The sequence below is a fragment of the Quercus lobata genome, chromosome 4 (genome assembly GCF_001633185.2).
Source record: "Quercus lobata isolate SW786 chromosome 4, ValleyOak3.0 Primary Assembly, whole genome shotgun sequence".
NCBI lineage: Eukaryota > Viridiplantae > Streptophyta > Magnoliopsida > Fagales > Fagaceae > Quercus > Quercus lobata.
In genome coordinates this window covers 50,948,463-51,020,551 of record NC_044907.1, presented here as the reverse complement: position 1 = coordinate 51,020,551, position 72,089 = coordinate 50,948,463, and the positions used below count along the sequence as shown (strand labels likewise).

The 72,089-nt window shown below is 34.2% G+C and overlaps 3 protein-coding genes across 8 annotated transcripts; 1 reads left to right on the top strand and 2 right to left on the bottom strand.

Moving 5' to 3' along the window:
* The first annotated feature begins 42,500 nt into the window (after nucleotides 1–42,500).
* On the top strand, nucleotides 42,501–48,078 carry LOC115983944 (type I inositol polyphosphate 5-phosphatase 10). 6 transcript variants are annotated; one of them, XM_031106803.1, is made up of 11 exons: nucleotides 42,501–42,661; nucleotides 43,293–43,367; nucleotides 43,556–43,631; nucleotides 44,243–44,330; nucleotides 44,461–44,562; nucleotides 45,150–45,681; nucleotides 45,778–45,965; nucleotides 46,089–46,197; nucleotides 46,877–47,022; nucleotides 47,097–47,314; nucleotides 47,556–48,078. In XM_031106803.1, the coding sequence occupies exons 2-10, from the start codon at nucleotides 43,335–43,337 to the stop codon at nucleotides 47,305–47,307; spliced, it is 1,485 nt and encodes a 494-aa protein (XP_030962663.1). In that variant the 5' UTR covers nucleotides 42,501–42,661; nucleotides 43,293–43,334; the 3' UTR covers nucleotides 47,308–47,314; nucleotides 47,556–48,078. The 6 variants fall into 6 exon arrangements, with proteins under 6 accessions (XP_030962663.1, XP_030962662.1, XP_030962664.1 ...); XM_031106802.1 differs by lacking the exon at nucleotides 47,556–48,078 and having other exon boundaries at nucleotides 47,097–47,549; XM_031106804.1 differs by lacking the exons at nucleotides 42,501–42,661; nucleotides 47,556–48,078 and adding an exon at nucleotides 42,866–42,967 and having other exon boundaries at nucleotides 47,097–47,549.
* Nucleotides 48,079–52,858: 4,780 nt separating this feature from the next.
* On the bottom strand, nucleotides 52,859–54,661 carry LOC115985412. Its single transcript, XM_031108351.1, has 4 exons — nucleotides 54,402–54,661; nucleotides 54,202–54,296; nucleotides 53,817–54,037; nucleotides 52,859–53,422 (listed from the first exon to the last, which is right to left on the bottom strand). Exons 1-4 carry the CDS (start codon nucleotides 54,659–54,661, stop codon nucleotides 52,859–52,861), a joined length of 1,140 nt encoding a protein of 379 aa, XP_030964211.1.
* A 9,018-nt stretch (nucleotides 54,662–63,679) lies between these two features.
* On the bottom strand, nucleotides 63,680–64,270 carry LOC115985411 (secreted RxLR effector protein 161-like). The gene has a single exon (XM_031108350.1). The coding sequence runs from the start codon at nucleotides 64,268–64,270 to the stop codon at nucleotides 63,680–63,682; it is 591 nt and encodes a 196-aa protein (XP_030964210.1).
* Between the last annotated feature and the right edge of the window lie 7,819 nt (nucleotides 64,271–72,089).

Here is a 72,089-nt window from a genome sequence, read left to right as displayed (position 1 = left end):
GGCAGTTGCAAGTGGCAGGAGTCTATTTGACGGAGAAAAGGGTGCGGTACATCAAATCAAAACAGGATGCAACAACTGATTAACAAAGCACAAAACTGTAGACGGATCTAAATCAGCCAAAACATCTAGAGGAAAAGTAAGTACACTTCATTCAAGCCCATAACCACTAGGCCACTATCATTATTTTCAAAATAAAATTAGCTGTTTTGAAATTAGATTTACAAAAAGAAAAGGCCCAAAACAAAACGGGCACCCACCATAAAACAAAAGGGAAAATTTCTAAGTGTTCAGATCAGGCATCAGCTGTGTCTTCATTGACCGGTACGTCAGCAACAAGCTTAGACGCATCATCACCAGGGGCAGAAGATGGAACCGCCTCATCCAGAGCCATTTCCTTGTCAACCTCTTCCAGATCCAGACTCTCCAGGTTGACTCCAGAAGGATGCTTGATCATATACCTCCGGAGAAGCTCAAAACCTTTGAAATACCAATTGAAGAGCACAGTATTGTACTCGTCAGTGGTCTGGAAAGCCTCCACAGATCGAGCAGCGATGGTCACAAGTTTCTCCTTGGCTGCAAGAAGCTGCTCGTCCTTCTCGTGAGTCAACCCGCGCTCAACTCTGAGGTCGTCCTCCAGCACTTTGACCTTCTCCTTCAATGTCGTTGCTTCGTCCATGGAGGTGATCAAGTTCATCCTCAGGTCAGAGTTCTCTTTCTCCAAGGCCTCCATCCGGGTTGTCAGAGACGCCACCTTGGCCTCTTGAGTGAGGTATTCAGCGGTAATATGGAGGCTCTCTCCCAACACCTGGAGGAAATTATGAAGTCGTCTGTAACAAAAAAAAAAAAAATTGATGAAATGTAGAAGGAAGAACTCCATACCTGGACGAGTTTGTGAACATGACGAGAGGCCACATCGTTTAAGGACATGTCAGAAAGAGCCTTCAAGTCCGCTGGAGTGACGACCTCGTGAGCCCTTTCTACGGCTAACGTCTCGTCATCCCATATTGTGGATGAACGAGTATCAGTCTTCTCCTTCCCTTTGCTAGCCACACACGGCCTTTTGGAGCCGGAAGTAGGAATCTCCTCTATTGAAGCGGTCGGGGAAGCAGTCCTCGTCGTTTCAGAAACTATGGAAGGAACGATACTAAGGGGCATGGAAGCAGGACCCTTCCTGGTGACTCGCACAGCCTTCTTCCCCAGATTGGACAGTGGCTCGTCCTTCTTTGATCTAATCTTTGCGAACATATCCTTGTTAAATTTCGTCGTCATCTCTGCAAGAAGAAAATGCCTGTCAAGAATGCTTAAGTGCACATAAGAAGAATCAGCACTGACGAAGTTAAAACTTACTCTTTTTGCCTTCAATACCAAGTTGACGAAGAACGAAAGGAGACGGGTCTGGATCAAGATTGTAAAATGCAAGAGACCGGGGGTCAACCAGTTCGTCCCAGCTCTCAATCGTCTCAGCGTACCCGATCGCAGTCTCAATGCGTTCCTTATACCGGCTCTTCAGGTCAGGCCATCTCTTAACTATACCAAACAAAGAAACAAAGAAGTTAGCAATACCAGAGCCTCAAAGGTGGCAAAATTGAAACGACGGGGAGAAATACTGACACACCTAAGGTCGGGGTTCCCCACCGACGGAGCAACCTCGGGATATCACCCCAATCACTGCTGGATTGAGTCTCGAAGTCATCCCCAGACACAAAGAAAAAGCCCGACTTCCAATACCTGAATGACGAGGGCAAGCCCTTGACGATCCTAGTCTTTCTCTCCCAAGGGATTAATTCATAATACCCCCACTCCTTAGACTCTTTCAAACGATACAAGTAAGTGAGCTCGCCTATCCTGATCATATCCCTGTTGGAGGCCAACCATATTTGCATACAGTTGATCACGATCCTCCACGAATTAGGCATGAGCTTCCCGGGAGCTATACCAAAGTGATCTAAAAGTTCCATCAAGAACGGGTGGACGGGGAGCCTAAGCCCGCAGGTGAAAGTTGACTCGTAAAAACATATTTCACCTGGAAAAAAGTGGCAGGCCCTATCTTCTTCCCTAGGCAGACGAACACGAACCCTAGACAGAAACTGAAACCTATCCTTGAATCTATTTACAATCTCGTCGTCCAGACCACAAATCTCTTTGAGGGCATAAAAAGCCCTAACCTCCCGAGGGCCAGAGACGGCTGTATCTCCTTCAGCCGGGTCACCACTAGATGATAGCCCAGTCTCAAGGTCACTAGACCTAACCTCAGACATTAATCCTCTCCCTCCTAAACCCTCGAACCAATTGAGTGATTGACGGAGCAAGGGCAACAATTCACCCAAAACCACGCTCAGACTATTGCCCTCGTACACAAAATTTTCTAAAAACGGGTAAGTACCCAAAGACCCCCCTAGACGCGCAAAAAGGAAGGAGATCGACGGACAAGCTATCCTAACCTCCAAGCTATCAACCATGGAAAATGCAGAAATCGGAGGGCAGAAAAATACGGTACAAAACTAAAACCCCAAAAGAAAAACAAAGACCAACAACAGAAGAGAAATAAAATGGAATGGAAAATCAGAAATCATGCTACAGTAAAGGAAAAAAGAAGAAAGAAAAAGGAAAGAGAAACGCACCTCCAATGGCGGAACAGCAAAAGCACAGCGCAAGGTAATTTCGAGAAGAAAGGAGGTCCCAAGAAAATGCTCAGAGTATCACTGGGGAATTTGTCTTTCTTTGCTCTCTGAGAAGTAGAAGAAAAATTAAAGAGGAGAAGTTTCACATTTAGGCCAAAAACGATTGAAAAACCAGCGGGAAACCCAAGGGTCATACCATTAATTCCACAGATCATCACGCGCCACGTGGCCATGATTGCGTGTAGCGCCGCCACTAAGCATTAAAAGCGGAACAGAACCCCAAGAGTCACAAGAAAAAAAAATTTCATCTTCTGTGATCGTCATGACATGTCACCGACGACCCCAGAACCTGGGGGGCAACTGACAGGAATGACGATTTTACATCCCACTGACGAAGATAACATTAATGACGAAGGAATCATCCATGACGAAGTCACCAGAAACAACGAAGAAAGTCATCATCACTGACGAAGGCAGGGAGTCATTCAATGCAATCAATCAATGACCCGAGCAGTTACGAAATCGACCAAGCAGACCGTTGGGAGCCTCATAAAAGTCTCATTACTGGACCAGGGGCGTTACTTCAGAGAGCATTAACAACCCCAACGGCTAGCCCATAAAGGCCTCAGCTATAAAGCTTTCATACAATCAACGGAAGGGGGATATATGCAAAAATACTTTGAGAGTACATTCTGCTTCTTTATTTTGTTTGATTATTATTCTAACTTTGGCATCGGAGACTTTGTGGCAGGCACCACACCGGTGGCCCTCATCAAGCAAACCTTCATATACCACAGGGGATTTCATCTGCCCACTCTTACTGACGAATTTGTGTTTCATCAAATCCTCTCAAGGCTCTGGGACCTGATGACCTGCTGGGGTTATTTTATAAACACTACTTGCCCATAGTTGGAAACCAAATTATTGAGGCAGTGCAAAATTTCTTCCAGGATAGTTGGCTCAGGAATTAAACCAAACCTTCATAGTTCTCATTCCTAAGGCCCCAGGTGCAATAAATTTTTACCAATTATGGCCAGTAAGTTTATGTAATGTGTGTTACAAGGTGATATCGAACATCGTAGTGAATAGATTGAGGCCGCTGCTGAGTATGCTTATTGACTCGGTTAAGGCAGCCTTTGTGCCTAATAGTTAGATATCAGAGAACGCGGTGGCTGTACAAGAGATTGTTCACAGATTCAGGAAGTTAAAAATTGAAAGAGGGTATGTGAGATTAAAGCTAGATTTCTAGAAAGCCTATGATAAAATGGAGTGGAGTATTCTCCAAGCTACAAGGCCTTTTGTTTTAACTAGTCGCTAACCCGTGCGATGCACGGGAAAACTATTAGAAAATAAATTTAATCCGTCTTTTTGTTCTATTAAATATAATCTTTCTTTTATTCTTTTAAAGTTTAGGTCTAATGATAAAAAACAATCATCGTGTAACGGACGTAATAGATTAACATTTTATTGAAACTATAAAAAAAAAAAGGGTATAACATCATTTTAAATAGTAAATCTATAGTTTTATAACATCTTAAACTTTTTTTTCTTAATGGCATAATGTGTTAGGATCACAAAGGAGTTTGTGTAAAATCTAACTGTGAAAAGTTGATCTTAGAGGTTCAGAAATGCATTAATTTTGTTAAATAAAAGCATAACTTTTATCACATTTTATAATAACTTTACAAATTTATAGCATTTATCTTTTAGTTAAGGTTGTATTAGAGGATTGGAGTTTTTGTTGCCCAATTGACATAAAGCTTGAAAAGCAAACAGTCCCAAAAAACATGCAACTACTTCACAGTCTTGGCTTTAGTGTTCTTGGAACCAAATGCTTACTAAACAATATTAGATTTTCTATATCAAATTGTTGCACACTCTAAATGATTTTATTCATCTGTTAACAATTTTCACAATTACTACAACAGGGCATTGAAAAAAAATTATATAGTAATAGTAACTAATAATGTTAGGTCTATCTTTATCTTAAAGCTAAGATAGTAATGTTTGAGGGAACATTTCAACTTAATGGGGTGCAAAAAAAAATGCAAATCAAACTAAACTCTTAGGATAAACCACTACTATAAAAAAAAAAAAAAAAAAAAAAAAAAAAAAAAAAATGCAGGTCCTCCCATTCCTTCTTGCAAGCCAATAGTAGCTGCAAGAGTTATCCCGATTGCTCAATTCCATGAGAGTATTCCACCTGATGGTCTTGACACAAGCATCCTCCTCCTTTATCCCATCCCCTGCAAGTTAAAATTTTTAAGAATGAAAATTGTCAATTGGTGGTTTCAAGCAAAAGTTACATTTGTACAAAATATAAGCAGCCTAACTCATTTGCTTGAGGAAAGAAAGACCAACACCTCAGTTAGAAATTTCTGACTACAAATAGGAAATTACTTCAATTTAGCTGAAAAAAAGAAAAGAAAATGCAAAGTCTACAACGCTTCCCAAACCTAAAAGAAAATAAAAAGAATGAAAGAAAATGTTCATCAAAGCATCATTCACAGTAATATATATAAAAGAGCCCAAAAGAACTACAAACAACCAAATCAATTAAAAAGTAACAATATTCACACAAAAAAAAGAGCCTCATGTGAGGATTATGCTACTCTTTAAGTTTTTTTTTTTTTTCATTTTTTTTTTTAACTTTAAATCTCACTTATCAAAAAGTAGAAGTTTTTTTTTTTTAATCTCTCACCATTTTGTGAGTACCATCATCAATTGGAAACAACTGGAGCTTCAGCTTTATAGGAGTTATTATTCTCAACAAAAAATTTTTGCAAAAAGGAAGGCAAAGGAGGCAGAACTTTGCCAACAAAATTAGAATCCTTTTGGTTTGGAATTTAGATTGGAAACAAATCACACCATCAAAAACTTTAGATGTTTAGAATTTAAATCCTTTTATGAATACAAAAGGAAAAAAATAGGCACCCTCCTAGAGCACCTAGGTCATGTTCAACCTCTTTATCCACAACTACCTACTACAATTGCTTAGTTGCATTGAAAACCAAAGAAAACCAAACAAATGCAACTTTTTTGCATTTATTATATGTATATGATGAGATGACACCAGCTAATTTCCATTTTAATGACCTTCATGAAATATTAACATTGTGCATTTGTGATGCTGCAAACAGTAAGATTAAAGATGGTTAGTCACTATGGTTCTTTTGTCAATCATAGTAACAGGGTGCTAAGTAAACTGCTTAGCCCCTCAGGGGTGAAAAGCCCTTGAATTAAGCATCTCTTATGAATGAAAGTATATGCAGCCAATTACAACAATTTAACCCAACAGAGCAAGTTGTTAAACAATTGTTTTTGTTGAAAATAAATAATTTTCCTTTGAAACAAATAGAAGCTCATTTAGCAAATATATGTTCCTAGGAAAATAGCAAGACGTAGATATAATGGAAGATGTAGCCCACTTTATCAATGAAGAAAAGCCAAAAGAATTGGTGCATAGAAACGTGATTTTATCAAAAATTTCTAATAGCCATTAGTCACAACAGCATGCTAAATTCACATATGTTTCTAAAGGAAATTTCACTAAACACATGGTATGAACAATAACTAAAAATAACAAACGCTGAAGAGTGTAGGACTACCACAATACTATTAATGCCGACTCCCCAAAATAGAACACCAAAACCTTCTCGTAGCAAACTCATAAATAATAAATTAATAATTGACACTTTGAGACTTTGTAAATACTAAGTGGTATTTGAAATAAAGAAAAAAACCACAAATTGAAAGAAAAGGAAAAAAATATTACATTGGTTTAAAGCAAGTATAGAGTGGTCATGAAGTCCCTCTAAAGATGCTTCTTTCACAATCACATGAAATTTGAATATGAAATCTGAAGAATTGGCTCCTTTAGGATATGGAATTCTGGAATGTGTGAGCAACTGAAAGGTGTGTGTCTAATGTTTCTTCACCAATCTGAAAGGTAGGTTTGCTCATGCTATGACAGAGGCTAAGGTTTTCAACTTTCTTATTAAAGATTATAAAACTATCCTGAGTTATTTTTAAGTCATTATAGTAGAGATCAATTGTAAATCATATTTAATGTCAATAATTTTGATATGACCCAACTGTCTTTGATTTATATTTATTGGTTTAATACGTAAAAACAGTAACTTTGTAATTTTATTGGTAGGTTTTGAACTCATGACCTCTTTCCTTTATCCACTCCCACGAGAAGAGGAAGTGTCATTTGATTTGAGTGACAATTCATTGGGATATGCTTCTAGTCCATGAATATTTCTAATTGAAGAAAATCCTATGCAGGGACTGTGGCAGAACCAAAAATTAGCACTGCTGCTGAACCATTGTTGCTTAATGTTGTTCATGGGGAAGATGTTGAAAGACCCCTGGTTTGGCTCATGAGGCAAGTAGGGAGGTACATGAAGGCAAGTTTAAACAGAGATCTTTGGATAACAATTCTTATGTTCATGGCCCATTTTTTTGAGAATATATTTAGATGCCTTTTCTATAAAACTTCTATTACCTATACCAAAAAAAAAAAATCATGCCTTTTCTTGGATTTGTATAGCACCAAACCTGCAAATTCAGAATGTCTGAGTTTCTTATACTTTGTGTTTTTTTACTTGTTGGACCCTCATTTTATTTCTAAAATAAAGGACCAGAAGTGGTCTTCTCTTTTGCCTCAGGATGAGGATCATGTTACTATTTTGGAATACTAATTTGTTTTTTTAAGTGGTCCAACTACTTCATTAGTCACTATCCTAGATTTCCTTAGAATTGTTTTGTTTACTTTACATCCCATTCATTTGTTATTTGTTCATAAGCTATATTTCTACATAAATTTGGGTTTTAATAGTCTTTTAAGTAAAGTTACCTAGAGAAAGTTGACTGCTATGTCTGATCTATAGATCACTAATTTTCACAATGTTCTGCTTTACTAGATCGGTTGTATTTTGAAATTTCCATAATTTTTTTGTAGTTTCTGTTTCTTTTATATCTTTCACTACTGAGAGAAGGTTAATCTTGCATTCCCTATAGCACTGCAATGCATATATGACATTAGTTCCCCTTACATAACTTGGACCTCATTTATTGACAATTTCTTGTGATAGAGCTACCAAATTATCAATGAGAAGTATCCTTCATTTCGTGAAAGATCAGAAAATGTTGATCTAGTTGTGGAGATTTCACTACATTCTACTTATCATAACAAAAATCACTTATAAAGTTCACAGACATTATATCCTCAGCCAAGTTCACAGACATTACATCCTCATCATATAAAGGCTATGAAATTGAACAAAAACCGAATCAACAATAAGAAAATGTAAAAAAAAAAAAAAAAAAAAAAAAAAAAAAAAAAACGCTCTCAGACCATCCACAAAAACCCATCTACACACTAAAATAAATGAATAAATTCTCAACATTTGGATAACCAAAAAAATCTAAAGCGCATCCAAATTTGATTTTCACATCTTTCCCCTTCATTTCCACAGGAACCAAACAACTTCTAAGAAACCCAACGACCTAGAATCGAAATCATCAAGAAGGAAACGAAAAAAAAAAAGCGATGGATTAGTAAAATACCAACCGTAACCAAATGCGGAGGTACCGTAAGTCGTTTTTGTAACGGCGATCAGAATCGAAGGTCTGCGCGCACTTCTGCAAAAACCGTGGCAGCTTCTCATTCAGAACTTGTGAAGGCAGCGAATCCTTCATCTTCCTGATCCCTCTGTATATACAAAAAGCCAAACAATCTCACTTTTTAAAACCATTAACAGAGCTACCCACAAAGAGAGAGAGAGATAAAGAGGCATACTGGAGCCATATGGTTGGTGACGCCTTCTTTCTATCTCAGACCTGACAGTGTGGGGATGGCTTCTAGGTAGGATTGATTTTCAGTGTTGGGTTTTGGGGAAGGAGAAGGTAGAGAAAAAGAGAAGAGAGGAACGGCAGAGCTTTTTTTGTGCTTATGTTTTTTCATACTTAGGTTTTTATCGGGTTTTAGGAAAGGTTTTTCTTTGCTTATTTATTTATTTTTTTTTCATTTATGTTTTTTTTTAATACTGTACTGACGTGGAAATTTGTGGGAGCTTCAAAAACTTCGGTTTTATATATATATATATATATATATATAGATATATAGATGAGAAACTAGTCGGAAATCCTGCGTGTTGTGCATGATAATATTGTTAGGGTGGTCTCATTAAATTTATTTTTTGCAATTTGGACTAATTTAATAAATAAGGTAAACTACGTATTTGGTCCTTATCTTTTATGTTATATTTCAATTTGGTTCCTAAACTTTCAATTGTGTCAATTTAGTCCCTAATCTTTTAATGTCATGGCAATTTAGTCCTTGCTATTATCTCTTGGATGGAAAAATCTGATGTGTCAAACGAAATAATAAAAAATTAATTTACCTGCCACATCAATTGCCAACTCTACAGCCACATCATAGAAAAATATTTATAAATAAATAAATAAATTGCTGTTCTCACAAAGACTGGGCTTGGGGAAAAAATTAAAATCCTTGACTCTCACGTACGCTCATCCTAACCCCTGAGCCCTAACTCTCTTGGCTAAAATAGAAGTTTTAGACAACGACGAGGTTTGGCAGTGAGGACTGGCGGCTGATTTTTCTCTTTAGTGGCAGAAGATTAGACTCTCTCTTTATCACACGTTTTAGATGATGATTTCATATAATAGTTTTGTATGGAGCTCAAATTGGTTATGGACATTCTTTTATGCTTATGTCTGTTCTTTTGGGTTTTTTATGGATGTTAATTTGAAACTAAATTGTACTCCATCATAGGTTCTCATGTACGATCATATGGAGGCTTGCTAAACAGTGATGTTAGGTGTTTTTGGTATCGCCCCACATTTGAGGACAGCTTTGTTTATTTATTACTATTATTATTATTATTATTATTATTATTATTATTATTATTATTATTATTATTATTATTATTTTGTAACAATGTAAAAGGAGATTAGTGCCAAAAGGTGTGCACAAGTCCAATTCCTAAACTTCTTGGAATAATTGGCTCAAGGGCAACTTTGAATTTGATGCTTGGGAACATTCTCTTTTGGATTCAAAGGACAACTTTGATTGATGCAAATTCTGATATACTAACGTATGCTTTGGAACTATCACTATATATATGGTTTTGTGTTGGATAGCTTAAAGATCAACTAATGTACTAGTTTCAAATGATGTACTAGCGTATTGATTTAGCAACCCCCCTCATATTCAACAGTTTCCATTCAGTTCAGTCCATACTCCATAGGCATTTTTACTAACTATGAGAGAGAGAGAGAGAGAGAGAGAGAGAGAGAGAGAAACCGGGTGCTGCTTGAAGAGAGTGGCGCTGCCAGAACAAGAAAGAAGGCGCAGCCAGAAGGAAGAGGAAGACGCCGCCATCCTCATGTTAGGAAATTTGGATTTTAGGGAAATGTGTTTTAGATTGGGTTTGCCCCTATTTAATGAGATAAGTGAACTTTATTATCAAACTAAAAAATATTTGATTTGGGCTTCTTAAAAAAAAAAAAAATTAACATAGGGTACAGGTTTTTTTTTTTTTTTTTTTAATTTAAAAAATTGACGTGGCAATACATCTATTTGTTGACACGGCAATGAAAGTTTAGGAACCAAATTTATACAATTGAAAAGTTAGGGACCAAATTGAAATATGGTGTAAAGGATAGGAACCATTTATGTAGTTTATCCCAATAAATAATAATGTATTTTATAATCATATTTACATTTGTTATAGGGACAATCACAAATGTAATATATATAATTTTTTTCATACCAAAATGAAAAGTGAAAACAATATAATTTTTCTCAAGAATTCAAAAGGTAGAAAAAAATATACTAATCTTTTAATAAAAATTATTTACAAACCCAATTTTTTCTTCCGTACAATAAAAAAAACGCTGAGAAACATATCAAAAAAATTAATAAAATTCAACAAAACTACAATTAAAATAAAAAAGAAAGGGAAAAATAAAACTCACTTCAAAGTCAGACTCATCCTTTTGAATATGTAAAACATTTCAAATGTGATCTAATCAAGCCAAATATCCAATACATAATCAAATTCAAAAATTTTAATAAGGTTTTGAAGTAACGCAATAGAAACATGTCACTATTCTCAAGAAAAAGTGTTGGTTGTTGCTTTATACATAATGAATGTAACTCATTTCTCATAATTAAAAAATTTTAAAAAATAATAAAAGAAAACAAGAGTACAAAAAGGGAAAAGAGTAGAGAAATTTTTTTTGAAGAAAGAAGAAGTATTGTTCTTCATATTGTCATAATCTAATTTAGCATCTAATCCAACATGTGAAAAATGAACAAATAAATACCTAATGTTAAACTCAAAATTGAATTTGTTTTCTTAAAAATATCAAAATATACACTAATGACATTAGGAAGATAAGCAGTACAAAATATTCGTAAATGCTTAAAAACAATTACTCAAGCACCTAAATACATCATATAATAAAGACATAAGAATTTGGTGCTAATTTGTAAACAAAATATTTACAAACAGTGAAATGAAACTGCACAAAGACCATCTTTCAACTACACTAATTGTTCTTCATCATATTATCCAAATGATCCTGTTGTTTTCCAAGTAAATTAAAACTTGACAACAATACAAAATATGGACATATTATAATATGATTTTCCCTAAATCTGGTCAACAACATTAAAATTATTTAGTGTTGTAAATAAAATGAAAAACAAATACTTGCATCAAGGAACACATATAGGTTAGTCAATAACAAGACACTAGGAGTACAAACTTCATAAAAAATCCAACCAAAAATTTTTTTTTTGAGAGAGAGAGGGAGATAACATTTTTGTGTGGAAAAATAAAATATGCATAAAATGGGAGAAACTAACAAATTTATAGTAAGATGATGAGAATAAGAAGAGTCAAAATAAAAGAAGATAAAGGGGCAAATTTATATATAAAGTTAAAACTGTCTCATAGGAATATGTATAGACAATACTTAGTTATAACATTAAAATTAAAGTAGATGAATATGTAAACTTAAAACCATTAAGATGATTTATAAAGCCAATGTATTTATATATTTAATATTGTCAAAAGAAATTAAAGGTAAAAAATAAATACGAAAAAAATAATGATGTGGCAATGACGTAGAGAATGAGGTGACTTAATATGAGCGTAGCAACAATAAATTCTACGCTTCAACTTTTAGATATATATAGATTTGTGAAGCTAATACTACAATGTATCTCTCCTGTTTAGTTCACTTTATTGCTAAATGGAAGCAAATTCTCCTCCTTCTCCCCATTTAGAGGACTAAGGTAAGGAGATCCACTTTCGCCTTATTTATTTATTATAGGCAGTGAGATACTCTTAAGGATGGTGAGCAAAGAAGTAAATCAAGGCAAGCTCTCAGGGTTAAAGTGGCCAGAAATGCTTCTTCAATCTCCAAATTATGTTATGTTGATGATGTAATGTTATTTTGCAAAGAAAAAATGCATGAGGTGACCACTATGATGAACTGTATAAATATATACTACAAATGGTCTAGGCAAAGTGTTAGTGTGGAGAGGTCAGGTTTCTTTGCCTCAAAATGAGTTCACCCACAATTTCAAAGATAATTGAAATTGTGATAAAATGTATTCAATGGTCAAACGTTTTTGGTGGTGTCAAAAAAAGGAAGCGGCTCACTATTATGCTCCTGTTGCTTGGACATCTCTTTTCTGGCCTAAGAATAAAGGAGGGTTGGGGTTTAGAAGTTTTTGGGAGTAAAATATGGCAATGCTGTCAAAGCTTGCCTGGTATGTTCCGACTAGAAAAGAGTCAATGCGGGTAGCTTCTCACAGCCTAGTTGTTGTTGCTAGGCCCATGTGGCTTGAATTGCCAAAGCCCAATTCGGTCATCTAAATCGAATACAAGTTTCATTTGGAATCCCAGGAGCCGACTTGATAAAATAATATGTATATATATGTGTGTGTGTGTGCGCGCGCGCGTGTGTGCGCTTTATGATATGTGGTAATAGAAAATTGATGAGAGAGTAATTCCTAAAACCCTAGCAGTAGCCACATAAGAAGAAGAATAGTGTTTTCTTGTCTTGTGGGTGAGAGAGAGTTAGGGTGTATTGGGATTTGGGTTCCTTAAGAGTATTCTTGTGCACTATTGTATCTCCCTATTTTTTTATAGTGAAATTTCTCCGTCATCTCTGTGGAGGTAGGCAGTTTACTGAACCGCGTAAATTCTTGTGTTCTTTGTGTGTGCTTGTTATTTAATTTCCACTTATTTACTATTATTGATTTGAGTCCTGGGGTGCTATCTACACAACAAGTGGTATCAAAGTTAGGTAAGGATTCAATCCTTTGTATATAGTAAAGATGTCAAGCACAAAGTATGATGTAGAGAAGTTTTGTGGTAAGGAAAATTTTTCACTTTGGCAAAGGCGGATGAAGGATCTCCTAATTCAACAAGGAGTTCACAAGGCCTTGCTTGGGATGGAGAAGAAACTAGAAACGATGAAAGATGTAGAATGGGTAGAGATGGATGAGAAAGCAGCTAGCACTATTCGTCTCAACCTTGGTGATGAGGTCATTCACAACATCCAAGAAGCAACGACCGCAAAGGAGGTTTGGGAAAAACTAGAAGGTCTTTATATGAGAAAGAATCTGACGAACAAGTTGTACATGAAGAAGTAACTGTATAGTTTGCATATGAAGGAGGGTTCAAATCTGTTGGAGCATCTTAACACGTTTAACATGTTGAACACCCAACTGTCAAGTTTTGGGGTGAACTATGAGGTTGAAAACAAAGCATTACTCTTATTAGTGTCGCTTCCTACTTCTTTTGATCATCTAGTGACTATGTTGATGTACGGGAAAGAGACTATAGTACTCGAAGAGGTGACTAGTGCTCTCTTGTCACACATAAAGATGAAGCAAGATGGAGATGGTTCTCAAGCTAATGGACTTATTGTAAAGTCTGAGTCAAGCAATAGGGGTAGAAGTAGATCAAGAGGACAAAACTCCAACAAGAATAGATCACAATCTAAATCACGTGCAAAGAAAGATGTAGAGTGCTTTTATTGTCACAAGAAAGGGCACTACAAAAATCAATGTAAAGAGTTGAAAGAGCATTTAGAGGAGAAGAAGAATTGAAAGAAGCCCCTAGAATCAACTAGAGTTGCTGAAGAAATATCAAATAACAGTGAAGTTGGCGCAGATTTATTGTTAATCTCATCAAGTAACAATGTTCTTTTGGAATCTTGGGTTTTAGATTCAGCATGCTCATATCATATGACTCCAAAGAAAGATTGGTTTGACATGTATAAGCCTTACAACAGTGGTATGGTCCAAGTGGGTAATGATGCTACATGCCCAGTTATTGGAATTGGTACCATAAAGATCATGATGTTTCATAGAGTTGTGAGAGTTCTTAATAATGTCAAACATGTTCCAGATCTTAGAAAGAATTTAATTTCTTTAGGAGTATTGGATGATTTGGGCTATTCATACTCATCAAAGGGTGGAATCATGAAGATTACCAAAGGTGCTTTGATGGTGATGAAGGGATAGAAAGTAAGAACACTTTACAAATTGATTAGGAATACAGTTGTAGGAAGAGTTGCAATCCCCACTCCAATGGAGTCCAGCATTGACGACACAAAAATGGCATATGCGACTTGGCCATATTGGTGAACATGGTATGTTAGAATTGCACAAGAGAAATTTATTGAAAGGGGTGAAGACATGCAAGCTAGACTTCTGCAAGTATTATGTGTATGGGAAGCAACATAGAGTCAGTTTCAAGACAGGCTCTCATACAAGTAAGGGTGTTCTTAACTACATTCATTCAAATGTTTGGGGTCCAGTATCAATTTCTTCTCATAGCAGTGCTCAATACTTCGTTAGTTTCATTTATGACTACTCTAGAAAGGTATGGATTTATTTTATGAAGCATAAGTTTGATGTGTTCAGCATATTTAAAAAGTGGAAAACACAGGTTGAGAATCAGACTGGTAGGAAAATAAAATACCTTAGAACAGATAATGGACTAAAGTATAGAGATAAAGAATTCATAAAATTTTGTGAATTGGAAGGCATTACTCGTTACTTCGTAGTTAAAGGAACTCCACAATAGAATGGGGTTGCAGAAAGAAAGAACAAAACCTTAGCAGAAAAAGCCAGATGCATAAGATTTAATGCAGGGTTGCCTAAGGTGGTCTGGGCAAAGACAATTAACACAGCAAGCTTCATTATTAATAGATCTCGGTCATCAGCCATTGTTTTCAAGATTCCAGAAGAGGTTTGGTCAAGTAGACTAGTTGATTATTCGAGTCTAAAAATCTTTGGTTGTCCAGGTTATGTGCATGTGCAGAGTGGAGAGCATTCTAAATTGGATTCGAAGTCAAGAAAATGTGTATTTCTTGGTTTTGAAAAAGGTGTTAAAGGCTACAGGCTTTGGGATCCAATCACAAAGAAAACGGTGACCAGCAGAGATGTCATATTTGATGAAGCCTTTATGTTGAAATAGAATGAAGCAAAGACTTGTGATGATAGTGCACAGGAGAAATTAACTGTTGAGGTGAAGTATGGTAAGAATAGTTTACCCAATGATAAGGGTGATGTTGAGATTGATCCATAACAGCAACAAGAAGAGTCTTATTCAATTGCTAAAGGTAGAGAAAAGTGGGTTCACAAAGTACCACAGAGATATAGCTTTGAAGACATGGTTAGCTTTGCTCTTATAACTAGCAGTGGAGATCCATTGTCTTACAGGGATGTAGAAGAGATGGGGTCACTACAAAAGAATAAGACTTGGGAATCCTCTAGTATGTTGACAAAACTAGTTCCAATAGACAAGTTCAAGGACTACTTGGACTTGGTTGATGTTTGCAGCTTGTAAGCCCTTAAGGGCTAAGGTGGAGGTGATGGAGAAGTTTGCTAGGCGATGGAGATTTGTTGTTGCTAGGCCCATGTGGCTTGAATTGCCAAAGCCCAATTTGGTCATCTAAATCAAATACAAGTTGCATTTGGAATCCCAAGAGCCGACTTGAAAATGTAACATATATATATATATATATGTGTGTGTGTGTGTGTGTGTGTGTGTGTGTGTGTGTGCGCTTTATGATATGTGGTAATAGAAAATTGATGAAAGAGTAATTCCTAAAACCCTAGCAGTAGCCTCATAAGAAGAAGAATAGTGTTTTCTTATCTTGTGGGTGAGAGAGAGTTGGGGTGTATTGGGATTTAGGGTTTCTTGAGAGTGTTCTTGTGCACTATCGTATCTTCCTATTTTTTTATAGTAAAATTTCTCCGTCGTCTCCGAGGAGGTAGGCAGTTTACCGAAACACGTAAAATCTTGTATTCTTTATATGTGCTTGTTATTTAATTTCCGCTTATTTACTGCTATTACTTTGAGTCTTGGGGTGCTATCTGCACAACAATGGTACATAGTTAGGAGGAACTAGTTGTATAGGCCTTCAACTATCAATGCATCATGGTCTTGGAAAAGCTTAGAGAAGACAAAACCATTACTGTTGAAAGGAGATTACTGGACTATTGGGAATGGCAGTTCTATCCTCACTTGGGAAGAGCCTTGGGTCCCAAATTGCCATCAGCACTAGCCAAAGCCTTTATTAAAAGATTGCTTCAACTCTTATTTACTGATGGCTTAACTAATTAACCAAGAAGGATTTCACTGGGATGACCAAAAGTTGCAATCAATGTTTGACCAAGAATCCAACAAAGCTATATAAAGGCAATTCCAATTTGTCTATGGGTTGACATCCTATTTTGCAGCCCACATTTAACCTAACATGAAAGGTAAAAGAGTAATTTCACCTTAAAAATAAGCGTCTTAACTGTGGTCACTAGATCTTTAATTTCATTTCATTAAAATGATCTTAATGTTATAACGATCAAATTAAATAGTCATAAGCCTTAATCGAACTTTAGATTGAAAGTAATCATCTAATCGAGTTTTAATGGCTGATATAGACTATTACAAATTGAGTCCAACTATATGTGATTATGAAAAATTAATTAAATTGGTTATAGTTATAACCAATTTGAAATTAATAGCATGTCATAATTTGATAGGCTAGGACTACATCTTACTGTAAGGTTGTGCACACTTGATTAGTTAGATAATCAAACATTAATTATTCAATGAGTAATTTGTATAACTATCTTTTTAACTGGGGTAAATTTGGGACTGATTAATAAATGAAAGTAATTGGAGCCTATTAATGTTAATTGGAAACTAATTTGTGGCCTATTAATGTTTATGCAAAAACTATTTTCCAACAAATTACCTTTACTCACCATTTCGTTGATATCTCTCAAAATATTTTGTATTTGAGAGTAAGGTTAATTTGGACAGAAACTAGACATTTGGGGTTTCAATTTGAGCACAAGAATGAGGCAATTCCAATCAGGATTGAAAAGGATATGATTTTTTGAAGTTAGCAATGAAAACTATTACAAGTACGAGAAAAACCGAAGCTTTAGATATTTTGCTTGCCCACCACTCCCACCTACCTCCAAATTTAATGCACCGGCTATCTCTAAATACTAAAATAGGGTCTAGGTTCATGATTCTCTTTGATCATTTGTCAACCCTTATTAAAGCCCTTCCATTCATATATTCTCCATCACTACTATATAAACCCTCCATTTCCTCCATTCCAAAACACATAGAAACGCCCTCTCTTCTCCTCTATTGAGGTCTAGTGAAATAAAATAATCTTTTCATATCTTAGTCTTCCTAAGACTCAAGGTATTGAGTGAGACTCACTCTCCCTCTCCTAGTTCTTCATTTCTTCTCCACTTTTAGGGCCTCTACCAAAAGCATTCTCCTCCACCTTGTGGATCTTGCATGTAGGTATAATCTCTTTCCCTAACTTGTTTTTTATATTGCTATGATGAGATTAAGATTAAAGCATACTGGTGATTATTTAAATTCCTTGAATATGTTTGAATGTTCTTTAATGTTCATATAAGTTCTTCACATGTTCTTGGTTTTTCATCACATATTCATGCATGACACTAGTTTTGATCTTAAATCCACATCCAAAATATGAAAAACATGTTAGTTTCATAATTCTCTCAAATCCTTAAATCTAGAATATCACCATCCACCTGCATACACTAGAATTTATTTTTTTCAATCAAAATGCATTGATTAATATATAAAATTAGGGTTTATCACATGCACACATTAAATTCAACATGCAAATTGATTGCTAACATATTGGATGATATGATATAAGTGTTAGCCACCATAGTCTTGAAGACCGGTTTCACCAAGCAAGGTGGATACCTAACACCTTCCCATCTTGTAACATAGCCTCTAAGCTTAGATCAAGGGTTAATAGATCAATGCTTATCCATGTAATTTTCAATTTCTAGATTGTAACTAAGAAACAAAGTCATGTACTTTATTTTAGATTGTATCTGGGAACAAAGCCATGTATTTTCCTATGATCAATGTAAATTCAGTTTTAAATTAATAACTTGATGAAATTTTCAATTATGGTCTTCTTTTCTTTCTTTCTTTTTTTTTTTCTAATAATTATATACGTGGCAACTCTATTGTAAAATCCTTAATCTAAATGGGAAAATATAATTAGTCGAACCTCCATTTTAAGAGGCAATAACATAACTCCACCCATTCATGTTGGTTAACGGGCCAAGAGCACAATCTCTCACACTATGGGTCCAAGAAGACAAATGGATTTAGACGAAAACTATTAATGGCATAAACCCAATAAAATTTGCTTATTGGGCTTTGCAAACTGAAAGTCCTCCTGCTTTGAATGGTCAAAATGCAAGTAATATATGGAAGGCAAATATCCATGACAGTTTAAAAATGCGCTTATGGAGAATTACTACTAATATACTCCTAACAAAGCTAAACTTATCCAGATGTGCTCCAAATATTGATGTAATTTTCCCATTGTGATCTTCTCTTGATTGTCCAGACCAAGGTTAAAAAATAAATAAAACAAGATAGTCATTTTTTTTTTTTTTTGACAAACAAGGGTGTTCAATCCTCTAGAATATCTAATTATTCTCTTGGGTGTATAGGTGTATATAGTCCCCCCATTCCACACACATACTAGGTTTTACATGGATGAATCCCATAGGGATGGCCCCAAGATACTTGCAAGAGATTTCGATCCCAAGATTTTATGGAAATCATGAGGCCTTACCCAGGGGCGGAGCTAGAAATTTAGGTTTAGGGGGGCCGAGGTTAAACTATCTTGTAGTGAGTCACAATTCAAGAAAAACTCAAAATGGTACATATATGTTTTTGTGCATTGGTTTAATCAATGTAATTCTTATTAGCACTTAAAAAAACTAAATGACCAATTAAGTATCTTAAGTTCATTTTCCCTTCTAAGTTTCTCTTAGTCCTTTTAACAACCATAAGTTCAACCATTCAAGAAATTAGATATAAATATAATAATTATGTCTACAAGAAAATATAAAAATTTTATAATTAAAAATAACAAAATCCTTATAAGCCAATAAGAAATTATATATAAAAATACAAGATGACTTTGGTATTTTGAATAAATCTTATCAATTGGTTTAATAAAAATAAAATAAAATAGAAGGAGAAGAATACTCTAGTACTTCTCAAGATCTTAAAGTCATTTTTGCTAGTTTCAAATAAGCTCAGCACTCTTTTTTGAGACAAAATTATAAATTTTATGCAAAGAAAAGAAAGAATACAAAGCCAAAAGAATGGCCACACCAAAATAGAGCAGGAAAAAAAAACAAAGCAAGAAAAATAGCTACAGGTATATTCAGTAATAGAGAATGACATTTACTAGCAAGTAGCAACAAATGCGGACAACAATCTCAGCTTACAACATAGAGCAATATAATAACAATAAAGAGCGATATCAGTTCACACTAGATCAGAAAAATATATTGAAGCTTGGGAATTGAAAAAGTAGAACTTCTAATCAAGCCAATGGTCTGACATATGAAGGAGTTTCAGCAGTAAAAACTAATAATAAATGAGGGAAAATATTAAACGTGGACAAATGGGGGGGGGCAAATAATTTATGGAAGGGCAGTTTTGTTGATGCATTCCTGTTGAGAATGAAGAAGAAGAGAGATGTTCTTTTGAACAGGAAAATTTGGTCACGTAGATCTTCTATTTTGCCGGAATTCGTTTTTCATGTGGGGGCCAGTTCTTAGAAAAATGATTCAAGTATGCAATTTTACCTACTCTAAAATTTTTTTAAAAACTTTTGGTGGGGCCATGGCCCCCCCAGTCACCAACGTAGCTCCGCCCATGGCCTTACCAATCCCTTGAGGTTCAAAATAGTCATATTAATAGTGCAAATGTGTGTTTCTTTCAGATACTTAACCAAGATTCTATGAGCCTTTTGTTGCTATCAATTAATCTAAATTAATTTATTTCACATCAAGTGATTTATTGCAGAACTTACCAAATTTTCATATGAACAAATTGACTTAAAACCAATCCAACCCAATTGACCCGATTTGTTACAAACTCGTTTAAGATTATCCATTTTTAGTCAAACTCTTTTTTGATCCAAACTTAATTAACTCGATCCAACTTGACCTATTTGCTAGGTCTAGGCTTCTAGAAGCTACTCAAATTAAAATAATAAAAATTAAATAGAAAGAAAAAGAGTTGTGGTGTTCAAAACCTTGGTTTGTATGTCTCACGTCAAAGAATCAAAACCCTTAAATCGAACTTTATTAAGAGTTCATTTGGGAACATCTTATTTAGCTGAAACTAAAAACTTTTACATGAAAATATTGTAAATAAGGCTAAAAGGTAGCTGAAATAGTTGTAGACACCCAATTTTGTACCCATGATTTAATTAAGGAGAATGACTTGAATGACCAATCCATGTACCCCAAAAATCAAAATTACATTACATGCATCAATTTGTTCTTGCATTACATGCATTAATTTGTCTTTGCATTACATGCATCAATTCATTCATTTCATATCATAAAAATGATCTTGAGATTCTAACAGTCGCAACGGTGTTTTCGGTTTCCAAATTGGACCATTGGATCGAAAGATGTCCCATGATCAAGTTTGCATTGTCAACATGCATTGTATCTAGCTAAAGTTGACCACACATGATTAATTTAAATTAATTTTGATTGGTTAAATAATTAAAATTGATAAAATAATTTTGTGATTGGTTGATAACTAGTGTTTAAAATAGGGATGCATGCATGGGAATAAAAGGGATGATTGGATAACAATAAAATTGTGGATAATTTGAACTTTCTCTAGATTTATTTTAGGGTACTTATTTTCAAGATAATTATTCTTTAATAGCATGAATTATCTAGAAAAGAGATAAAAAGTCATAGATGAAGGATGAAAACACATCTAGGTACAAGGACCGGCCAAAAAACCCTCGAAGAGGAGTCCAAACGGCACCCGAACATGAAAGAGTGTTTGGAGCCATAAGGGCAATTCGGCACTTTTGGAGTGTTGTTTGGCACTCTAAAAGGGTCGAATTTTCATGTGATGGGCTTTGGCCCAACGGCCTTCGGGTGACGATAAGACACACCCTTTTTTGACCTTTTTGCAAAAAGATGCTTTCGGATTCAAACCCTAATCGTTCGTGCCTATTTTTAAAACTGATTTATATCTTTCTTAAGATACAAATCTGATTTTTTTTTTTTAATACATGCAAATTTTTGAAATAAAGAAAGAGATCATGTATACTGCGTTTGTATTTGTTTTAATTCATGATTGCATAAATTCATATTATGAGTGAAACTATCTTCTTTTAAAAATTAAAAAAAAAATTAAAAAAAAACTTTTCCATTCTTTTAAAACATATAAAAAATAGATCTGGTTTTTCTATTGTCAAAAAACCCTTTTTATTTCATCATAAAAACAGATTTGATTTTTCTGTTATCAAAAACCATTTTTTTAGTTCTTCAAAAACAGATCTGATGTTTTTCAAATTAAAAGACTTTATTTTATGTAATAAAAACAAATCTGAATTTTTATCATTAAAAACCACTTTTTTCTACATCCTACAAAGCAAATCTATTATTTTGACAAACCAAAATCAATTTTCTTAATCACTAAAGTAGGTCTGAATTTTCTTAAACAAAAGAAGAGATTTCATTCATAAATAAATTTGTGTGATTTAATTTTTATTTCACATGTTCAACATATCATTCATAACATGCATAACATAGTACATTAGTCACAAGAATTTAGAAGACCAAATTCTATTTGAGTGGAATGGGTGCCTAACACCTTTCCATTTCATAACCTAGCCTTCAGATTTAGGTCTTTAACTAAGTAGATCTAGCCTTGTCTTTGTTTATTTTTGGGTAGAATGTAACTAGGACAAAAAGCCATGTGTTTTGGTAGATTGTAACTAGGACCCAAAGCTTTGTAACTTTTCAATTTTCCAAATATGTAATATTTATTCAATCAATGAAGAGAACAATTCAATCATGTATTTGTATATATTTATTTTTTCTTATTTTTTGTATTAAAAAAATAAGTGGCGACTCCATACTACTTACTCAAAAAGAGAAATGTCCTAAAAAGTACCCAAATCTCTCTTTTGAAGGACGCTTTTGTCGAGGTCTCTCACAATAGTATAGTGAGACTCATGAATAATACCAAAAAGTGCGATGAAACCCATTAATAGTAGCAGAAATAAGCTAAATAGTAAAAAAACTGGCATTTTAAACCAATGTCAAACTCAACTTAAATGTAAGTATAAAAAAATATAGCAAAACTCATTATATAAAACAATTCAATGTTTGTTTAGGTTAGTTTTACATTATGCTCATCTCATCTGGTCACATAATCACAGTTGAAAATCGCAGCCTCTCTTTGTGACAGTTCCTTCGTTGCTTCTGAAAAAAAAAAAAAAAAAAATAGTGATGGAGGAAGAAACTAGTTGAAAGCTCTGCACAGGCAGCCAGCCCAAGCCCACGACCATTCACTCTCACAAAAAGACTGCAACATGGTGCCAATCCGTTCTTGCTCTTGCCCATGGTCTTTTAGGAGGACTGTTAACCTTGATTCATTTATCAAGGGATTTACACAACCTACAAGAAGAATGTCTCAGTATTATCCCACATCGATTAAATTAAAGACATTTTATTTTGAAAGCTATGCAAGATGAAATTAGATTACCGAGCATGGTCATACATTCGAGTCACCAAATTGCCATCACCCACAAGCTGGCCTAATAGCCAGCTAGCCCATTGGGAAAATGGGCGGTCCAACCTTAACCTTATACTGTTGAGACCTGTGCTAGTAGTCTGGTAACTTAAATTTTTTTTTTTTTTTTTATATACAAATAAAAAAGAATAACAATAATAATAATAATATTTGGACATTTTTTTTAATTAAGAGATAGAAAAAAAAATATAATTATTAAAAATTAATAATAAAAATAATAAAAATATTAGACTCCGACCATTAAAAAAAATTGAATAATTTTTGAATTTTTTTAATCCACTCCATTAAAAAAAAAAAATGATTCTTTCTTTTAAAATAGAAAAGTCAATTAAAAAGCTTATGGGTAACTCATTTGGCCCAACTTAGTAGGCTGGCCCATAAAAGATAAAATCAGTATTGCCCATGGCAAGGCCTTATGATGAGATTTCCCCTTCCAGCCTAGCCTAGCTCAACCTGTTGGCACTAAACCCATGAGCCAAGTAAAAATGGGGTGGATTGGCCCGACTCAGCTATTGCCAACATTTAATCAAGGACAGAGACAGACCCACTTGAAGGCTTGGGGGGGAGGAGCCATGGCCCCCCTGGTTTTTTGAAAATACTTCCTAGTATGTATATATACATAAATTTTAAGATCTGCCCCAAAATATTTATTCTTGGCCCCCTCCACAAAAAAAGTTCACAAATTAACCCATGATACCCGGTAAAAAATATTCTGTTACATCCCCTTTTGCCTCAAGAATAAGAAAAAAAACCTTTGGACAAACAAAAAATACCAACACAATAAATCACAAATCCAGTCTACTCAATAGTCCCAAGAATAACAATAGTAACCATAAACCATAAATTCGGTCTAAACAGAAAAAAAATACACACAGAACAATAACAAATCTAAAATCCTAATTTTTACCCATTAATTTCTGCATTTCACTCCGTCTTGCTGTCTTTCCCATCTCTGTTGTTCACTAAAGTTTAAACATTTGCTTCCATTTTCTCTACTTTGTCAAGCCAGCAAAGCTGCAGCAGTGGTACTTTTTTCTTCACGTTACTGCCTTAATGTTATTTTTGATAATCAATGATATTGGGTTGCTATGATTATTTGCCTTTTTTTTTTTCCCCCGAAACTATTTGACTGCCTTTAATAAATATAGAATTAATTAACTCCAAAATATGTGAAATGTATTTAGTTGACATGTAGATGTATGATTGATTTTGCAAATTAAGTGTATTAGTTTTGTTTGATAGAGGACTTAAAAAAAAGTTTTGTTTTACAGCTGTAATTCAAAACAATCAAAAAAATATTCTATTTTTTTAGCTTTACTTAAAAAAAAAATTAAAAAAACACCAAAATACAAATTGGAGTCGCAGTTGACAAATTTGTTTTCTTTGAGTTAATACCAAAAAACAATTTTTTTTTTTTTTATACTAATTTTCAGCACAATACAACTATAAGATATAGAATAAAAAATATATATCTTATTTTTGGCAAAATAGAATTTTAAGAACTTTTTTTTTTTGGGTTTATGTTTTGCCTCCCTCCCCCTTCCCAACTTAGAATCTTGCTTCCTTCCCTAGTCATGCATGCTTGTTACCAAGTAGAATACTAAAGTGATTGAATTTGTGTGGACTCCCAAGTTACATTCCTAGAATTGCTGTCATGGTTTGACTAGGTAAGCCTCATCCCCTTGGGTTAAAGGGTGAACCACATCCACCATGGATGAGTAGCGACACTATCAATGAATTGAAAGTTTGATTAAATAGCTATAAATAGGTGAGCTCCAGCCTCTTGTGCCTAAAGTGAGGATTCAATGAATGGTAAGTTTGATTATACAGTTATAACTGGAAAATTTGATTGTACAGCCCGTTAAGAAAGGGGCCCTCACCCACGGGTTTAAAACCGTATATGTGAATCAAGAACCACAACACCCATCCTAGCATGCGGGAAATTATACAGTCCTCTGATGGACTATGTCACTTGTCCATCATTCTACTAAAAGACTCCCACTTGTTTAAAATTGTTGAGTAAGTAATTAGTTTTTGTTTTTAAAAAATATATAACTCAACAATTTTAAACAGGTGGAAATCTTTTAATGGAATGGTAGACCACGTCACTTGTCCACCATGAAGTCTTTATAATTTCTCTATACCTACCTAGTTATTCCACATAGAAACATCCCACTTTTTTTAATATCTTTTCTCTTTTAAAAAAAAAAAAAAATCATTTTTTTTCCTCAAAAAACATGTAAAACATCAAGAACTCTGGATGGTAAGGGCAATTTTATTTTTAAAAAATCTTAAATATGTATACACATTTAAGTATAAATAAATAAGAGCTTAAGTATATATAGGTTTGTTAATATGATTTAATGAATAAAGCAGCTAAGTTTAAAGCACCCATGGGTAACACTATATATACATTATAGGGGTTAGGCCTAAACCTTCTAGTTGGTTAATTATTGTATTTACTTGGAATAGTGTTAATTCCTTGAGCCTTTTATGTCATATCGGGCAGTCTGTTGTTTTTGGAATTCAAAGCTGAGGCCACACACAGGTTGATTCCTCTTTTTTTTTTCTTTTTTTTTTTTTAATACTAAGTATTTTAATACACGCACAAAAGGAGATGGAAGAAAATTTTAAAAAACCAAACAGTGGTATATATCCAAAAGGGTTTACACAAGTTAATTCCTGAAGCTACAGAAAATAGTTTCCAAGCAAACACCCAAAAAAGAATGTTTTGGGGTGTGTGGCAGTATTGTGGATAAAAGTGGATGTAAGGTTGAATTTATTCAACCATCTAATTGGCTTTATTCCGTGCCAAATTTGCTTGTAATTCAGCATTTAGTAACCCTGTATTTAGGTGGGTTTGATGTAAGGGTAGTGAGTGAGATAGAGTGAAGTTTGCTCAAGAGTGTGCAAGAAAACAGAGTCTCGCGGCTGGGTCTCGCGGGTGACTCGCGGCTTCAAGCCGCCAGAAGCAACCTCACGTGCCAAGCATGCTGGAAGGTGAACAGTCTGCTAGCTGGAGCACTACAGGACAAAACGGGACAACTGGCCATACGGTTATCTCGCGACTGGATCTCGCGACTTAGTCAAGCCGCGAGGTCAAGCCGCGAGCCACCCCTGTTTTGTAGAATTCTGACGTTTCACATTTCTCTCCACTCCAGTGTAAATACCCCTATTACCCACGATTGAAAGAGAGCTTCCAGAGAGAATTTTGAGAGAGAAACCCTAAAGAAAAACCAGATTGTTTCACCCACAATCTCTACCTTAGAATCTCTTCAAATTCCTCAACTCTCTTCCTCTCCATTGTTAAATCCTTGAGAGGCATTATACCAAACCAGGTTCTCACCATTATCATCATTGTGAGTCTGCTGTTTGGATTTCTAGGAAGCAGTTAGGAAGGAACCAATCTTCATTGGTTGATGCTATGGTCTAGTAGCGGAATCCGGAAAGCTAGAAAAGAAAAAGGTTCGGCGCAACCTCGTTGGAGCAAGAAGCTTGGAGGGCTTAGGTGCACTGGGTAGATTAGGCTTGGAGGGTCTATTGCTGTCCTTGTATCCCAACTATATTTTCTAGTGGATTGATTACCGCTTGGAGGGCGGCGGAGAGGTTTTTCGCCGAGGATTTCGGTTTCCTCTTCGATAACACATCGCGTGTTGTCTTTGTATTTGCATCTTCCTTCCTCTATCTTTGCCTTTAAATTATCTGCTGTGGATTTTATTTTGTTATGGCTTAGATAGTATTTAATCAATTTCGTATGATAGCATATGTTAAGTTTCCGCACACTAGTTGTTTGACATATTGCTTGAATTGATTAAGTTGTTATTTGGGGGTCTAAACGTTTAAAGGTGTTTTTACACGTTTTTGAACTTTCAATTGGTATCAGAGCGGGTACACTGATATTGGTTTCATTACCATTGTGTGATCCTTGACTCCCTTTTGAGATGGATAGGTCTCAATCCCTAAATGCACCTCCATATTTTGATGGTAGTAATTATGCTTTTTGGAAGGTTCGAATGAGAGCTTTTCTGTGTTCTATTGATGAATCCGTTTGGGATGCTGTTGAGATTGGTTGGACCAAACCAGAGGCAGCAAAATCCACATGGGATAAGGCAACACTTGCTGCATCTAATGCTAACAGTAAAGCACTCAATGCTATTTTCTGTGGTGTGTCTCCAGATGAATTTCACAGGATTTCTCATATTACCGTGGCCAAAGAAGCATGGGAGATTTTGGAAACTACCTATGAAGGCACGAAGAAAGTGAAAGACACCAAGTTACAAATGCTGACCACTCGGTTTGAGGAGCTCAAAATGAGTGAGGATGAGTCTTTTGACTCTTTTTATGGCAAGTTAAATGAAGTGGTTGTCAGCAAGTTCAACTTGGGGGAGAAAACGGAGGACTCGAAGATTGTAAGAAAGATCCTTCGATCATTGCCGGAAAGTTTTCGAGCTAAAGTGACAGCAATTGAAGAGAGCAAGGACCTCGATGACATCAAAGTGCAAGAGCTGGTGGGTTCTCTGCAGACTTATGAGATGTTGCTGCCCAATCAACGGAAGAGTAAATCTCTTGCTCTAAAGACCATTAATGAGAAGGTGGAAGATCAAGACTCATCGGGAGAAGATGTGATTGACAAAGATGTTGCATACCTTGTCAAAAATTTCAAAAAGTTTTTGAAATTCAAAAATAATGGCAAATTTGATGATAAAAGAAAATTCCAAAGTTCTGGAAGGGAGAAAAGGGAATTCAAAAGGAAAGATGGAAAAGAATCCCAACCTACACAAGGTGTCACTTGTTTCGAATGTAATGGGCATGGACACTTCAAGAAGGAATGTCCGAATTATTTGAAATCGAAAGGTAAAGTGTATGCCACGACCTTGAGTGACTCGGATTCGTCTGACTCAGAGTCTGAAGAGAGCTGTGATGGAGAGGGGAACTATTCGGCTTTTATGACTATTGCTCATGTTGAGTCGTCAGATGAACTGAATCTGCTTGTGCAAGACCTTGGAGAACATAGTGATGATGAATCACTAGGAATTGTTGAAGAATCGGATGCTGAAGTAGATGGAAGCAACGCGAATCTTTAGGAGAATTATAACTTACTTTTGGAGAAGTCCGGGGAATACACAAGGGTGGCCAAGGCTGCTGTGAGAAAAATGAAGAAGGCTGAGGAGGACTACAAAAGTCTCCTAATCCGATATAGGGAGGCCAAGTGTGAGATAGAAACTCTGAATGGAGAGTTGTCCGAAACTTACACAAAAGTAAGGTTTCTTGAGAGTGAGGTTGTGCAAGCTAATGCTAAAGTAGAGAGGGTTACCACCAAGAAGCTAGATGATGTTATATCATCTCAAAAGAGCTTCTCAGACAAATCCGGATTGGGATATACCGGAGGAGGTAGTTCGTCTGGAAATGTTAGTAAAGGAGTGAAGTTTGTAAAGGCTGAAACTCCAGTTGTAGCTAACCTTACTAGTGAGAAGCTCGAGGTGGAGGAGAAGAAGAATTTGGTGAACCAACGGATGTTAAATCCTCGCAATCAGTTTGCAGACAGATCTGAATCTCGTGCCAAGTCACGTCCTCGACCACAAAGAGGTCCTAGAGGAACCTATGTGTACCACTATTGCGGACTTCAAGGGCATACTCGACCGAATTGCCAAAAGTTGAGAGCAAAGAATAGTGCAACTCCTCAAAGGTCAGGAGGACCTAGAAATGATAGGAGAATTTGGGCTGGAGATCAATCTAGAGATCAGAATGGTGATCCCGGAATGATGAACGTGATGAAGATGATTGGTGCATTCACCAACTGCTTGGAAAGCTTCTCACGAAAGTTTGAAAGCCCTAACTCCCGTACCCAATCCTATAAGGAAATCACCCCAAACGCAAGTGACGTGAGAGTGAATAAGGGTACTCATGCATAAGCATTACAACATGTCCATGCATCAATACTTCCTATGCTTTGTGACTATGTTTGTTTGTTTTACTTGCTATTTTTGTTGTTGGTTGTTTGTTTGTCTTCTTGTACATTTCTTTAATTTTGTCTTATCAATCTTTTTGTTTCTTGTGTCAAAAATCCAAAAAACACATAAAAATAGAAAATCAAAAAGCTTGATTGACTTTGTTGAGCTTTTGTCTCAAAACTTGTTTTGCCTTGTACCTTTGTGCTAATGGCTTTGTGCATTTTCGAGCATTGCTTGTCTTTATGCACTTATATCACTGTGGGAAAAACCTTGATATCTTTGTGATTGTTGTAAATAGATCTTCAAACTTGTCATGAATGATTAGTGAATGGTTTTGTTGATCTTGAGACTTGCATAGACTTGTGTCTATATATCTTCCCACTCTTTATTTTTGTTTTGCTAAAAAGAGCTCACCAAATGTAAATCTCCAAATGAAAAGAGATATTGAGCTGCAAAAGCCTGTCGCACATTCTAGTATTTGACTAGGAAAAAGGGTAAGCGACCTTATATTGAAATGAATGTTTATTCAAAAAGCCAAAGGCTTATTCCTTAAAGTGAAATATCATATATCACTCTCACAATGAGAGGTGATTGTCTCAAAAAGATCAAAAAGATCAATTGTTTTGATTGAAAGTGGAGTCAAATGTAAAGCTCCAAATCATGTTATTTAGTTTATGTGGGAGGTCATATATACATATTTCTATAATTGAGATGGGTCACATGATCTAGTGCTAATTGTGTATGCCTTGGTTGAATTGATCATTGAAGCTTCACATTAGACGAAGGACTATCTCATTGTTGATATCCACACACAACACACAAGTTTATGTTCAATAAATGTCATATTCATTTGTGTGATTGTACTGGTTGAAATGTGTTTTCACATGCTCAATCTTTGTTAATTCAAGCACAAAAAGATTTTTGAGTGTTTTAGGTGTGTTTGGAAAGTATTTTGTTTGAAAAATCTGAAAATTTCAAAAATCCAGTTTTTGCCCTGTTTTGGCGGCTCTGTCGCGGGTATGTCAAGTCGCGAGCCTCAGTCGCACCTTCGCTGGTCATTTTTGGCGACTTGTTCGCGAGTGGAAGGTCCAGTCGCGAGGTTCACTCAGAGATTTTCGCGGCTCAGCTCGTGACTTACTCGCGGGTAGACCTTCCAGTCGCGAAAAACACTTAGAAAAAATTTTCAAAATTTTGTTCTTGTGTGCTTTGGCGGCTTGATCTGGCGACTGTGTGGCGACTTAATCCAGTCGCGAAATTCGCGTGTTTGGCAGAAATAGGAGCAGTTTTAAAACTTGTTTCAGTTTTTCCCTCGAATATTTGTGACTGTTCATCTTCTCCCTCCCAAACACTCCGTGCTCCCATTTCCAATCTCCATTGTTGCATACTTGTAGCTCAAAATCTTCAAGTCTTAGGTATGGGGTTTCTGCTCTGCCACTCTTTTATACTTGTTTTTGTGCTTTTCCCCTTGATCTTGCGCATATATTTGTGTTTTAGAAATGGGTTTGTGTTTCGGAATTTGCTCCTTGTTCACGCTTAGATTGCGAATGCTGCTGCTAGAATATGATTTGTTCTTAGTTGTTTCTCTATTACTTTTCATTCTGTGCTTAGCTATGTGATTCTTTGATTTTCACTGATCTTTGAGCTGTTGAGTTGTTTCATTTTTTTTGGGGTTGTGAGTTTAATGTGCTAAATATGCCTGTTCTTTTGTGTTAATCTTTTGGGAGCATATGTGTGCTTCACAATACTGATTATGTGTCATATCATTTTCCAGTTTTTGTCTCATTGACATATAACTGCCTTTAAGTTAGTTTCTATATCTGATGCCGTTATGTGTATTTCCTATCTTAGGCTTGCATTTCCATGTGATTGATCTAAGTAGCCTGTGTTTAAATGCTTCAAGTTCAGTTGTATGGATGATATCTCTTTGATAATTACATGTGACTAACTTGTTTTACACGTATATTGCTCTGTATTGTTGTGGCCTCTTCTGATTGATCACAGATGGCTCCCTCACCTCCTAAGAAGAAAACTACTGCGAAGAAGGCTGACAAAAGGTTGAAAATGAATTCTAAGCTTTTTAGGTCAGTTCATCACTTTGAGAGATACAGGGATAACTTCTTGAGTGCAGGAATTATTCAAGAGAGATTTGTTGATTTGGAGGATTTAAGACAAACCTTTATCCCCAGTTGTTTTGAAGGTAGAGGATGGGAAAAACTTCTGAGTGATCTCCCTGTAGTTTGTGAACCCCTGATTAGGGAATTTTACTCAAATGCTGTGATAAAGGAGAATGAGTTAAGTTGCTGGGTTAGAGGGAAAGAATTCATTTTAGATGCTCATGTCATAGATGAGGCACTAGGACTTGAAGGATTAGATGATGAGGAGTTTATCAACTACAAGGATAGGAGTGTATCCATTGAAACAATTCAACAAAGGTTAGGTGGGCAGAGAGAAGGAAAATGTTTGAATACCACTGCCTTTCCAGTGGACATGAGGTGTCTAACAATCATCATGATGTTTAACCTCTATCCCATTAAGAAGTTGACTACCATCAATTGTGCTAGAGCAATCTTTCTGATGGATCTCAAAGAAAAGAACTTCATAGACATAAGTTCACACATATATGACATCATTGTGGATGAGACAAGAACAACCTCTAGACCAAAACTGATCTTTCCCAGTTTGCTAATGAGGATTTTTAGAAGGAAGGGTGTTCCTATCCCACAAGACATCAGTCCCATGTCCACACCTTCTGCAATTAACAGGCTTACCTGCAAAAGGATAAGTGTTAGACTTCTAGGAGAAGAAGATGAAGGTGATGAAGGAGAAGGTGTCCCAATGGAGACTAAAGCAGAGGCAGCAGGGCATCCATCAACCTCAACACCCAGGAGGAGTGGCAAAAGACCCAGAGCATCAACTTCTTCAGATACTCCTCCAGATGCTTTCCAAATCATTCTGGAAAGACTTGATTGGATCAGAGAAGTCCAGACTGAGCACTCTGAGAGGATGAAAGCTATGCAGGATCAGATTGATGTTTTGACTGCAAAACTTGACAGCTTCTCCACTCAGCCTGAACACTGACCATTTGGCCATTCCTGACAAAAAGGGGGAGATGTTTCTGTTAAGGATGGACTGAGAAGCAGAAGAGCAGCCCTTAAGGGGGAGTAATGTGTTGAGGGGGAGTCATGTCAAACTCTAAAACTTTGGTTATATATTTATGTTTTTTTTAAGTACTTTTATGGGTTTTATGGGTTTGTTACACTATGTTTTTGGTGTATTGTTTCTAACTCTTAACTTATACTCTTGGTTTAAAGTTTAATATATTTTGATGATGTTATTCAGGATGTTTGGTTTTGTACCCATGTGCTTATGTAAGCTTTTAGGGTTTATGTCTTTTGCATAGTTTGTAGGCTTTATGGTTTGTACCTTGCCTAGTGCAGCCTTTATACTATGTTGAAATCAGTACTTTAATCTAAATGTTATGCATTTTGGTTTATGTACTGTCACTCTTGTGCCCTTGTAGGATTGTTCCTAGATGCATATACCTTGTGTGTTATGCATTGGTTGAGTGTTGAACATGCAAGTGTCTTGCCTTGTGCTTGTTATCTTGTATGTCCTTGTGTTCATTCCAAGTGTGAATGAGCACTGTGATCACTACCTTGTGGTGTTCACTTGGTTGATCAAGCCATGGTTTGTTTCTTAACTCCATCTTTGCTTGATCACATATTGCCTGTTTCATATGCATTTTATAATTTTCTGCTTACAATGATCATGGTGTATTGTTGTGTTTCAGGAGTATTATGTTCATATGATTCAAGTGCTTCACAGCTTCTAGAGTTTGGTGTGAGTGAGTTTTGTTCAACTGTTCCCAACTCACATGTTAAGTCTAGAGTCTGTTTTAGGGTTTTGTCACGGAATAGCCAAAGGGGGAGATTGTAAGGTTGAATTTATTCAACCATCTAATTGGCTTTATTCCGTGCCAAATTTGCTTGTAATTCAGCATTTAGTAACCCTGTATTTAGGTGGGTTTGATGTAAGGGTAGTAAGTGAGATAGAGTGAAGTTTGCTCAAGAGTGTGCAAGAAAACAGAGTCTCGCGGCTGGGTCTCGCGGGTGACTCGCGGCTTCAAGCCGCCAGAAGCAACCTCACGTGCCAAGCATGCTGGAAGGTGAACAGTCTGCTAGCTGGAGCACTACAGGACAAAACAGGACAACTGGCCATACGGTTATCTCGCGACTGGATCTCGCGACTTAGTCAAGCCACGAGGTCAAGCCGCGAGCCACCCCTGTTTTGTAGAATTCTGACGTTTCACATTCCTCTCCACTCCAAGTATAAATACCCCTATTACCCACGATTGAAAGAGAGCTTCCAGAGAGAATTTTGAGAGAGAAACCCTAAAGAAAAACCAGATTGTTTCACCCACAATCTCTACCTTAGAATCTCTTCAAATTCCTCAACTCTCTTCCTCTCCATTGTCAAATCCTTGAGAGGCATTATACCAAACCAGGTTCTCACCATCATCATCTTTGTGAGTCTGCTGTTTGGATTTCTGGGAAGCAGTTAGGAAGGAACCAATCTTCATTGGTTGATGCTACGGTCTAGTAGCGGAATCCGGGAAGCTAGAAAAGAAAAAAGGTTCGGCGCAACCTCGTTGGAGCAAGAAGCTTGGAGGGCTTAGGTGCACTGGGTAGATTAGGCTTGGAGGGTCTATTGCTGTCCTTGTATCCCAACTATATTTTCTAGTGGATTGATTACCGCTTGGAGGGCGGCGGAGAGGTTTTTCGCCGAGGACTTCGGTTTCCTCTTCGATAACACATCGCGTGTTGTCTTTGTGTTTGCATCTTCCTTCCTCTATCTTTGCCTTTAAATTATCTGCTGTGGATTTTATTTTGTTATGGCTTAGATAGTATTTAATCAATTTCGTATGATAGCATATGTTAAGTTTCCGCACACTAGTTGTTTGACATATTGCTTGAATTGATTAAGTTGTTATTTGGGGGTCTAAATGTTCAAAGGTGTTTTTACACGTTTTTGAACTTTCAGTGGAGATGGAGCATCGAATATGGTATGAAAGTTGTGGGATGAAGTTGAAAACATCGAAACTTTGAGCATGAAACATGAAAACTGATCAAACTTTGATAGTGTAATTTGTAACTGAGCCTAAAATAAAGAAATGCATGATTATTGTTGTTCTCATTAGGTTTTGGGAAGCACGAGACCAATCCCTGGTTTATCTCATTTGCTGTTACGTATTTTTTATAACTTTTTTATATGAAACCCAATTAGTCAATTGTCTCTGAACGTTATATATGTTTATTTAAGCATGAGTTCTCAGTGCTACCATAAAAAGCATCTGGGTAGACTCCTTTTTTGATGAACAAGCATCTGGGTAGACTCTAAAATATTATGCGTGCTATATAAGGATAATGTAGTATATAAGTATATTATAAGGATCATGTAGTATATTATATATGTTATTTTTTATTATGTAATTTTACATGTGCTATAGTGTATATATGAGGGGATCAAAATGTTTCTGTTGGAATTTTTATAGTTTTTTTTTTTTTTTTTGGTGGTATAGACAATGATATGAGAGGGAAAAAAAATCAAAATATTTATTGACCTAAAATATAAAGTTGAAAAAGTATGCTCGTGAAGGTTTGGACGTTTCATACAGTGGTTCTAATTAAAAAGTCAATATTTTTCTTCACTTTTTTCATTAGCATGAGAATGATAAAGTGAAAGATGATTTTCTGCACTTATTTTTCTACAATTATGGGGTTGAGGATTGAGCCAACAGGATTATGAAGATAGTTTGCTCAAGCACGCGCACGCATACGCACATGCACATGCACATGCGTACACACACACAATGAACTACAAATATGGAATATATGATATGAGTCTTATGACTCTCTTAGTTAGGAGCTATTTGGTAAAAGTATTTAAATATAGTTTTTTGTTTTACAATCCATAAAATGGTAGGTCTCACACTTGAATTTATTGTTTTGCTAATATTTTCTAAATACAGTTTTCAAAAAACTTTATCCTATTTTCCTAATTTAAAATAGGATTTTGAAAATAGTTATGGGGAGTTTTCAGGATATAGAAAATGTTTTTAATAACATAATTGTAAATAAATTGAAAATAATGAACCCCACGTATTTGTCCAAACTCTTTTATCTCTTAAATTAAGGGGTTTAATTTTATTACAAAAAAAATTCTCACACTTCAAATTTGAAACTTATTCTTAAAAAAAAAAAAAAAAAAAAAAATTGATGAACTCTATTCCCTTATTATTATCTACCCAAAAAAAAAAAAAAAATAGAAATTCTACACGTTACCTTTTTGTAAATATTTTTTTAAAAAATCTCAAAAATAGAACTAGTCTCTCAAACAATTATTTTTGTTTTTAGTATTTTGAAAATTATTCTTAAAAATGGAAGCCAAACACACAAAATATAAAAATTATTATCTAAAAACTAGTTTCGAGTTCAATTTTTTGAAAATTATATTTATATTGTTTTAAAAACAAAAACAAAAATCCTCCTACCAATCATACCCTTATAAATATTCAAAAGAGTTTTATTTATTTATTTTAAAATTTAACTTCGACAATCCCTCCTCAAATTTCAAAAATTGTACTTTACCCTTAAAATTTATTTTTATTAAAATCAATTTCATTGTATTATGTTAATCTCTACATTCCATGATATGAGAAAAACACTTGTTACATCTACATTATACTCCTAAAAATGCTAATTACGTTACAACTAATGCCTCCGAGCCATTTGTCATGATCTGGAAAAAGAGTTAGCCACATTTGTATTAGCCCCAAAAAGACTATTCAAGGTCTAATAAGTGCTCATTGTAGTCTTATATAGCTTATATTAATCTAGTAAACACTTGATTCGTGGCTCAACAAACACTAGTGCAACACATGCATAGTTATCTAATCCAATTCACATAATTGTAAAATATTACAACATTGCCAGATATGTAGATTCTTTCAATGTCACACGCAGAGAAAGAAGAAATTGGCATGGTTTACATTAGTAAGAGAAAATATTATAACTTTATAAATATCAGTTTCAAGAATGAAAATTGAACTCGCATCAAATTTTCAAAAGCAATTAATATATAAAACAATTTAATATTATTGGCTAAATATTTGTGTCAAAACAAGTGTTGTAATGTATTTTAATCAATTTTGGTCTTTATTAAGTTGAGTTATGAAGTAGAATATCATATAGAAAGTCCGTGTAATCCTGGCTATAAACAAAACCTTGCTACAGAAGAGAGTGAGAGGCTGTAGATCCAAGAATATATAGTAACCTCCTTGAAGCTACATATATAGTTCTAGACTCCTCTCCTCAGAATGTTTTTCTTGTGAGATCTTTTCAGGGTTTCTCTATGGAGGGAAGGTGAATCTAGTTCATTTGCTGGGGTTGCATATAGATGAAGTTTATTTTACAAAGATTTAGCAATTCTAGACTATTCTTGTAATTATTTTTTTTTAATAATGAATTTATTTTCTTTTGCAAAGTTCTTCAAAATTTTCCACCCCATCACAAAATTTGTGTTGATTTTACTGTTGTTATTGGTTTTAGATTATGTTGATATATTTGTGACTGCTTTAATACCATATGGATCTGCAATTCAACGAATTGTTAATTTGCGGGTCTAGATCAGTATTTTTCATAATTCATTGTTTAGGTCAGTTCATGCTGATTTGGTCGGACAATTAAAAATCTAAAAACTTGGTAGGGGCCGGGGACCATACGTGAATTCAAGAGCTATACCTTCTTCCTTTTTCCCGGGGTCCACTTCTGCACCGAAGTTTCATTCATGGTCATAGTCAACTACATTTGCACGCACGGCTCAAAGTTTCACATCATTCTAGAGTTACATCAAAAATGTCTTCCTCTCACTATTAATTTTGAATCTTTAATCTATAAAGTATCACAAACCAGCGTGGATATGCATGGTTAGCCTGGCCATGCCAAGAATGTTCACAAATAAATAAAAAGAGAGACCTCGTAGCAAATACAATGAGACCATCACCTTGATTAACTCAAAAGCTTTGGAAAAAGATCAAGATTGGAGTAGTTAACAATGCTACAGTATATCTAAATAATTTGCATGGTGGGATTTGCTCAAATATATAGTATTTATTTAAATCTTAAGCCTATCAGCTAAAGATAAGGGAGTGAAAGCTTTGTCTGAGTTTGTGTCTTTATTAGCATCATCAAAATTAAATTAAACACAGACTCATTGAGAGAGCCTAGCTAGTTGAAATGTGGGGACTGCTCCAAAGTTTGAAGCACAAAAAAGGGAAATCCAAAACATGCTGTCTTCTAAGACCCCATTTTTGCCAATTGAAAAAGGAACCAGTCTTCGCTTATTCTGGGAATTGTGCACTTTTCCAACACGCAATTGTCGACATTGGTGTATCCCAACTTCTTTGTGTAATCGAAAGTAATACCTTAAGAAACATAAATACACACTGTCCTTATTCCTCACAATTCTTGGGACCATGAGACTCATTGGTACACTTTCAATTGATTGAATTCTACTACTCCTTTCCGCTGGGAATGGCAAAGTACTTATATTCACTGGGACTAGCTTGCATGGCTGACCCAGCTAATGAGCAGGATTTGGGTCTAAGGGTTTGAATTTTGACTAATTATGTAGTTGGGCGCCTTTCCATGATTTGGGCAAGACCGAAGGAAAGCATTTTTTTTTTTTTTTTTTTTTTTGGGAAACAAACACACACACACAACACAAGGGAGAAGGAATGAGATTTTAACACAAAAGCATACCACACACTCCAGTCAAAAGTTATAACTACTATTATTAAGTTTCATGTATATGTAATCATAGATTAGACGTTAGTATTAAAAGTCTGTAGATTATTCATTAAAAAAATATTAGAAAAACAGGTCTTTTGTTATAGCTTATCAAGAGTCTTATAATTTAGTGATATTATTTGGTTTTCCGTACTAGGAAGAAGTATGATTAAAAAAACTCTTCTTACTTGTTGTATAAATCTAATGTAATAGCTCAAATGTATTTAATTCAAGAGAAAACTTAACAGATACTTTAAGGGCATTAGTTTAAGAAATATTTTTAGAAATTTTTTATAAAAAAAAAAAAAAAAAAAAAAACTATTTATTTTTTTGACCGCTTTTTATATTTTCTACGTAAATAGTGTTAATATTCTCCAAAAATAGTTTATTAACAATTACCTTAAAAGTATCCGTTAACATGACCTTTTAATTCAAAATTATAACTAATTTTCTCGGACTCTTGAGAGGTCCAAAAGAATGTGAATAATTTGATAATAAAAGAGATTTATTAAATAAATTGGAGCTCATTAAAATCAATCAATCTTTAAACTTAATGTATTATACATACAGGGATAGGTTTTTACTTTCATATTTATTTATTTTTTATTTTTTTTTTTTATAAATGAAATTCTGATCCAAAGAAAGCAAATTTGAAAGATTCGAACTAACGACCCCCAATTCATGAGTTGTGATTCGAATTGATTGTTCTGCTGCTAACCTGCTACCCCTTGGGTAAGAGGAAGCAGAAAAAATAATAATTTTTACTTTCAATCTTATCGTTAATATGATTATTATGGGGTTCTTTTAACTGAAAATTTAATGAATTTGAGACATATCTAACATGAGTTTTGTTCTTTTCAATCGTGCAACTGATACCCCCTGGGGGTTAAAAAGGAGGTTGAAAAATTAACCGTCTTGATTTTCTATGTTATCTTTTTTGTGGAAAGAAATTTTCTATGTTATCGGTAATTTGGAATCTAATGAATTTGACTTGACAAATGTGAATGAAGTTTTGTTTTTTTCATCTTCAAGATTCCTTTATGGTAGGGAGTTCAAATTTTCAATAAATATTGATCTATCAAAATTAGTGAACGGAGTTCAATGAAGGTATAGAAAGAACATATGAAATATTTAGGGCCTGGGTTTATGAACTTGGTCAAAATTTTAATTGATATAAAGGAGAGAGTCCCATTAACAAATGCACTTAGATAAATTATTAATAAACGATTTTAAGAAAGTTTTGACATAATTTTTACTGGAAATATAAAAATCTGTCAAAACAATTATTTCATTTTTTCTTTTCTCATAAAAAAATTCTAAAAATATTTAATAAACCAATGTCCTTAGAAGATCAATTAACTTTTTCGTAAGGGAAAATTATATTCCCTCCATACAAGGATTTAAATTCTCTAGATTTTCTAGAGTACTCTATCAATACATTTCCTTAAATCCTAACCACTCTTTTATAATTTAAAGATCTAAATTCTATCATGTTAGCATTCCACTAACAATAGTTTTATGTTACGCCTATTTAGAAAACTCAGTTTTTTTAAAGAATAAGGTCTTTTTGTAGTGTTACTTTAGTTATGTAATATATTATAAGCCTGTTTAAAAACTCTATATACTACTTTTATATTCGTGTGTTCTAATAAATATTACTATTTCCTCAAAAAAGAATAAAAAAAATTTAAAAAAAAAAAACCTTTTTAGAGAACTTTTAATGCATCTTTAAATTTGTAATGATAGGTTTCCAAAACTACCTTCTTTGGAAAATAATTTAAACTTTAGCTAAAAAGGTTGATTGACTTTTGAAATAAATTACCTTCCTAAAATGAAGGATATATTAGGAAATTTATTTATTGACTTTTCAAGTAGACTTTGTTTTGAGACATTTTAAAATAGAATAGAGGCCTAATAATTTGGGATGGAGACAATATTGTACTTTTGTAGCTCTATTTTGAACTTGGTTCTAGTCTAAGACATAAATCAAAGAATTAGACAAGCTCCCACGGGATATCTGACTAGAGGGCTTATTTGTTTGGGATTTTAGGGATGTCTCATAAATGGGGAGTGAAATAATCTGTCCAAAGGCTAAAACGCCACTTCCTTTTATCAAAAAGAAAATTCAAAGGATCCAGAACACCGAGTAAATTGATTAAGTCCAAACTTAATTATTAATCAAGCAACACAAAACCACAGTAATAATTCACAACCATTTTAAAAGCAATAAACTCAACACACAAAATTGGTGATGAGGTGGAAAATCAATTGAGAACTCTTCAAAGGACAAACCACTCTTGGGTACCAGACCCGTAGATCTTCTTTAAGAATTTAAACTCCTAAAGGAGGTTTGACTATTAAATCTAGACATGGCAAAACAGGTCAGAATTTTCTGACCCGACCCGACCCGACCCGAACCCGATTTTTTGACTCGAAACAAAAACGGGTTAACCAGTGACCCGACCCGTATTTTGTGCGGGTCAACCCGACTCGACCCGACCCGCGACCCAACCCGAACCCGAACTATTTTTTTAAACTTTTTTATTTTTGGTAAAAAAAAATAGTGAAATTAAGACAATATTGATTTAATTATTTATTGTGAGTTTTAAGGAAACAATTGATACATTTACATAACTGCATGCAAATTAATTGAAAAATAAATGGTTGAGCATTCTGTAATGAGTAAAGATTTTTAGATATCAAATAGTAAAGTACATGCCAAAATAATCTGGTTACAGTAAAGTTAAAAACAAATTTAAAATTGTAGATATGTGTGAGACACATTCACGAGTGTAAAAATAGTAAAACCAAAGTATCAAATTAGCATAAATTATGAATGCTTAAATCTATTTTTTAACAATTTATGTTCAAAATAAACGGCTTTTCAAAATAAATTATGATATTTCCTTGAGTGTGTGCTGCTTAACAATGATATGATCTTCATAAAAGAGACTAGGTATAAATAAGTAAGCAATCAAACTTTAATGTATATCTCAAATTGAAATAGAGTGTCAACCACAATTGATAATAGATTATAAAATTAATTTTTAAAATTGTAACTTTCTTATATGTTTTTATTCTTTATCAAATGAGTTATCCAATAAGTCATTTGTAATTTTTTTTTTTTTGGAATGTTGATATTGTGTAAAAATAAAACTTGTATATTTGTTTTACTTATCTTTGTGTTGTTTTGTTTTAAATAGCAAATTAGCAATGTTAGGATTTGTATAATTTAAAAATTATTGAATAAATATTAATAAGTTTAATTGAGTTTATTCTTGATATAAGTAGTGAATGCAAAATAATGCATTTTACATCAAGTAATATGTTGCATAACTATCCAAATGACAAATACATATTGTTTTCTTTATAAAAAAAAAAAAAAAAAAAAAAAAAAATTTCATGTGAAAAATACGGGTCAACCTGACCCAACCCAACCAGACCCGACCCGCAACCCGATTGACCCGATCCGAACTCGACCCGACCCGCCCGTTTTGCCATGTCTAATTAAATCTTCTTGTACGATAGCCTCACTCTCCTTTTATACAAGAATGTTTGGTTTCTATAGAGAGAATTATATTAAACATGTGATAAAGTATAGTCAATTTACTATTTACACAATCTCAATCCAGCGAGTATCACACAAATGTCTTAAAAACTTATATTTTTAAGCTTCAATCAAGCGAGGGTCTCATTAACATTTTGTCTAATGTTTGCTTCAACAAGGATATTTTCCCTCATGTGTGTATTGTGAAGCTTGAGTTTTGAAGTTTTACTTCTTAAACTTGACTTAATACAAATTGAATTAAATTAAAATACAACCCTTATAACGGTTTATTCTGACATAGAAATTTAGCAAATATACTAAGACTAACATTTATTTTATTTTATTTTTTTAAAATATATTTTCTTTTTAGAGAATTTTAATCTATAGCATCTGATCCTAATGATAGCTCTTTATCATAAGATCAAAAGACACCAATTAATTTTTTGTATAGACAAAGATTGAACTTTATATCTCTTATTCAACTATCAAAAACTTTACTAATTAACTTTTTTTTTTTTTTTAATATATTGAATCCATACCAACTTCACATTTGTTCTTGTATTGAAAGATGCGATGTTTGTATTTTTACCATAATTATAGCGGAAGTACTAGTTAATATGTCCCCACATAAATAGTTTTATTTATTTATTTTTGAGGAAAAGTGAAAGCAGAGAGGACAAGCAGCATATACATAAATGGTTGGGGAACTAAGAATAAGATGCAGAAGCCAAAATTAGAATCAGAGTTGGTTGTTAATAAATAAAAAAGAATAAAAGCGAACGCGTTACATATGCATATCCACAGATGGATGGACCGTAACGCATACTTCACATGGAGACCAAAAACTGGGTCCTGGGTATATGGGTATGCGTGCCACAGAGGCTAGTTTGTTGTCATAAACAAATCCTGAACATAAGCATAGTGTCATATAGTCCCAAAACAGTTCCAGGGGAACCAGTAAAGTAAAAGCCTCCAAAATTATTTGAAAAGGACTTTCGAATGATTTGTTTGCAGAGACACGCACGTGGGATCACTTTCTCTATACCCATCATTCTCTCTCTCTCTGACACACTTCTCATTCAATACAAACTATGTGCAACACACAATATTGAAAAGGAGAAGAAAAAGAAAAAAGAAAGAAATTTCTCTCTTTTTCAAAAATTTTTTTGTTTTGTTTTCTAAGTAAACAAAAGTACAATTGGGGTATGCATATATAACTAAAAAGAGTTTGGACTTTGAAGGGACATGTTAGATTCTATTCCCACTTTTGACTGTTTCTTCTATTCCAGTTTTCTTTTCCTGTTCTAAAGAAAAATACCAAGTCCCCTTTGCACGTTATTCAAAGAAACTCCAATATTTTCTTCATTTTTTCAGTTTTTTTTGGCTATTCCATTGGACAATCAGACAGAGAATAATTCAGTTCTAGAACAAAGACTATACAAGTAGAACATCGAATATTCAGGTTCTTTTTTCTTTCCTTATCCTATAATGGTTTGTCTCCCCACTCCTACGCCTTGACTCTGTTTTCTATATGTTTGCTGCTTCCGAGAAACTATCATACATTAAAATCCTATTTGCAATTTTTTATATTAATTATATTATTACTATAAATAATAGGAATTGCTTGCTTGGGTAGTTGACTTTTTTAGGGAAAACCCATTTGTGCTGTCAACCTCTTTCGTGGGTTGCCACCCCCTCTCCTCTTCTTTTATGCTTTAGATTCTCTGCTTCACGAATGCCATAATGTGTAACTTCTTATTCTTTTCTGGTAATTTCTCTTTGTTTTTGCTTGTACTATGTTCATGTGCATTCTTTAATCTTATATGCTTTTTCAACACACTGGTTTCTTGGCTTCATAGTATTCGTTTTTTCTGTTAATTTTGTCTTGATTCAATGTTTTTTGTTGTCTTTAAATGAAGTTAGGAGTATTCTGTGTCAAAAGAAACACTTGGGGATCCTAGATGTTTTCTGATTCTTATTCTGTTTTATTATTTAATTAACTTATCAATGGGTGAATGAATTTTTTATTTTTTATTTTTTGAGGAATATGAGTCTAAATTGAGTGGTTTTGGTGTATATTTTTGTTTCTGTAGGTTTATGATTTTGGGGTCTGTCACATTGGTGCGGTTTCAAGCATGACTATGAAAAAGCAAGATGAGAAGAAAAAGGTTTCTGTTCTTGTTTTTATTAATCTCTATGGCTGTTATTTTCAGACATCTTTATAGATTCTTAGTTTCTTCTCCATAATGGGGCTTTGAGGAAAGTGAATGAGCATGCACTTTCTGCTAAGATTTATGGACTACTTGTTAGTCAAGTTGTTATCTTTCTTATCCATTCTTCTTGCTTGTGATTTCAGTCTTTCATGAGGAATATTTTTACTAGAAGGGATAGAAATGGAAGGGAAACGATTAATAGGTCATTTGATTCCCCTGGTGAGTGCTATATGGCATTTCTTCTTCAAGAGAATTAAAGAAAGTAAAAGGGATCACTTTCTGATATGCAAGAATTACAATCTGTTATTATAATTAGTCTTGTCGTTTTATGGATAACATATGCTTTATCTTGAAAGCGAATGTTTACCTTTTCCTTTCAATGGAATAGTCGTTTTTTCTGTTTTTTTTTTCAACAAGATATTTTCAAAACAACTTATCAAACACTGTATTACATTAGGAATTGAATTGGTTTAATTAAGTATGTAAACATAATAAGAGAAAATGGGGGAGCATCATGCCAATTTGCTCTCAAATTGAGAATATATTCATGATTAAACTTTAAGCAAGGTTGGTAGCAAAGGAAACAAGAAGGAAAGACACACACACACACTCTCTCTCTCTCTGTGTCTGATTTTTATAAATTCTGTGTTATCAGTTCAAAATTAAGTGGAGCTTGAGGAGAGACATAATTTCTCTGCTATACCATCAATATTAAAGAAAGAGTTTCTTTGGCTTAAATTGTTTTAAGTATCCTAACCACCAGTCCTTTTAGTTTTAATTGTCCTTTGTTTTTCATCTGTAAAATTTCTCCTGCTTTTTTCTACTTGCAGAAGCACAGTCTAGTCCAACCCTTGAGAACCTTATTTTTACCAGCACAGGAAGTCCGATGACTTTTCATCAAGATGTTCAGACCTTCAGGTACTCATAAAATGACCTTTTTCTTCCCTTCATCAGTCTTTTTTCTTCCTATTACATAGAGATAATAATATATATTACTAAATTTGATTATTTTAATCCCTAGCATTCCTTGTTCTTGTTTGTGTTCTAGTGTGTTTGTAGCAACGTGGAATGTAGGTGGGAAATCTCCCCATAGTGACCTTAACCTGGATCAAATTCTTCACACAGATCAATCAGATATCTATGTCTTGGGGTATGCGCTCTTTCTCCCTGCTTAAGTTTTGTCCACTTACTTTCTATGAGTTTTAGTCAAAATACTAGATCACAATATTGTCACATTTTGTCTTTAACTAATTTCTTTTTCCTATGAACAAAGTCCATCAGAATTCTCTCCCAAAACAGAAAAATGAAAAAGAAAAAAAGAACTCTGAAATTCTTTTTATGAAAATTTCTGAGATGACTGATATGATGATTTTAGTACAAAATGACCACAATATGGGTTCCAGTGACTAATATTACAGTCTTGGGGTATGCACTCATTGGGGTATACCAATGACTGATGTGCCCCACCCAAAATTTTGGAACTAAGGTTTTGTTGTTGTTGTTGACACAAACAAGATTTGCAGTTGATCCATACCTATAGTATCAACACCAATAGGAGCATAAGTAAAAGAAAAAAACGGCTGACATTTTAGTACTACCTCTAAGTTTTACTCAGTTCTTATCAGAAATTATCCACTATGAGTTTATATTGGGGGATTTTATTGTTTCTCATAATTTAATTAAGTAATTCCATCATACTGTTCTTTCCTGTAGTGTAATTGTTTTCCAAATTTTCAGTTTCCAGGAAATTGTCCCTTTAAATGCCGGAAATATTCTAGTTGTAGAAGATAATGAGCCTGCGGCAAAATGGCTAGCATTGATCAATCAGTCACTGAACAAACCATCTGATGTGGCTGCAAGGGGATCAAAACCCACAGTCTCCCTTGGTGGTTCCTTGTTCTTCTCAAAGCCTTCCCTTAAAAAGTTCAGTGAGATTTTCAGGACAGAGAGTGGAAGGAAGTTGAAGAGTTGCAACTGCACTTATGAATTAGAAAGGAAGCAGAGTAAGGATTTCTGTTTCCCATGCCAACCGTCACATATATCCGAAGACTACTCTCCTTTAGAAGAGGATGATGAAACATCCCTTACCATGGACCCAGAACTTTCCATTCCCTCAAGTACCAATCAGATGAAGTACAGTCTTATAGCCAGTAAGCAAATGGTTGGAATTTTTCTAACTGTTTGGGTGAGGACGGAACTTGTGCAGTATGTAGGCCACTTGAGAATCTCCTGCATCAGTCGTGGAATTATGGGTTGCCTTGGAAACAAGGTTCGTTGAATCTTTATTGTTGCAGACACGTTTTACTCATATGCATACATAGGTGCAAAGATAAAAATCATCTTAATGTTGATTCTCTGATGGCAGGGATGTATTTCTGTAAGCATGACATTCCATCGTACAAGCTTTTGCTTTATCTGCAGTCACTTGGCATCGGGTGAGAAGGAGGGGGATGAGCATAGGAGAAATACGGATGTCATGGAGATACTCAAAAACACTCAGTTTCCAAAGATCTGCAAATCGTCTAGGGTGCCTGAGAAAATTCTTGATCACAAGTGAGCATTTTTTAAACTAGTGATTACAGAACTAGTGTCATAGTCTTTAGAATTCTTCTATTATAGTCTGTTAATACTTTCCGTATTTCTGTGTTTGATTACCTTCTGGAAAATTGGATTCAGTCGGGTCATATGGTTAGGGGACTTGAATTACCGAATAGCATTGAGCTACTCTGAAGCGAAAAAGCTCCTGGCGGAGGATGCCTGGGATGCCCTACTTAACAAAGATCAGGTAGTTGACTTTACCATACAACAATAAAGTTTCATTTGGAGCTTGGACAACATATAAAAAGTTAAGTTTCAGTGCATCTTGTAGAAATTAGATCCCCTCTTGTAGCTCATATTACTATTGGGTATAAGTTGTACTGACTAAGTCAGTACAACTTATAAAATTCTGGGGTCATAGAATTTTAGGTATGGGAAACTGAATTTCATCACTGTCACCGATTATCTCATTTTTCTATTAGTGACAGCCATAGTGGTGAATTTGTGCCTTCAAATGCTATGTGAAATGAAATTTTGAGAAAATGACCATTTATATAGGATTTGATGACACAATCTTATCTTTCATTATCACTACCAAATTCAAATTAACATGAGTCATTTCTTTGAATATTGGAGAAGAGATACATACAAACTGAGATGGATTTTACTATAAATTCCATGAAAATCAGATTAGGATTTCATTTTTTGATAAAGAAATATAACAAATTGATTTACTTTTGTTGCTCAGGCACCCCAATCAAGCTTCGCATTTTTTCCCCAAGAATCCAAGCTTGGCATTTTAATTTGGCATTTTTATGTATAAACAATTGACAGAACGTTTTTGACTGCCTCTGTTGTGGCATGCTTTGCTTGTTGCAAAATGTTGTCATTGTGGTGTACTCATTTAGGTTTATATGCCTTTACAGCTACAAATTGAAAGGAAAGCAGGAGTATTCAAGGGATGGAAAGAGGGAAAGATATACTTTGCACCCACTTACAAATACTCCTACAACTCGGACATATATGCTGGAGAGACAAAAAATTCAAGAAAGAATCGGAGAACTCCAGCTTGGTATGTATAGATAATTATAAAATTGGACTCGATTAAACATTTCACATAAAAATCTGAGCAACTTGGATTGGCAGGTGTGACAGAATACTATGGCATGGAAATGGAATAAGACAACTTTCTTACATACGTCGGGAGTCTCAGTTTTCTGACCACCGGCCCGTTTGTGCAACATTTTTGGTGGATGTTGATGTTGTATCGGCTGGATTAAGGCAGGGATTATCTAGCTCTAGGTTGAAATTTGGGATTGAAGAGTTCTTACCTCAAACTAGGAATTATTTCCATTAAATAATGTGTAAGTTCATGCACAAATTTTGATAATGAGGCACTGTAGGGGGAAAAAATAAAAAGAGAGGTTTTCTGGTGTCTTATTGGATACTCTTGGTCTCATAGCATCTTTAATGGGCAAACCATTGCTTATCATAGATCCCCATTTGTGAGATTTAAAATATATATAGCACTGTTTAATAAGTTTATGATCTTTTAGTGTAAACAACATTGCTTGATTTTTTTTTTTTTTTCTTTTTTAATATCAGGTACTAATGCACTAACACAGTCATCACAAGACTGAAGAAATATTCAAATTTTGCTGTTCATGTCAGATTAGTAGGAAGAAAAGCATAGAGATGGGTGCAGAATCATTATTAATTGGGCAACCTGTACACAGCATTTTGCAAGCGCACAACTGTAATTGCTCTCCATGAGCAAAATTTTTCTTGAGCAATGCTGTACAATATATTTTTTCCCGCATGTAAAAAATAATTTCCCCTGGTCAATGTACATGGTTCTTAGAGAATCTACCTCCTGAGAGGCAAAAGACAGTAATGCTTATGCGTCGAAAACATTATACTGTAAGCCTTTATGTCAATGAGGCAAAGCCTAGTTACAGTTCCTTCGGTACTCCTATTAAACTCAACCATGCCATTAAATTGACTAATAAACCATATGGTTGAATTTAATTACCCTTAACAAAAACTATGTGCTGCAATGATTAATAATGACATGGTTGAATTTAATTGAGAATCCTAGAGTTTAGCACCTAAGGATTGGTAAGTTTTACCCTATATCAATATATTTGTTATGTAGTTTCAGTTATCTCTCAGTGCCAGTCATTGGAGAGAAGCTTAAAAGAGGTATCTTCTAGTTGCATATCATTGCAGAAATGGGATAATTGTGAATATTTTCTGCTTGTGAGGCACAAATGCTTGGCTTAGGTTCACAAGTAAACTGGCTCAACCTCTGCATTGAACCATTATTCCATGTTATTGCAATGCTTTTTCGTTTAGTAAATGGCTGTGTTTAATTTGAGAAAGTGAAAAGATGTCTAATCCTCAATTGAGGCTTAGGTAAATTTCATTAGGTATGATGATTTTAAATATGAGAGTATTTAGTTTCAAACTTATCTTTGAAACATGCAAGTTGCACTAGTAAGATTAATATTATCTCTCTGTTGTGTGTCCAATATTTTAGTTCTACCTACGTCATTCACCGATTCACATATTTTGGTATGTCATTTTAATGATTGTAAATTAGTTAGCTGGTAGAATCCAAAGTTGGCCATCCAACCATTTGTAAATAAATCACGTGAATTATCACATGACTTCTCTTAATAAGAAAATTAATGTAATCCAATCTTTGGGAATTTTGCTTTGGAATTTGAAAGCTTGGAATAGTCAAAGATTCATCACATGATATGCCTTAATCTAATCTACATTTTTAATGTGAGTACCAAAAAAAAAAATAATCTAGGGAAGCTCTTTTTCTGTCTTTTTCTTTCACACATCATTAGCTGTTATAAGTTGCCTTAATTCATCATTAGGCTCGGCATTGGCATGAAAACATCCTCTGGGTCAGCAAAACCATGATGTCTTGCTGGAAATCATTGTTTGCAGTTATCTTTGCTATTACATTGATGATTTCACTTGGGGTTAACACGGCCCAAGCCAGAGTTCATCCATCTGCTAAGTCTTCAACATTGCTCACAGCTTCTCAAGACCTCAAACATTCACATTCAGACTCTAAAAAGACGAATACAACCCGGCCACTGGTTGCCAGCGTTCGAAGAATACCTCCTAGTGTTCCCAATCCTATTCAGAACAAGTAATCTAACTCCCAGTCTCCCACTACTGGTGTACTCATGGCTTCCAAGGTATCCGAAAATTTACACCAAAGTCATCTTTCTGTGCTGGGTGGCCCAGGTCAAAGCCTCGGATAGTTGGCTGAAGTGTTTCAAGTGGCATGAACAGCCAAGGCTTAGATGTTAAGTCTCCAATATGAACATTTTATATTTACTTTTGTTATTTGTTTTGTTTTTATCGTAGCACTTTTCCATCTTTTTAGAAATGGTGTAGAAGTTAGCTCTCTCTCTGTCTATCATTACTTGTATTAGCTGAAAGTAAGGATTAGGAACAAGAAGAACGCATATGGTATAATCTTCGATGTCTGACAGTTTTTGATGCTTTCAAGATATAGATTTTCCACAGCGTTTTGTTATACTTCACAGTTCTTGTAACTTGGAAGGTAGGGTACTCAATACAAGGCAATCAATTTGTACTTACTAAAAACGTCGTCGAAAAGATACTTAAAAAATGTAATCAATTTGTTACTGAAACCGTATTTGCTCATTTGTTGAAAAATTAAAAAGATGAAAGCTAAAAGAAAAAAATGTTGACAAAGAGACATTTGAATGGTCATTGATTAATTATGCCTTCATTGCCTGAACATGAAAACCACTCTTTCTTTTTTTTCTTTTTTTCTTTTTTTTTTTCTTTTTTTGGCTCACTCAACTCATGGCATGTTTAGTATAGCATATTTTCATCCTTAAAATCTATGTACACTTTTTTTTTTCTTTTTTCTTTTTAAGTAATGTAAATTTTTTTTAAAGTATCACATTTTTTTAAATTACCATTATATTTTTGTTACGAACTTGGTAGCTCAACTAGTTGAGACCTCTTGATATTTCTAAATGAGACTTTCAAAATTCAAATTCTCTCACTCCAACAATTGATATACATATGTGTGTGTGATATTGTTATTGTGGTTGTGCAACCCACAACAATATTGGGATAACTGGGCCGAGATCCCCAATTAATAAGTATTCTATTTAAGGGTATAACCCACAATGGAAGGTCTAAAGAGAAGTTCAGTTGGCAGATGGTCGATAAAATCTGCTGTGTGGTGGTTAATATTTTGGAATCTGACTACCCAAGAAGGATCTTAGGCAACCGAGATGCCCTTTAGATGTCTTGAGCTAAATCACATTTCCCCAATATTAGAAGATGGTTTATCTTTCTCTTGTGTTTCTCTCCCTTGAAAATGTTCCAACCCTCATTACTAACCCCCTTCCTTCCTTTTTATACCATTATATTAGTGGACCCATAATGATAAGATAATATTCTACTTGTATGTGGGTCCCTCCACTCGTGGCATTTAGGTTGCCCCTGGGTCTATGCTACTGTTCTAACATGTCTAATCTCGTGTTAGGAAGTGAGAACTATTGCTCTGCTGCTAGAATAATTTCCTAGTAACTTGAGCCTAACACTGAATCTTGTGCTCAACTGGCAGAATCCTCTAAAGCATTATTTCCCTTCCTCGGAGGATAGATGTAGCTTGCTCGGATACCATTATAAAAATGTGATGGCTTATGTGTAGTTCAACTCAAGCCTCCTGCACGTGTGCTGGTCCAGGGATTGATGATCCTCGGCCCAAGTTCAATATAGGCCGAACTTTGTCCTCCAACAGTGGTTATTATTATATTAACTAATAGAAATGCATTATTTAATATTATTTTATTAAATAATAATACAAGTTAATGAAATAAATATTGATTTTAAAAAAAAATGCTTAATAAACTGATGATCATATTAGTTATTTAAAAACTAAAACAATCAATATATATATATATATATATAAAAGCAGAGACCTCATGTGAAAAAGTATGAGGTTCTGCCAAGTAGAGCATTGTATAACATTATTTTTATTTAGGCTTTCACCACAGATGCATTTATTTCAATTTATTAATAAAATTCAAAGAATTTGTATACATTTATAGCTTTACATGCTTTGGATAGATACAAATAGATCTAGAAAGTCATAGGAAATGTAGAATTTAAGAAAATTTTCAATCTTTTACATAAGACTAACTTTAATGCAGAATTGTAAGAGTCGAATTCAATGAATTGGGTAATATGATTATTTATCTCCACATTTACCTAATATAAATCCTCAGTTCTTTTGGGCTTCAAAATTAGACCATTATAATTTTCCTCACAATATCTTTTGTTTTCTTTTAGAGAGTTATGTTAATTTTCAAAATATTATGTTCGTTTTAAATATTTTTTTTAGATTTTTTATATACTTTTTTACTTATGTAGCATTGTAATGTGTTCAGGCTTATTTTTTCATATTATGTGTCAATTTAGATTTTTGGTTTTCCGTATGATGCATATATTTGGTAAGGATTTGTAGTATATTTGGTGTTTTTAGCTACTTTTAGTTCAATTAAAATTTGAAGGTTAAATTGTGATATTATTGCATCACTATTGCATTATTTTTTCTATTGTATCATGAAATTCTACAGTTTTTATAACTAATTGATATATAAAAAATAAATCATATAAGAAAGACACTTAAAAACCAACAGATTTGAAGGTGACAATGTAAACTGTGACCTGGTGACATTTATTGGTTGCATGAATTAGAGGAATTTTCCCCCTTGATTTTTTTTTTTTAATAACAATAATAGTATTCATAAAATCAATGGATTATAAATAATTTCTAACAAAATTTATCAAAATGCACTGCACATTATGCAGGATATTGACTAGTTTCTTTTAAATCATATCATATACTATACTATATAATAAAAGTTGGACATAAAAGCTATAGTTGCACCAAGTGGCTGCACCAAATTGCATAAATTTTATTAATTTTTTTTAAAAAAATTAAATTTAGTTGTTTGGTACCATACAACTACTATTCTTAAAGGAGGCCTAAATTATAACCTAATCAGGGAATTTTTAGATAATTCTAACAAACTGTATAATAACTCCATTAATATAAATCTATCCCAAAAAAGGTATATACCTCCATTAATTTGATAATTTCTACGTTGATGACATTTAAAAAAAAAAAAAATTCTATCATATTTCCTTATAGCTATCAACCACATTTTCTTTCTCTTCTTTGTTTTTTTTTTTTTTTAATTTTTTTTTTATATTAACGTTGATTAGAAATTATAATTTTAATAGGATTTAAACTCTATAATTATACCAAATTAGACTTAACAAATATATATCATTTGTAATTTCAATAGGATTTAAATTTTATATCAAATGGACTCTACCAACATATTCATCATTTAAAAAAAAAAAAATTATATCCTATATTCCCTTATTGCTTCATAGTGGCGAAGCTAGAATTTATCTTTGAGGGGGGCCATATATAATTTTTTTTTTTTTTTTTTTTTTTTGTGTGTTTATGAAATGTAAAATAGTAATGTGCAATACTTCATAACTCAATATATGCTATAAACAAAAATGTATTTGATTAAAATTAAACAATCATGAGACAAGATTGACAAAACGATTTAATATCTTTAATCAACTATGAAATAGGCAAAGTCGCAAAACATACAATAACATAAAAGTTAAACATCTTTTTTCAAAATTGTAACCTACGCTCTTTAAGAGATCTAAAGTCATCAAGCATTGAGTCAGTAGTGAAGTTCTCAGCAATTTCCCTTTCACTGTAGATAGCTAAGTTATCTGAGAGAAACTCGTCCTCCATTTTGTTGCGTAGTCTTGTTTTAACAATTTTCATAGCTGAAAAGGCTCGCTCACTAGTTGCTGTGGACACTGGAATCAATAAGAGGATATACCTGTGACTTTTCTGTCTCCACTAATCTTCGACATAACTCTGCTATAGATGACAAATTCTGAAACTTCGAATGATTTTGCACATCATGCTCAAATGGCCTCAATTGAATTTTCAAACCAGTCCTAACACCCTCAAAAAAATCAAGAGGATAATATTTCTCAACAAGATGACATATGTTATCCACATTAAAGGATTTGTAAGCATCCTTTGGATCCAAAGCCGAGCAAAGTTTCAAGAGTTCTATTGGTTGTTCACCAAACCTATTGTTAAGCTCTTGCAATTGAACATCTATTGTAGCATTAAATATATCAAAATGGTAATGATGCTCCACTGTAACATGATCCCTTTTCTTACGACCTCTACCTTTAGCAAATCGAGCACTTAGATCTAGAATATCAATTCCAAATATTTTGGAGAATCCTATGAAATTCTCAAGAAAATTATCCCAACCATCTACTCTTAAATTTTGGATGAGTGTCTTTGTTACTAAAACTAAATTTTGGGCATTTGAGATGTCTAGAGATTTCTAATGCAAAGCTTGACAAAGAACATCAATAATACCCATGATTTCCTTCATTAAATGTAAACTAAATATAAACTCAAATGAATTAATCATTTTATGAGTTACATTTGCATCTCCATGTTGCAAGTAGGTGGACCTGTCTTCCTTTATATTTTCAAGCACCAAACAAGTTGGACCAAACATCCTCATTAGGCTACAAATAGAATTAAAATGAGACCCCCAATGAGAATCACTAGCCGTTTTAGAGTTCCAATTTGGTTTGCTCCTGTTTTCGTTTCAAGTTCATCAATAGCTAGCATTCTTGAGTAGCTCTTAGTTCATCATTACCTTTACATGAAGAACCAACTGTAGTGATAATGAAATTTAAATTCAAGAAGAATTCATGGATAAGGATTACCTCTCTTGATGCAGCAACTAATGCTAATTGTAACCGACGAGCAAAGCAATGCACATAGTATGCATAAGGACAATCATTAAGAACTAAGGCTTGCAATCCTTTCCATTCACCACACATGTTGCTAGCACCGTCATATCCTTGTCCATGAATATTTTGAATGTCAAGACAGTGACGAGAAAGAATAGCATATGTTTTGTTCTTCAAAGTCAATGCAGCAATGTCTTTAACATGAGAAAGATCAAAAAAGCTTGTATAAAGCGCTCATTGTCAGCAAATCTCAAAACAAAATCCGTTTGCTCTCTCTTTGACTAATCACATGACTCATCAACAATAATACAAAATTTGGAATCCCTAATGTCTTCACAAATCTTACTCTACACTTTACTTGCAATAACATGCAGAATCTCCTTCTGAATTGTAGGCGAAGTGTACTTAGCAGCTTTAGGAGCATTTTCCAAAACAACTTGTTCAACCTTATCACTATAAGATGCCAAAATTCTAATCATCTTAAGGAAATTTCCCCGCTTTTTTTATTCAAGGGTTTCATCATAACCTCTAAAAGGACACCCTTGAAAGGTGAGCCACCGGACAGTATCAATAGAAGTTTTCACCCGCAATCGATTATTTAGAATTTGTTCAGAACTCTGCACATTCATCACTTTATCCATATGCATTGATTCATTCAATAGATCATCACAATATTTCACAGCATTATTGTGGGGTGAGCAAGGATCCTCCCCAACAGGATTCAAAAAGGCACAATTCTTTCCATAATTGACTTTTTTCCAATTTCTAAATCCTATGAAAGTAAAAGCATCACAACCAAGGTGTCTACTTCTTTCCATGGTAAAGAGATGACATGGTAGACAGTATGCAACATCTTTAGTAGGAGAATACTCCAGCCAAGAAGAAAATTAAGTGAACCAAGAAGCTTGAAAGCGACGAGGATGCTTTTCTCTAGGAAATGGATAGTTTGAAAGATGGATTTGATATGGTTTAGCTTTTAAATAAGCACGTCTAACTTCATTACGTATATTGGCTGGATAGTTACATATTTCAATGTGTTCTCCTAGATCTCGTTTTAAAATTCTAACATCAACTTCATTGGAATTAAGTGGTGAAAATTTTAAATGAATTTCTTCAGGTTCCACTTCCACCACTAACGGTCTGGAAGGATTTTTTCAAGATCAATCCTTAGAGATTTGGAAGGACGCTCATTAAAAGCTGACTCTTCTACATTAGAACCCAAAAATGTACTATTTTCTGAATTACTGTCTTCATTTTTTTTTGGAAGAATGAGTTAATAGTCCTAAACTTTCCCATGAACCTAGATTTATCAAATTAAATTATCACTCATTAAATAAAATGACTGAGATTTAAAAAAATATACTAAAAATATACTAAAAGTTCAAAGATTGCTAAATAAAAGACAAACAGTCATTCAAATGTCAATGCATAAAAAAAAATATATAATAAACAACAACTAAATACAACTTAATATAGTAGTAAATACTGTATATAATATATTGATTATTATAATAATATATACTATATTCTAAAGAATATATAAAAGAAAGCAATGAAAAGGAAAGCAACAAAAGCAAAACAAAATAAATAGTACCTGGAAAGAGTTAAAGAGTTAAAAGCAATGGGCATTAGGTATAAGGAGCCAAAATAATAAGGTTATTTGAAAATTTTAAAATTATTTAAGATATTTTTTAAAAAAAATCCCTTTTTTTTAAAAAAAAAATTTCAAAAATTTGGGGGGGGGGGGGGGGAGCCCCCTTCAGTCCTTTAATAGCTACGCCACTGTTACTTCATAGGATTTAAATTTTATATCAAACAGGGCTCTACCAATTTATACATCCTTTAAAAATAAAAAAATAAAAAATCTATCTTATATTTCTTAGTAACCCATTCACGTTCTTTTTTTTCCCTATATTTTATGTTATGTTGATATCAATTTTTTTTTTTTTTTTTTTTCATTCTATTCATATGACCTTTTTTTAATTCCACTTTTTATGGGATAGAAACAAACACATTCACTAGATATCTTAATTTCAATAGGATTTAAATAAATTCTATATCAAATGGAACTCTACCAATATATATAATCTTATATATCCTTTTTGGAGTGAAGCTTACTCCAATATTTGAATGCCTAAATCCCATGACAATGTAGGTGCGCATTATTTCTTTCTTTTATTATTATTATTATTATTATTATTATTATTATTATTATTATTATTATTATTATTATTATAAATGCAAATAATAATTAACTAAAAAGATATAAATTTTAAATTCACCTTTAGATGTAGACAGAAAGAGAGACATAATCATTTTAAATACTACTGAGACATTAGATAATGAGAAAAATGATAAACACATTGGAAATACTATTTGTCATAAATGTAAACAATATGGACATACTAAGAAACAATGTGATAGACATAATAAAATTGTTAAACAAATCAGTAAATTAGAGTTTGAGAAAGATGTAATAAATGAATTAATGGAAATGTTTGATGTTAAACAAAAAGAGATAGACCAAGTAACAAAAAAGGAAGAACTAAAATTAGCCAACCCACTTAAAATCAATAAAAGAAAAAGGAAACAAAAAGACATAATAATAAAATTGAAAAATAATCTACCTAATCATTTAAAACACAAAAAAGACTATTTACTAAAATTGAAAGATTCTATAGACATACCTATTGTCTGTTTTACGTGTAGGAAATATGGACATCATGTTACGAAATGTGGAAAAAGAGAAAAAGCTAAGAAAGAAAAAGATAAGAAAGAAAAGACAAAAATGAAACAAGATGGAGTAGATATAAAACTAGTAACTCTACAAGACTTAATGACAAAAACAAAAAGGGTAAAACAAGAAATTAAAGAAGATAATTTCACAGACATAGATGAACAAAATATTACAGAAATAATAAATTTGAAAGAATTTTTTAAACCCATGATAGACCCCCCCCCCCAATTAGAAAATGATGCTCATAATAGACAGAATTTTTTGAGTTTAATTGACAGAGTAATTTTTCAAAAATGACATACAGAAATCACTCTAGTAATTAATAAAGAGTTTTCTTTAATAGAAATTGCTTTGATAGATTCTGGAGCTAACATGAATTGCATACAAGAAGGATTAATATCTTTAAAATATTATGAAAGATTAACTCAAATACTTAATTATAAATTATTAATGTTTATAAATTAGCCAATGTTCACACATGTTTTGAAACTATTTTTAAAGACCTCTCTTCTAAAGTTATTTTAAGAAACCCCTTTATGGCTTTACTTTGCCCTCTTTTGATGATAGATGAAGGAATTAAAATAAATATACTAGTTTTTAGATGCACCTCACCCCTAATCCTGAAAGAAATTCATTCCCTTAATACAGTCACTATCCTAAAAGATATTAATAAAGAAAGAATCTGTAGAACAAAAGGACATTTGACAGAAAAATCACTTGATGGCCAATTGACGGATAATGACATAGAGAAGTTTAAACAGGATATAGAGACAAAGATTTGTTCTTATTCTCCCACTGCTTTTTTGCATAGGCACCAACATATAGTCCAAAGATCTTGTGAGAAAGACTCTAATAGAAAAGATACAAAAGAAAGAACTATGCTTATAATCTCTTTTAGTCAATATAAATGGACTGACAGTTTGACAGATGTACCAAGCAAAATTATAATAAATGACATACTTATACCCTTTATAGTAATCTCAAATACTCATATAACAGATCTTTTAATAAAAGAAGTCTTGACAGATAACCCTTTACTAATCATTAAAGAAAACATTAATTGTGGTAATTTCTTGAACAAAGACAAATTTAATTACTTAACAAATAGAGTTAATTATAAGTCCTTAACAAATAGAGTTAACAAATAGGGTTGATGAAAGACTTTATGGAGAAGCTTTATTTCACATATTTTCGGATAATGAGATATATAGTAATACATACAAAACGGATAGAATTATGGTAGACTTTGTAAAGTTTTTGAATTCCAGCTACTTTGGCATTGACAGACTTCATCATGACTACTCTTATGCCACTACTCAGCGAGAGCACAAAGGTGTAGAGAAAGAAGTTTGTTCTATTATATATGCTTTAAATTTTAAAAATGATTTTCTTATAAAAAATTTTAAAGAAATTTCACAAAAAGACATTGGCAAAAGAGTTTTAAAAATGAATTTGAAAGAAGCTTTGGAAGAAAATATTTATTTTCAAAATAATATTTCGAGACATTATCCTTTTCCCTAAACCCAATCGTAGACTACTATGAATAAAAGACCCTCTAAGGCAGACATGAAAGGAAAGGGCAAGGCACCAGTGGTGCAACCCAAAGAAATCCGAAAGGCTTCAGTGAAGATTTCGAATAAGCATGAAGGTGTCTTGATAGAGACAATATCCCTTCAAGATACGTTGCTAGCAGAGGAAATTTATTTGAAAGCTCGAAAATGTATTAAAAAATACAAGAGTTGTTTAGACCCCCAAAACAAAGTTATGATTCGATAGATTTTACACTAACTTAATTCTAAGTGCGGAATAGTGTAAATTTGAGTGGATAAACAAACAAGCTACTCTAACACATATTCATATAAACAAAGTAGTAAAATGAAATGTAAAAGAGTAGGGAAGAAGAATGCAAACATAGATAACATGTCGATGTGTTATCGAAGAGGAAACCGAAGGACTTGGCAAAAAACCTCTTCACCGCCCTTTAAGCGGTAATCGATCCACTAGACAATCAGTTAGGATACATAGGTTAGTAAGAGACCCTCCAAGCCTAATCTACCTACTGTACCTAAGCCCTCCAAGCTCCTACTCCAACAAGGCTTCTCGGAACCATGTCTTGTCTAGCTCTCCGAATCCCGCAACAAGCTCTATGTTGCATTTGCCATCCTTGGATTCTTCCAATACTTCCCAATAGTACCAAAACCTCACTTGACACTCTAAAAGGGTGTGGTAAGTGTTTGGGCTATCAACCTCTCAATGGTATGGAAATGGAGAGGTAGAAGTTGAGGAAATCCACAAGCTTATGTGTTGAGATATATAGGTATGATAATCTATAACTCTTAAGGTGTTTGGCTAGGGTTTTCTCTCAGAAGTACTCCTTAACATTTGTGGATAATGTGGGTATATATAGTGTAGGCACAAAAAGTGTGTATTAGATAGTATAGTTTGGCAAAACAGAATATTTCGCGAGTGTCTCGTGGGAAGGCCTTACCCATGAGATACTTGCAAAACACAGCTGTCTCCATCTGTATTGACTCTTCACATTTCAGTCATGTGCAAGGCACATGATTCACTTCACGGGATGCTTAGTCGCAAGATACCCGCGAGAAATCTTCTAACTTCAATTGCTTGAGTCTTCACACTCTCTCCTTATCACACAACCCTTACAATCAAATCCCACAATAAATACAGGGTACAAAAGATTGAATAAAATTATAATCAAAATTGACAAGGAATAAAAGCCAACAAAATACATATTTGTAAATCACAACTTTACAATCTCCCCCTTTGACTATCCCGTGACAAAACCCCCAAAACAAACTCTAGACTTAAACGTGAGTTTGGGAATAATGGCAAAACTAACTCACACCTAATCTAAAAACTGTGAAGCACTTGCACGTTTATACCTGTAACCTGAAACACTCTCACACAAACAAAATTTTCATTAAGCTTATGACAAGTTGAAAGAAAGGTATGAAAAAGAGCAAGCATAATGCAATCAAGTATGTAAACATTAGATATCATGTAAACAAAAACTTGATCAAACAAGTTTAGTCATTAAAGAATGACTACAATGAACATTTAGCAAGTAAGTGTTCATCCGGACATGCAAACAAAGAGCAATCACTTATGATCACTTGTATGTCCAACACACAACCAATGCAAAATACGTGAAGTATATGCATCTAGGAACAAGATCCTACTAGGGCACAAGTGTAAAGTACTCAAGACATATTGGCAATATCTTAAAAGCACACAAAAAGAATGCTACAAAGCATTGAGATAATCACAAATTGAATATAAACTGAAATTAAAAAACAGAGTGTGCTGAAGTTTTAAGCAAACGCAGTAAAAGCATAAACATAAACCAGCAGTTATAGAAGCTAAAAAAAGAAACACACATAAACCAAACAGTAGTTACTATCTTATCCTCCCCCTTTCACCGCACTCCCCCTATCACTACACTCCCCCTAACAACAACACCATCTCCCCCTTTTTATCATGGAATAGCTAGTCATCATGTTCCTCTAGCTTCCTCTGAATTTGGTCTAGTTAAGTCTAAAGAGATGTGAACTTAGTGTTGAAACGAATGTGTTGGGAGTGCATGATGGTAGCTAGTCCGGATATCTTGGTAGTAATCTCTTGGAGAGTAGCCATGATGTTGTCTAGCTGTTCATCATAAACATGGGATGTAGAACTTGAGCTTCCTTGAGTAGCATGACTTTCTTGCTTGGTATTCTTCTTAGTATGACTCATGCTTGCATGGAGAGTGTAGATATTAATTGGACTTGGCCTTGGATAAGGGCGCTCATCTTCCGAAGGATGTACACCTTTGAGCTTTAAAATCCTTGAGATATGGTGACAGAAAGGAATACAATTCCTTGAAGCAGTCTAGTCAACCGTTTTTGCCACAATGTGGAAAATATGAGAGCATATATCAATCTCTACATCAGTGATCAGATCATGCAAGAATAATGCTCGGCCAAGATTCATGAAACCGGTGCTGGACAGAGGATAGAGGTTGCTAAACATGATCATCGTGAGCAACCTTAATTTAGGAGAAAGAGATGCCACACTTATTGATTTCCCATTGGACGAGAATTCCAAATTCGCTTCTAAAGCTTCCCGAAGAATCTCCTCATCCGGATTCAGTTCATCATATATGGGTAATATTGGCCTGTTAATGTGTAGAATGTCAGCCAAGTAGACGGGTGTGACTGAGAACCGCTTTCCTCTCACCCAACACTTGATTTCCTCTCCTTCAACAACGACATTTGCATAGAATTCTTTCACTAAGTTTTTGTATGCATCCTCAAGATTTGAGAGACGAAAATTCCAATCTTTGGTGGCAAACCATATTGGAATATTCGTATCTAGGAGAGAGTGTTGATCAACGGCCCTTTCAACCAACAATGGAGCATCTCGAAACTGGCTCATGTAGGTCTGGAATGTAGCATAAGATTTGAACAAATCAGGATCATACACTCCTGTTGAAAAACGAGTTCTCTTTGACTTTGGTGAAGGTTCATCAACATCAATTATCTACTCTTTCCCTTTGTTGCAGCTTCCTTTCACAGCTAAGCTTTTAAACAGATACATCTGCATAGGAGAGGAGGAGAGGACAGAAATAGAAAGGAAGGAAGTGCAAAAACACAAACATAGAACACAAAACTCGATTAGATTCAAGTTAGTTCAAAACAAAGGTAAAACAACCTCAAACAGATCAAATAGACACAAAACAACATGCTATAAGTGTTTACCATGTAAACAAAAACAAAATGCATGAAGTGAATCATTGTGCATGTGTGTGTCTATGCTGAGCATGTGTTGATGCGTGTGTGTGTAGCATGAGATGCATAAGGTGTGCCTAGAGGGCCCTAGTGTGTGCCTAGTGTGTGCATGGCATGGCATTGAGACACAAAATGAGCACAATGTGTAAAAACACACATCCAATGACCAAAACATGTCTAGCATGTTCTATCAAAAGACAAAAACAGATATTGGAACTCATTTGATTCCAATTCAACACAAAAATGTCACTAGGACATTTTGACAAACACCTAGCATGCAACAATGCATTTCAACTATGAATAATGCATGAACATGATGAAATATGTCTCAATACATGCTAAGAATGCCACAAGGGGCCAACACAGATGCAAATACATCAAGTGGGACTCAGCCCAATCAAAATTTTGGAAAACTTTTCACAAAATTGAGAAACCCAACCCTATTTCGAAAAAAAATCCCCAATTTTGAAAGCCCTAAGCTAAAATCTACGAAATTGAAGGAAAAATGAAAGCAATGTTTAGAAAAACATACCTTGAAGTGATTTTGCATAGATTTTTGCTTGAAAATGATGGGGTTTGAGTGAAAAATGATTTTGGATTAAGAAGGGTTCGAAGAGAGGCAGTGTGAGGGAAAGTTTAAGTGTTTGAAAAACTATCACATCTACTACATAAAAACTGAAAACACGCATTTTTTGTGGGTTAGATAGTAGCGGGACAATCGCGAGAAAGTCGCTAGACATACTGAAGCTTTTGCGAAAAGCTCTTAGTTGCGAACCAGTCGCGATACAGTGCGATAGCTTTTGTATGAAATTTAGAAATTTCCAGTTTTTGCTTAAAAAAATTTTGCTAGAAGAGTTTAGTCGCGAAATACTCACGAGGTAGTAGCGAGACTTTCTGTATGAAAATGTGACTTTTTAATTTCCCTTAAGCACATTTCACGGGAAGCTCTCAGTCGCAAGCTTCTCATGAAAAGACCTCTGAACTAATTTTTGAAGAAAAACACAAAATGCATTTTGAACAAAAACTAAAAGCACAAAAGTATAAAATCATTTTCAAAAACATATAAAACACTCAAAAATCTTTTTGGGTTTGATCAGCAAGTATTTGAGCATACACATCACATTTGAACATGTACAATCACACAAATGAGATAAGCATTATCTGAACAAACTCTTGTGTGTTGTATGTGAGTATCAAATGTGGAATAGTCCATAGACCAAAGTGAATCTTCAATGATCAATTCAATAAAGTCATACACAACTGATACGAAATCAAGTGGTCAATCTCAATTATAGAAATGAACATATATGACCTCCCACGAGAGAATGATTACAAGACTTAGAAGCTTTTCATTTGGCTTCTGCATAAATCATAACAATTGGTCCTTTTTGGATTATACATCTCTTTTTGAAATCGGGGCTTGAAATTTTGATATTTCAACATGAAGAGTTAACCTTTGGCTTTTTGAGCACCATACATTTTAATACAAAAGTCGCTTTCCCTTTTTCCTAGTTAAATACTAGTATATGCGATAGGCTTTTGTAACTCATTAACTCTTTTCATTTGGAGAGCTCTATAGCAAAAACAAAAAAATAAAGTGGGAAGAGATATAGGCACAAGTCTATGCAAGTATCAAGACCATCAAGACTATTGACCAATCATTCATGACAAGCTTGAAGATCTATTTACAACAATCACACATAGATTTCAAAATTTCTCCCACATAGATAAATGTGCATACATAACAAGCTAGACTCGTAAATGCATTACGCCATTAGTACAAAGGTACTAGGCCAAACTCACATGTGATATACACAACACAAGCTATCAAACTTTTTGAAGTTTTTTTTTCAATTTTTATGGGTTTTTGAATTTTTGAACACACTCAAAAACAGAACAAAAAGAGTAAGATCAACAAAAACAGGTATAAACCAAGACAAAAAAATGCTAGAAACTAAGCATGTGAGACCTACACCAATGATGAGCAGCAATGAGCAGAATAGGTTCACAGAAAAGATAGAGTTCAAGGAATGATACCAACACCAATGGTCTTACGCAAAGACTCAAACCTTGGACCATCAAGAGGTTTAGTAAAGATGCCTGCCTTCTGGTTGTCAGTGATGATGAACTCCAAATACACAGTCTTTTCCTCCACCAAATCTTGAATGAAGTGATATCAGATCTCGATATGATTTGATTTTGAGTGTTGAACTGGGTTTTTGGACATTTATGGCACTCGTATTGTCACAGAACACACACATAGTGTCTTGAGTGATTCCATAATCATGTAGAAGCTTCTTCATCCATAATAATTATGCACAACAACTCGCCGCTGCAATGTACTCAACTTCAGCCGTTGATAGAGAAACTGAGTTTTGCTTTTTGCTCATCCAAGACAATAGGTTATTTTCAAGGTAGAAGCAACCACCAGAAGTGCTTTTCCTGTCATCAATGCACCCGGCCCAGTCAGCATCAGAAAATCCAGCTAGGCACTCATTTGAGTCTCTTGAATACCAAATTCCATAATTAGATGTGCCATTTATGTAGTGAATAATTTGTTTGACTGCTGTCAAGTGTGACTCTTTGGGTGCTGCCTGAAATCGAGCACATACTCCTACACTAAAAGCGATGTCTAGTCTACTAGCAGTGAGGTAGAGAAAACTACCGATCATGCTTCGATAAAGTGTTGGATCCACTTCCACACCTGCTGCATCATGACTTAGTTTTGCTGAGGAACTCATGGGAGTGGAAGTGTGTTTCTTAGAGTCTAGGTCAAATCTCTTTACAAGATTTTTGGCATATTTCTCTTGAGAGATAAATATCCCATGTTCCTGTTGTTTCACTTGAAGCCCTAGGAAGTAGTTTAAATCTCCCACAATGCTCATCTTAAACTCCCTTTTCATTTCTTCTGAGAATTCAAGAGCTAGGTGATCGATTGTGGATCCGAAGACAATATCATCCACATATACTTGAGCAATAAGGAGAGATTTCTTATCTCTTTTGACAAACAAAGTTCAATCAGCTTGACCTCTCTTTAAACCATGATCCAAGAGGTATGTGCTGAGGCGATCATACCAAGCTCTTGGTGCTTGTTTCAACCCATATAATGCCTTTTTCAATCTTAACACATGATCCGAAAAGTGAGGATCTTGAAACCCCTTTGGTTGCTCAACAAACACTTCTTCATTTAAAAATCCGTTCAAGAAAGCACTCTTCATGTCCATTTGATATAACTTGAAGTTCATAATGCATGCTATGGAGAGAAGAATTCTGATTGACTCTAGTCTTCCAACTGGAGCAAAAGATTCATCAAAGTCTATGCCTTCAACTTGAGTATATCCTTGAGCCACCAATCTAGACTTGTTTTGAACAATTTCATTATCTTCATCAGTCTTGTTCTTGAAGATCCACTTGGTGCCGATTACATGTGTATCCTTGGGCCTTGTTACCAACTCCCATACATAATTTCTAACAAATTGATGCAACTCTTGGTGTATGGAATCTACCCAATTCTCATCCTTCAAAGCTTCCTCCACATTCTTTAGTCCAAATTGAGCAAGATAGTAGTTGTATGTCACATGATTCGCACTATAGGCTGGTTCTTTTCTCAACCAAATTCCTTCATCCAAATCGCCAATGATATAGCTTGAGGGGTGATTGAGAGTTACCCTTGACGATGGTCTCTTGCAAGTGGAAGGTTCCTCATCACGAGAGATCGAAGGCTAAACTTCAAGAGGGGTGAGTGGACTAGAAGATCCTTGAGTTGATCTAGTCTCCCTTCTCCATATAAGAGGTGTAAACTCCTTTTTTGGTGATTCTTTCTCAGCATCTTCAACTTGAGATATGTTATGATCACCCTCATTCTTCTTAAAATTCAGTCCTTCACCATCATCATAAATATCCTTTTCAGAGATAGTGTCATCGATGACCACATTTATTGATTCCATCACCGTCTTAGTGCGCTTATTGTACACTCTATATGCTCGGCTATTTGTTGGGTATCCTAGGAAAATCCCTTCATCACTCTTAGCATCAAATTTTCCAGGATTCTCCCTATCATTGAGAATATAACACTTGCTTCAAAATACTCGAAAGTATTTCACCTTCGGCTTCCTTTCTCTCCAAATTTCATACAATGTCTTCTTTGTTTCTACCCGGAAGTAAATCCTATTCCTAATGTGACACGAAGTATTTACTGCTTCAGCCTAAAACTTCTGTGGAATGCTTTTGTTCAGTAACATTACTCTTGCCATTTCTTGAATCACCCTGTTCTTTCTTTCAACCACCCCATTCTGTTGTGGAGTTTTTGGAGCTGAAAATTCCTTCTTGATGCCGTGTTCATTGCAGAATGCTTCAAACTTTGCATTTTCAAATTCCTTCCTATGATCACTTCTGATTTTAACTATGGGAACTCCCTTCTCATTCTACAACCTCTTGCATAACCTTTCCATCTTGTCACATGCCTCCGACTTCTCTCTAAGAAATTTCACCTAAGAATATCTTGAGAAATCGTCAACAACCACCATAATATAGCGCTTTCCACCCATGCTTTCTGTTCTTTTTGGACCCATTAGATCCACATGTACCAACTGCAAAGGGCGAGAAGTAGCAACCACATTTACTTTTAGATGGCTTGACTTTGTTTGTTTTCCCAATTGACATGGACCACAAACATTCTTCTCAATTTTTCCAAACTTTGGTAAACCAATCACAATTTCAAGCTTTGAGACTTTTGCCACTTGTTTATAATTAGCATGTCCAAGTCTTTGATGCCACAACTCCAAAAGGTTCACTCGAGCACTTCGACATGCTATGCTTGGTTTAGGAATGACCCCATAACAATTATCGGTGGTTCTCAGTCCCTTCAAAACCTGAACACCTTCTTCATTTAGGATTAGACATCCTTTCTTTGAAAATTGGACTAAGAAGTCTTCATCACAAATCTGAGTCATACTCAGCAAGTTTACTTTCAATCCCTTAATGTACAGCACATTTGTTAACAAAGGCAGTCCTGGAATATCCACGATTCCCTTTCCAAGAACTTGTGAGTGACTACCATCTCCAAATGTCACAAAGCCATCTTCCTTCTCTTTAAGAGTTTTGAACAAAGACTTATCTCCAGTCATATGTCTTGAACAACCACTGTCAAGATACCACAAACATGAATTAAATACTTTCAATGCGGTATAAACAAAAAGGCAAGCATGAGATAGGCATTCTTGACCATCAAAGCAGGATTCATCTTTCTTTACTTCATTCATAGATGAGTGAATCTTTCTTTTCAGACAATCTAGTTTGTCACACAAACAAGCTACTCTAACACATATTCATAAAAACACAACAGCAAAATGAAATGTAAAAGAGTAGCGAAGAAGAATGCAAACACAGATAACACGACGATGTGTTATCGAAGAGGAAACCGAAGGACTCAACGAAAAAGCTCTCTGCCACCCTCCAAGTGGTAACCGATCCACTAGAAAATCAGTTGGGATACATGGGTTAGTAAGAGACCCTCCAAGCCTAATCTACCCGCTGTACCTAAGCTCTCCAAGCTCCTACTCCAACAAGACTTCTCGGAACTGTGTCTTGTCTAGCTCTCCGGATCCCACAACAAGCTCCATGTTGCATCTGCCATCCTTGGCTTCTTCCAATGCTTCCCAACAGCACCAAAATCTCACTTGACACTCTAAAAGGGTGTGGTAAGTGTTTGGCCTATCAACCTTTCAATGGTATGGAAATGGAGAGGTAGGAGTTGAGGAAATCCACAAGCTTATGTGTAAAGATATATGGGTATGATAATCTCTAACTCTCAAGGTGTTTGGCTAGGGTTTTCTCTCAGATGCACTCCTTAACATTTGTGGACAATGTGGATATATATAGTGTAGGCGCAAAAAGTGTGTATCAGATTGTACAGTCTGGCAGAATAGAATGTTTCGCGAGTGTCTCACAAGAAGGCCTTACCCGCGAGATACTCGCGAAACACAACTGTCTCCATTTGTACTGACTCTTTGCATTCCCGTCATGTGCAAGGCACATGTTTCACTTCACGGGATGCTTAGTCACGAGCTACCCATGAGAAATCTTCTGGCTTCAATTGCTTGAGTCTTCACACTTTCTCTCTCTATCACACAACCCTTACAATCAAATCCCACAATAAATACAGGGTACAAAAGATTGAATAAAATTACAATCACATTTGGCACGGAATAAAAGCCAACAAAATACATATTTGTAAATCACAACTTTACATTATTCATGTGGTGTGTGGTGGAAAAAGTGAAATTTTGCAAGAAGTTCACCGCATTGATCTCATTTTTCAGGACGGAGAATTTACATACCTTCCTTTTCATATTAAATTACTTCTTGATAATCTCCAAGAAACCTTCACCCTCAGAAAGAAACCCTTATTCCAAAAGACCCTTAAGGCTTTGGAATTACATCTTGTTAGCACCAGTGCATTTATTGAAGCACTTGGTTGTCAACTCCCTGTCAAGAAGGATGGAGATTCAAGCTCCACAAAGGTAGAATCATAGTCTCTAAAAAGTTATCTTATGGGAACGAGCTTTTCAAAGCTCCACCCTAAGATTCAGCAAAAAACAAGACTTGCCATTAGAACCTTACCCCCTGAAATCCAACAGAATATACTAACTCATAAAGCCATAAAAAGTTCTTATGACAGATGTATGTATCTTTTTAAAGTATTAGTCTCTACAACATGACAGACGACAAATGGCTATCCCATAAAGGCACATGGTATGAAAGCTTTGGAGAAACAGAAAGAGTTTATGATGGATAGCATCCCTATCCAAGATTACTTATCAACATAGAGACAGAGGATCCAGTGATTTGTGGTCCTTTATGGTTATCTAAGATGCTAGAAGCAAGGTTTATCAGCAAGTTAATCCTAACTTCTGGAACTTAGATTAGTTTATTTCCCAAAGTCATCCAAGAAGCAACTGCACAAATTGGAGGACTTAATTATATGAAGCCTACTATCTAGAGTGCTCTCCCAGCTTAGGACACTAGCTACTATATGGAAGCTCGACCAACACACATTCTGGTTCTCATCACTGATTTTGGTAGTAGCCCTAACTACAACTAGTATACAGAAGAAACTTATTTATCACTTGAAGATCCATATGCTCTGGCTCAAGAATGGTTTAATTTTACGAACAACAAGATTTATGAAGTATAGAAAGAATTAGACAGTGACTTCCACTTATATGGCTACACTAGCAAGATAGCCGTATATGGACCAAGACCTTCAGCAAGGAGGCTTATTGGAAAAAGAAAGATTGCTAAGGATCCCAGAATAATGACAAAGAATCGTGCCCCCACCTATCTTCCTATTTCATATTATGTTCTATGTGGCAATTATGGAGTACTCCATGAGCATGAGTAGTATGAAGATAACTCTGATCTGCTAGATTATGATAACTATGCGGATACAGATTGATAGACAGACAAACAACTACGACAGATTACTATTCACCTGCAACAGATCACTATTCACTATGATAGATTACTACTCACCTGCATGCGTGGATAGCTTCTAGATAGATCCAAGACAATCTAGAAAAATACAGACAGATGTTCATAAGTTACTACTGCTTACTAGCATGCGTGAAAAGAAACCTGATAGATTCCCAGATAGACTACTGCTCATCAATATTAATATTCTTCCACCGATAGATTAACCTGAGTTAACTTTACTAACTCAGGTTACTTTTGAAGACTTACCATGGTTCATTCCATCTATAAAGATAGACTCCGAAGATAGAAGATAGGTTCCAATTCTCAAGGCTATAGTTCTCAAGTTTAAGGTTCAACTAAAGGTCCAAAATTGTTCTAAGTCTTAGAAAGAAGATAGCCCTCTCTCCCTTAGAAAGATTTTTGTAATCATTCATCTCTTGTAATCCTGTAACCCTTCCCTTTAGACAGAATCTTGTAACCTTTCAATTTCAAAGACAGATTTTACTTTCTAATCTTGTAACTCTTCAAACAGTTTTATTTTCAAAGCTTGTATCAAAGACAGAACTTTGTTTTCAAGTTTTATCAAAGACAGAAGTTTTTATTCAAGTAAGATTTTACTAGTTTCTGTTTTCATATTCCATATTCCATTTTAACTTATTTTGAATATATCTATTTTGCTATTTTCTTCTTTATCATCAATTTTATCATTGTTCATGCTTCCATATTATTATTATTATTATTATTAGTTCCACCAGTAATTATTAATTGCTTGGAAATAGAATAAATACGTTTATCAGCTCGTTATCTATTTGCTTGTTCACACTTAGGATAGGCACACACTAATTAGAAACATGGACTATGATGATATAGATTATGATGAAGGTTATAGCATGAGAGATATAGACAATAGTTGGTTAAATGATAATATGAATTATGAAATTGATTCTGACTCTGACAGTGATATGGATAATTATAATTATAATTATAACAATACAAATATTTGGAGTACATACATAGGGGATAAAATCAACAAACAGATTGATAGACACAATAATAGTTTCTCAGATAGGATTAATAAAAGAAATGGAATCTTTAGAAGCTATTGAAAGATCCACCACTGTATAAAGAAAAAATGATAGAGATAATAGAATAGACAGTTTTTTAGACCTTTATGAAAAAATTAAAGCTTTAAATTCTATACAGGAAAGAAACTTTGAACCCCATCAAAGATCATCTTTAGTGACAGATAATTGTCATGATAGAAAAAAAAAAAAGTAGCTTAGTAAGCACTAAAAGATTCATAAATATTACATGTAGAAAAGATGACAGGAGAAATAATTTAGAAACTCTAGAGACCACTCTGACAGAAAAGAAAGGCTATCGTCACGTAGCAAGAAGTTCTATAGAAAGCCAAGAAAATAATAATAGGAAAGATGACATAATAGAAACAATACAAAAGAATCCTAGTACTATAAAACAAAAGAAGAAGCTAAATGCAATTGATGGAGACAAAGAAAGAAGAATTGAGAGACAACAAGGTAATAGTACTCTAACCAATTCAAAAGAAACTCTATGTAAAGAGTTAGAGATAGAAAAAGACATAGAGACATGTAATAATGATAGTCTAGAAAAAGGAGTCAATAAAAAAAAAAAAAGATGATAGTTCCAAAAAGAGTAATATTTTTAAAGAAGAAATTGATGAAAGACTAAAATCAATTGAAAAAACTGTGGATTATACCCGAGACAATAGTTTAGTAGAATTAGCTAAAAAGATACAAATTTTAAATTCACTGATGGAGATAAAAGAAATGAAAAAGGACATAACAGTTTTAGAGATTACTGAGTTATCAGATAATGAAAAACCTGACAGACATATTAGAAATATTATTTGTTATAAATGTAAAGAATAAGGGCATACTAAAAACCAATGTGACAAACATAATAAAAATGTAAAACGAATAAGTAAATTAGAATTTGAGAAAGACATAATAAATGAATTAATGGAAATATTTAATTTAAAGAAAAAAGAAATAGACCAAGTAAAGAAAATGGAAGAACTAAAACCAACTAACCCACTTAAAGTCAATAAAATCAACAGACAGACTAATAGACACCATAATAGTTTCTTAGATAGGATTAATAAAAACTTGGAATCTTTAGAAGCTATTGAAAGATCTACCACTGTAGAAAGAAAAAGTGATAGAGATAATAGAATAGACAGTTTTTTGGACCTTTATGAAAAAATTAAAGCTTTAAATTCAGAACAAGAAAGAAACTTTGAACCCCATCAAGGATCATCATTAGTGACAAATAATTGGCATGATAGAAAAAATTGTAGCTTAGTAAGCACCAATAGATTCATAAATATGACATGTAGAAAAGACGATGAGAAAATTATTTAAAAACTCTAGAGACCACTTTGACAGAAAGGAAAGACTATAGTCATGTAGTAATAAGTTCTATAGAAAGCCAATAAAATAATAATAGGAAAGATGACATAATAGAAATAATACAAAAGAATCCTAGTACTATAATACAAAAGAACAAGTTAGATATAGGAAAAGACATAGAAAAAGTAAGAGACTTTGAAAGACAACTAGCCAACAAACCAAAAGAAACTCTACGTAAAGAGTTTAGCATAGAAAGAGACATAGACAAAGACAAAGAAAGAAACATGATAAGGAAGGAGAAAGAAAAAGAAAATGATGGCTTGATAAAAGTAGTCAACAAAGAACATGATAGTCTAGAAAAAGTAGTCAACAAAGAAGATAGTTCCAAAAAGAGTAATAGTTCTAAAGGTGAAATTGATGAAAGACTAAAATCAATTGAAAGAACTATAGACTATACCCGAGACAATAGTTTAGTAGAATTGGCTAAAAAGATAGAAATTTTAAATTTTCCTATAGAGATAAAAGAAATAAAAAAGGACATAACAGTTTTAGAAATTACTGAGTTATCAAATAATAAGAAACCTGACAGATATATTAGAAATATTATTTGTCATAAATGTAAAGAATATGAGCATACTAAAAAACAATGTGACAAATATAATAAAAATGTAAAACAAATAAGTAAATTAGAATTTGAGAAAGACATAATAAATTAATTAATGGAAATATTTAATGTTAAGTAAAAAGAAATAGACCGAATAATGAAAAAGGAAGAATTAAAATCAACCAACCCACTTAAAATTAATAAAAGAAAATGGAACAAAATGATATAATAATGAAATTGATAGATAATCTACCC

Excerpts from the sequence above, each read along its gene's own strand:
- LOC115985412 (XM_031108351.1), bottom strand. The coding sequence starts at position 54,661 with ATGGAAAGAAGTAGACACCTTGGTTGTGATGCTTTTACTTTCATAGGA. Across the intron at positions 54,297-54,401 it reads ACTTCTATTGATACTGTCCG|TGATAAGGTTGAACAAGTTG; the intron begins GTGGCTCACCTT and ends GGCATCTTATAG. Across the intron at positions 54,038-54,201 it reads GATTCTGCATGTTATTGCAA|ACATTGCTGCATTGACTTTG; the intron begins GTAAAGTGTAGA and ends CTCATGTTAAAG.
- LOC115985411 (XM_031108350.1), bottom strand. The coding sequence starts at position 64,270 with ATGAAAAGGGAGTTTAAGATGAGCATTGTGGGAGATTTAAACTACTTC.
- LOC115983944 (XM_031106803.1), top strand. The coding sequence starts at position 43,335 with ATGACTATGAAAAAGCAAGATGAGAAGAAAAAG. Across the intron at positions 43,632-44,242 it reads TAGGTCATTTGATTCCCCTG|AAGCACAGTCTAGTCCAACC; the intron begins GTGAGTGCTATA and ends TTCTACTTGCAG. Across the intron at positions 45,966-46,088 it reads GAGAAAATTCTTGATCACAA|TCGGGTCATATGGTTAGGGG; the intron begins GTGAGCATTTTT and ends AATTGGATTCAG.